Source organism: Crinia signifera, chromosome 6, assembly GCF_055691185.1.
Source record: "Crinia signifera chromosome 6, ASM5569118v1, whole genome shotgun sequence".
Taxonomy (NCBI): domain Eukaryota; kingdom Metazoa; phylum Chordata; class Amphibia; order Anura; family Myobatrachidae; genus Crinia; species Crinia signifera.
Window position 1 is genome coordinate 37614370 of NC_139222.1, and position 72089 is coordinate 37686458.

The following is a 72089-nucleotide window of genomic DNA, read 5'->3' on the forward strand; positions in this document are numbered from 1 at the left end:
TGTGATCCCTCATAGAGGGAATGATATATCAGCAATCAGAGACTTTTCACAGAAAAGTACTAAAAGACACTGTTGAGGGAATGATAAACCCCTCAACTGGGGCATATTGGACTGGCCCAACTGAAAAGCCAGTGCAGAAGAGTCCCAGACTACACCAATTCTACGGCATTGCAGGGGGAAACCTCTGTGAGACCATACAATGACATTTAGGTGTTAATAAAGTTAAAGGACTCGAGCCCCAGAAATGCGTGCCCATGGCCTGACGGTGGGGGCCGCGTGGATAAGCATATAAAAGGTAGCAGCCGTTAACGGTTAGGGTACAGTTCCCTGGAAAAGTTGGGATATAGCAGAGCTGCGCAGCAGTGGACAGCGGTGCTGGGGGTAAGCGGCTTACCCCCAGCCATTATACTTACTGAGGGCTCCAAGAATCCAGCAAAGGTCTCGGCGGCATCCACACAGTCTGCGCCGGGGAGCGGAGAGTGACAGCGCAGAAGGGAGCGCTACTTCATCGGTGTGCCGGCGCCTGAACTCCAGGGACCGGGTGCAGGAGCTGAGCGCATCCCGGTCCGCCAGGAGGTGTGACCCCGCCCGCTGGGCGGTCCCGGAGTTGCGGTCTGGATCAAGGAGGCAGACAGTGACGCTGAAGGGCGGTCCTGGGCGGAACCTTAAGACCCGGCAAGAGCAAGTGAGACCATTAGAGGCAGCGCTGGTGTGAGGAGGCGCAGCCTTGATAAGAAACAGCCAATAGTAAGCTCCTGATGGAGAGAGGAGGCGTGACGCACTTAGGCCCTCCCCACTGCTGAGAGACTTAGGGAAAGATCAAGCCCTGCAGCAAAGTAATTATCCGCCTTCTCATTAGTGGGATAATAAAGCCATCCCAGGACTTGGTTTCTGGCAGTATTACTGAGCATTGCTGAGTTTATAGGATCTTACACCAAAAATATCTAGCAGAGACAGTTAATGATTTGCACACCAGGAATTAGAATCGCCTATAGTTCTCAAGCCAGCTAGCATTTCAGATGAAAGGGACAGTGTGAGTGCTTGCAGTCAACGTACAATTACAACACATTCCTTGAAACTGATCAAAAAGTAGTTATGTCATGCTAACAAATTACTGTACCTTCGAGTTCAGCCACAAATACATCCACTGGGGCCTCACTATCCATGTTGCTCACACCCCGGATCTCCTCTATAGCCACACAATCCACTGCCAAATGCTCCAGGGAGGTGAGCTTGAGTTTTAATGGCATGGGACCAGCCCCAATGGTCTGGCTGTGTTCCCAACATGCGGTCATTTTCTTCTTGAGGTTGCATTTGAAATCATGCCACCTGCAACCAAAGATTAAAAATTATTACATCTCACACCTGAAGTTTGTAATAGCATGCATTGTTATTTTTTAGGATGCTTCATTCAACATAACTTACATTAGTTCACAACTTAAACTAATCACCTTGAACATGACCATTGAGCATATTGTTATACATTCACCGTCGCCATCTAATATATATTGAATATGTGACATGGCAATAATGTGTGTTGCTCATACCAACGTGAGCTGTCATTTAGCAATTGCATCTACCTTTGTATAAACACACTACCGGTATTGCAATACTTATATATTGTGATTCATTGAATTGTACACTGAAAGTGGTTACACACAATTACTAAGGCCAATAGAAATTTCACACACATGTCACAAAATTGCAATTTAGAAATATCACCTTCTTTGTTTAAAATTACTGCTTTAATTGGGGCCAGTAGGATGGTGTAATGGTTAGCATTAATGGCTCAGCGCAGTGAGGCCATGGCTTCAATACCCTGCATGGCCCTACCTGTGTGAAGTTAGTATATTATATGATTAATAATTGCGTGATACCACTAATAGGTAAACAATGTAACCCAAAATCAATATGTTTGCTAGCACATGTACATGTGTATTTGTAATAAGTATGCCTAACGGTATTGTACACAGTAGAACTTGCCTTTTTTTCACACGATCTGTTTCACGTACTTGTGGAGCAACCGCATTAATCTCAGTGATGTCATCCCAAATCTTCTCCTTCATTGTGGGTGTCAACCTCTTGTGTGTCAACTCAATCCAATCCCGTGTGCGGGGTACCAGTATTTCTAGTTCCTCTGGTTGGAATGCTTTGTTCTTTGTGCTCTGTTCCTCTGTTGTCCTCTTCCGTCCACGCTTACGAGTTGCTGATCTCGAATGCTGGCCTGGCTACTCTCTTGGGAAGCCACCTGCTGTGTCCCCAATGATTCTTCTGAGGTAGAAGATGGCCCTGCAGAAGATGGGCCTGCAGACCCCATTTGCTGGTCACCTCTCAGGGACACATTGGGCATCTGATGGACAAGTAATGGACTCCAGGTGAGCCATGATGAGCTCATGCTCAGTACCAGTGTCAGTCTCAGATCCAGACATGTTTGCCCCAAAATCTCCTTATGGTACCACACCTATATATACACCCATGTCCCTAATTTGCATACATCACCCCCACCCAGCGTTCTGTACTGCTATGTATCGTGCGGCAGCGTACCATACGGCAGCGTATAACGCTATGATTTTGCGGCGCAAACGCCACGCTCATCCCAGGAATAATTTAAAAATAGCTACAAAACCCGGCGTCAATTCCGATTTGCTTTTTCTATACATATTCTAAGATTTTCATCATTGCACAACTGCTAATTTATCCTGTCATACATGCAATATGTGAATGGTGAATTGAAATGTGCACTTGTATTATAGGCACAACAAATGTAACTAACCTTTCCAGATTCAAATCCATTCCACAACACATCCCATATTATTCACTAATTGCATCAAAATCACATGTGATAGGCCTATAAATAATGGCTTGATGCTAGGTACATTTGATCTTGTCATCCATGTTTGGTGAGTATATTGATTTTCATACTTATTTGGCCCTGTCTGTTTTGTATGCGTTGGTGATGGTTTTATTAGTGCAAATATTATTTTTTTTACATATATATATATATATATATATATATATATATATATATATACATATTTGAAGTAATAGGTGAATAAGGCAGGCAGTTGAGGTCTATAATGTGTCCAATATAATGGTGTAGGCTGGAGAACTGCACATATGTTTATGTGTGTAGTTTACTCAATGTACGCATATATGTACATCAATGCATACAGTAAGTAATGCGAAGGACAGCTATGCGATGCCAAGCTATGGCAAGCGTTGCTTGGCGTTGCAATGTTTTCGCATATTGTTATGGCGCATACACACTGTTCATTTCAATATGATCAATAAAGTTAATACCAAATACCACTCTTAACAACCAATCACAGGACATGATTGGTTTTAATGCACCATAGCTAAGATGGCGACCTATGGCAGAGCACCCCCTTTTACGACTGCGGAGCTCATGGCCCTTGTGGCAGTGATGGAGAGGAGGCTGGGCCGTGCGGGGCCCTTCATATCCAACAGGGACAAGCGCCGGGCGTACGTTGCTGCCCGGCGCAGGATATTCGCCCGCACACAGGTGAGGAGGACCATCGCTCTGCTGGAGCGGCAACGGTCTGACCTGCGGAGGTGCCAGCCAGAGCTCCTCCAGCGTCTGAGGCGCCGGATTGAGAGATGTGAGTTTTTTTACATTAATTTTCTTTTATTGAAGTGCTTTGCAAAAAAATCATTACAATACATTTTTTGTACATGTTACAATTTACAAACACAGGAAACAAAAGAATAGATAAATAAAACAGAAAAAGACTGTCGAGTATCACTGCATGGCATGGGGGTTCCGGTTATATATTTCCAATCACTGTCCTCACAGTTTAATAAGCCCACTTTAACGTTTACACTATTGGTATTATTTAATAATCACCCAAAGACGATCGGTGGGTCTTGTGCGTTCATACGTGTTTCGTACCAACATGTGTTCCGAAAGCATTTCCAAATCTGCTTATTTAGAGTGTTGGGTTGGGTGTTAATATAAATTTCCCATGTGATGAAAAATTTCCCCGTATCTATGTCTTTTTTCAGGGATGTTTCTAGCCACTCTATTTTGAATACATGATGTAATTTATTAAGAAAAAGAGTAAACGGAGGGGCTCTAGGCTGTACCCAATTTTGTAAAATACATTTCTAATTGCTGATACGACTATCAAAAGTTTATGTACTCCTTGTGTAATGCGTGTTCCTACCGGCATAATTCCAAATATAGCCCATTCTGCAGTCAAGCATAAAGCCAAAACTAGGTACTGTGTCGTATACAGTATGTCCATACCTGGACCCAAAAACTCCTTATCACAGGGCATTTCCATATGCAATGGTATAGCTCGGCCTCCTGTGTCCCACATCGAAGACATGAGTGATTAGTAAGTGATCCCATCAGATATCGACGATGCGAGGACAGGTATGTTCTATGCAACACGTTAAGAAAAAGATCTACATATGCCGCAGCTGGCATCAATTTTATAGAATTATCTAGAGCTTTCAATAATTTTTTTATGGTCAGCATAGGCATATACTCCCTCCACTGCGCCATCCCAGTACGTATCTCCCCATGTTGTAGGGGATTATGAAGAAAAACGTAATGGGATGAAATCGCCTTGGAGAGGCGATTTTCTCGTTCCAAGAGTATATCCAATGGATTATTATAGTCCCTCGGGGCTAGCACCTTAGCTAGGCCAGCCACATAGTGCTGAGCTTGAAAAAATGCTAATGGAAAAGATTGTAAAAATGGAAACTTGTCTATCGCTTGTGTAAACGTTAGTGGTTTATTAGTTGTTTAATTAATTAAATGACCTACTTTAGTAATTCCCTGTTTTTGCCACAAAGTAAATGGATGTTGAGCCATACCTTGCTGAAACTGTGGATTAGATACCAAGGGTAAGTGGATAGGGGTATATTTGTTCAATACCTGTTTATGACGTAACAAATGCCATACTCTGCGCGTTGTCATAAGTAATGGATTGTTCTGTATCAAGGGATGTAACTCCCCGTCATATCTATGTAGAAAGACACTTAAGTTATCCCCATTAAGAAAAGTGGCTTCCATAGTTGTGTTGGCATACCTATCGTTACCATTTAGCCAATCCCGTAGATACCTCAAATGAGCGGCATTTCCATATTCCACTATATTGGGAAGATTAATACCCCCATTTGATCTAGTCTGTTGCAATTTTATCAGGCTAATTCTCGCACTTTTCCCATTCCATATAAACGTCCGCATGATCTTATTGATTTCTAATGAATCTCGTTTTGTTACTAAAATCGGGAGAGATTGAAGGGGGTATAAGAGTCTCGGAAAGAGAACCATTTTTACTAAATTAGCCCGTCCTAAGTATGATAGTTTTAGGTGTTTCCAACTATCTATATCCTTTTTCATACGATTAATAATATTACTCATATTAAGATCATATAATTTGCCCATGAGATGTGAGTTTTTACGCTATAAACACATAATTGCCGGTGAATGCATTGATTTTCACATTAAGAACTAATATAAGTAAATGAGGTTAAGTGGGTGTCAATGAGGCTAAGTGGGTGTCAATGAGGCTAAGTGGGTGTCAATGAGGGTAAGTGGGTGTCAATGAGGTATAAATGGCATATACTATATGTGTGATACTTCCTCATTGACATGCGGTCATGTGGATATAATATGTATTGTATATGAATATTGAATTTGATTAATAAAATAATGTCCCATAATTGTCACTCATCCATTGCTCTATTGTATCTTATTTACACAGCACGGGAAAGGGCAAGACAGGCCCGTGTGGAGGAGGGCCACTCCCACTCCCCTTCCCCTACCCACGACCCTACCCAAACCCACGACCCTAACCAAACCCACAACCCTTCCACCACCCACGACCCTACCCAAACCCACGACCCCTACCCACGACCCTACCCAAACCCACGACCCTACCCCTACCCACAACCCTTCCCCTACCCACGACCTTACCCAAACCCACAACCCTTCCCCTACCCACGACCCTTCCCCTACCCACGACCTTACTCAAACCCACGACCCTTCCCACTCCCAAACCTCCACATTCTCCCTCCCTTCTCCACCCAGCTACACTGCCGACACTGAAGGCACCCTCCCACCAGCCAACTACCCACCACCCACCAACCTGGTGGAAGACATGGGTGCAGAGGTTGTGGAAAGTGGTACGTATACATAATGCCTCATTAGTTACTTATTTAGGTACAGTTTGTTATGTAGCACAGCAGATTCCATTGTGCTTTACAGTAATAAAACAAAGTGGGTAACAACAGACAGACTTGGGGGTAAGAGGGCCCTGCTGCAAGCTTACAATCTATAGCAGTGATTTTCAACCTTTTTCAGGTCGCGGCACACCGGACCAGACTTTAAAATTGCCAAGGCACACCAACAGTTTTTAATCAAATTTAACCCAAGTAATAACAAATATTGACATAGATCTCAAGATATATTACATATGTTATTATTTCCTTTAAAATTAGTAGAAACAAATAGGTTTTACTTACATAAAAATATCAGTGGGAAACCTGTGCTTGGTGATGTCTCATGATGTCTTTTGTCCGCGGACGGATGGTTGACAAGCATACCCTCAAGTCCTCCTCCAATGATTGAAGCCGTGACCTTTTCTTACACTTCATGGTGTTCATAGCAGAAAATGCAGCCTCACACAGATACGATGTGGAGAAAGGAAGTAGTGCTTCAATCACCTTTTTTGTGACCATGGGGAATTCTTGTCGAAGAGACAACCAGAATGAGGCCATATCTGTTGATGAGTGCTTTAATTTCAGCCCTCTGTCATTCCTTATTTCTGCCAGCTCATCTTCTTCTGTAACACTTAGTTCAGCCGACGCATATGCACTTGGCACAAATGGATCTCTCACCCAGTCCAAGGAAGAAATATCAAGTGATGGGAAATACTTGTCAATGTTGTCAGTCAGCAATAACAAACTTTGTAGAATTAAGTTGATAAAATGTTTCTCAAGTCTGCAACTTTTTGTCAGCTGAAACATCTCAACTTTGTTCTCTTTTTTTATTCTGGCTCCCCACAATGTTAATTTTTCCTTGAAAGTGGTAATTTTGTCAGTACAAGTAAGAATATTTTCATTCTTACCCTGCATACTTTTGTTAAGTGTATTCAATACTTGGCAAATATCAGCTAGGAAGGCAACTTTATTGCACCAGGTCTCATCACTAAGACGCTCAGCCATCTCAGGATTTTCAGAAGTAAAAAAAACGATGAGCTCTTCTCTAAGTTCATAGAATCTTGAAAGCACCCGCCCTCGAGATAGCCACCTCACGTCTGTGTGCAGTAGGAGTTGTGTGTGAGCAGCATCCATGTCAGAACATAGTGCAGAAAACAACCTTGATTTTAATGGCCTACTCTTGATGTAATTGACCATTTTTATTGTCTCTTGCAGTACTTTTTGCAGCTCAGGTACTACAGATTTTGAAATGAGGGCCTCTCTGTGAAGGAAACAATGTGTAAAAACAATGGCAGGGTTCTTTTGCTTAGCTAATGCAACAAATCCTTTCACTCTTCCCGACATAGAGGGAGCACCATCTGTGCAGATGCTGATGCATGATTCCCAAGACAAATTGTGAGAAGTGAAATAAGTGTTGACAACATCAAAAATGTCTTGGCCTTTTGTTGTTTCCGGAAGAATTTTGCAAAATAAAAATTGTTCAATGAATTCTTCATCACAAACAAACCTGCTGAATGCTAGTAGTTGAGCTTTTCCAGTGATGTCAGTTGACTCATCCAGTTGGAATGCAAAGACCTTGGCTTCTTTAATCTTGGTGATGACTTGTGACTCAACATCTTCAGACATGTCTAGTATTCGCCGACTAATAGTGTTATCAGACAGAGGGATTTTTGAAATCTCTTGTTCATATTTCTCACCAAACATGATATTTACAATTTTACAGCATGCTGGCAAAATGACTGTCTCTGCAATTGTATGTGATTTCATCTTCTTTGCCACAATTTCAGCAACGGCATAGCTGGCTTCTTGAGCTTTGTCAGAAACCGTTGTGATTTTTTCCCACTGTTTTGCCTGGCGTTTTTGTTCAGCTAGAAGTCTCTGAAAATATTCTAATGGCTTATTGCACACATGTGAGTGCTTTGTATGAAGGTGTCTCTTCAGCTTACTTGGGACCATGGCTTGGTTTGCCAGTTTCTCACCACATACAAGGCATTTAGGACGTGGCTGCTCTTCTCCAGATGTAATGAATCCAAAGGACAAATATTCTTCTTTATACTGGCGCACAATGGCTTTAGCACCAGAACTATGGCCAGCAACACTTGATTCATTGTCATCATCATTTGATGCTAATGCACGTTTCCTAGTTAGAAACTTGTCCATGTTTCAGAAAATCTGGAAAAAAATAAAATAAAAAGTTAATTCAGAATTTATATTCCTCAAAAACACACCTACTCCCACGTAAAAATAAAAATACTGGTCCCTACCTGTCAGTGTCTCAACGATAAAAGATTCTGCAACCTCAGTCACGCTGGAGTGGCAAGAAGAGCCTCGGTCACACCCTGGAGTGGCAAGAAGAGCCTCGGTCACACGCTGGAGTGGCAAGAAGAGCCTCGGTCACACCCTGGAGTGGCAAGAAGAGCCTCGGTCACACGCTGGAGTGGCAAGAAGAGCCTCGGTCACACGCTGGAGTGGCAAGAAGAGCCTCGGTCACACGCTGGAGTGGCACAAAAAAAAACACATATTGACATCCACAGAAAAATAAACAAACACTTGACCCATAGAAAAAACACTGGTCCCTACCTGTCAGTATCTCAACGATGAAAGATTCTGCAGCCTCAGTCACGCTGGAGTGGCAAGAAGAGCTTTGGTCACACACTGGAGTGGCAAGAAGAGCCTCGGTCACACGCTGGAGTGGCAAGAAGAGCCTCGGTCACACGCTGGAGTGGCAAGAAGAGCCTCGGTCGCACGCTGGAGTGGCAAGAAGAGCCTCGGTCACACGCTGGAGTGGCAAGAAGAGCCTCGGTCACACGCTGGAGTGCCAAGAAGAGCCTCATATAAAACACATTGGCCCCGCAGTAATAAAACACATTGGCCCCCACTGTAATTAAACATATGATGTCACCCCCCATTGTAATTACGCATACCTGCCCCCACAGCGTAATTATACACACATGTCCCCATTGTAATTACGCATACCTGCCCCCACAGCGTAATTATACACAAATGTCCCCATTGTAATTACGCATACCTGCCCCCACAGCGTAATTATACACACATGTCCCCATTGTAATTACGCATACCTGCCCCCACAGCGTAATTATACACACATGTCCCCATTATAATTACGCATTCCTGCCCCCACAGCGTAATTATACACACATGTCCCCATTATAATTACGCATACCTGCCCCCACAGCGTAATTATACACACATGTCCCCATTATAATTACGCATTCCTGCCCCCACAGCGTAATTATACACACATGTCCCCATTATAATTACGCATACCTGCCCCCACAGCGTAATTATACACACATGTCCCCATTGTAATTACGCATACCTGCCCCCACAGCGTAATTATACACACATGTCCCCATTGTAATTATGCATACCTGCCCCCACTGCGTAATTATACACACATGTCCTAATTGTAATTACGCACACCTGCCCCCACAGCGTAATTATACACACATGTCCCCATTGTAATTACGCATACCTGCCCCCACAGCGTAATTATACACACATGTCCCCATTGTAATTACGCATACCTGCCCCCACAGCGTAATTATACACACATGTCCCCATTGTAATTACACACACCTGCCCCCCCTTAGTTATTACACACACCTGCCCCCCCCCTTAGTTATTACACACACCTGCCCCCCCTTAGTTATTACATACACCTGCCCCCCCTTAGTTATTACACACACCTGCCTCCACTTAGTTATTACACACACCTGCCCCCCTTAGTTATTACACTGTAATAACTAAGGGGGGTGGGGGCAGGTGTGTGTAATAACTAAGGGGGGGAGGTGTGTGTAATAATTACACACAACTGCCCCCCCTAGTTATCACACTATCACACACACCTGCCCCCCTTAGTTATTACACTGTAATAACTAAGGGGGGGAGAGGTGTGTGTAATATCCAGGGGGGGGGGGGGGCAGGTGTGTGTAATAATTACACACACCTACCCCCCCCCCCCCCCCTGGTTATTACATACACCTGCCAGTCCATTATTATTGAACAGCGCCCGTTGGATGTACACATTTAATATCTGTAATGTTAACCCTACCTCAAGGAATACAATATTACACAGTGCGCGCAGTGCGCACTTCACGAGATGGCTCCGGCGGCGTTATGCGCATGCGCCGGGACGTGCCTGTGCGCATTAGGTCATCCGACCTAGGCGCGTCCCGGCGTCATATACAGGAGTCATACAGACAGCTCCGAGGACGGAGGACGCTGTCTGATTTGACGAGCGGCGAAGAGGGAGGAGGGAGGAGGACCTTGGTGAGTCGCCGCCGTGACCCACTATAGCGCGGCACACCTGAGGGCTTGCCGCGGCACACCAGTGTGCCGCGGCACACCGGTTGAAAAACACTGATCTATAGCCTCGTGTACTTGATTAGTGGTATGTGTTATGTTTTTTTATTACACGGTGGACTATGGCATAAATGGAGTATGGGGGACATTGTACAATAATGTTTGGCCTCTATAGATAATTGAAAATCAGGGTAGGCTCATAAAATATACATCCCTAACAAGGCCATAATGTATCCATTAGCCTGTTGCTTACAAATTTTGAAACGCAGATGGTATTAGCCTTCACCAGCAGCAGCAACATCACACATAGGTTAGTATGTATTAGAATGAGAGCCACAAATTGATCACATGGCAGTGACATGATCGATTATATTTATGCAAAAAGGGAAAAACTTATACTGGTTGTAGCTTTATAGTACATTGCTGAGTGGTAAGGCAGGACAAGTCTGAGTGAGGTTCAAGTGTTGGTGGGCTTTTTAAACATACATTGACAATTAATGTTATAAGTAACAGATTGTATAGTGTAAACCACTGTGTGTGTGTGTGTGTGTGTGTGTGTCACCATCATAGTAGTTGTTTTCATGAGGAAAGCAGTAGCCTATGTAATTGTGTGTATCTATGATTTATCATGCTGTAGGTCATTTTGATTGAATTTAGGTATCACAAAGTAAAATGTCTACCTGAATATCAATAGTAATGTTTAACCCCCTTTAACATGCCCACAGATGACCAGAGGGAAGTCGGCGAGGGCGTCCGAGGTGCCCTCCAGAGAATGTGCCAGCACCTCCTACTGCTGGCTGTAGATCTGCAGGATCTGTCGGACCTGCTACTTTAATTTTTTTTTTTTTTTTAAATGGCGTTGAAGGTGTGTTGGTGTGTATGTGTGTGTTTTAGCACAGCGAGGTAGAGTACCTTTATTATAGTGTGCAAATCCTTGCATGACACAAAATTACTATAATTGTAGTACAAATAACATTAGCCCATATGCATAATGATGTATACACACACACACACACACACACTGTGTTTATAACTGTAGGTAAGTGGCCTTTATTATGTGTTACTCATAATTTGCACATTGTAGATTATTGCATTTGACGTGCAATTAATATATAGTATGCATACATAAAACATAGGTAAAGGGGCAACAATGAAGTAATACCACTTAACATGATGTAAGGGTTAATCTAAAGTGCTAGTAATGTGTTTAATTATCTATTAGGAATTAATTGATTACATTTAAAAATAATCAATGTGTTATGAGGTTGGCTAATTGGATAAGTGTGTCATGTTGCAGAAGCATGAGTTCCGAATAGAATAGTGAGGTTTGCGGAAATACACTGAATCGGTGCGTACGGCCAGCTTCGGACGCTGTAAGACCGTGCTCAATCTTTGTGTTCCCACCGCACACGCACGTTTGGATGTAGTCCGAAGACACTCCCTCTTCTTAGTGAGTCCGTCCGAAGGGATGCGGACGACCTGTGGCCGTGTGTTCTTAGAATGTCTGCACAGCGTGGCGTTCGGTCATTTCCGAAAAAATTCAGAACGGACCGCAAAAACCAGAATAAGGCCCTTAGTGCCTGGTGCTTCCAGCGTCTTCTCAGCTGACTTGGACTTACACAGGATATCCTGATGATAGTAAAATGAATGAACTGAAACGTTGATTCATAAGACACTGTACTGCCGTTTCATGTACAGCATGTGAGCTGAGTGTGCCAACAATGCTTTATGATACTGCTCGTTTGCACCAGTGCTATTGTTTATATTGGTGGGAGAGTTGCGGTCCACTTGTTTAATATAATTCAGGATACATTGGCTCTTGGTGAATTGAGCATATGTCCATAAATATTTGGATCCACGTTATGGTATATAAATATGACATAATAATATTAATACATGTCATTCATGTATTCGACAGAAGAGGTTGGTGATGGGGGTGATGGAGCGGGCACTGGGAAAGCGTTGTTCTGCAACACAAACACCTGCAAAGAAATACAATAAAAATAAGCCAATAAGTATATTAAATGCATTTAATATGACAGGATGTCATAATTATAGAAATATATCATTGTTATAGTACTTTAAAATGAATTTGGCTTCATTTTTTTTAAATCTATTACTTATCATATGTACAGTATGTATTGTACTTTCTGTTTCAACTGTGGCTTTCCAATTTTTATATATATATATATATATATACTGTATATATTCTTATTGACCTTCTATTATCTGTGAACAAACTGCAAGACAAAAACATAAGAGCAATAAAGTATAAAATCACTAGTAAAAAAAAACTTCAGAATGGCGGCATCTGCAATGTACTTTCCCTTTGAGCAGTGACAGTCGTTATTTCAGTTTGAGCTGTGACAGTTTTTAGCCCACAAACTCTCAACCCGACCCCCAGTCTCTATCTGCTTCTGACTCCAATCTATGTCTTCACAGCCCCCCCCCCACCATATCCAGCAAGTTTGAATTAGATCAGTGTCCCTGCAAACATTGCTTTCACTTTCTGTTATAATTTGGTCCGTCTAATGGTCAGTGGAGGTACGTCTCATCATAGAGGTGAGGAGAAGTCAGCTTTTTATATATAAAGTTGTCACAGTGCACAATGCTTCAATGAAACCATGGTAGTCAAATAATCAGGAACAGGTCGTTACAATGAAGTAGACAAATCAGATAAGCAGAGGTGCCAGTCAAAGATGCTCCTATATCCGACGTACAGTACAATCTTAGGGACATAGCCGGCACATGCCCTTAAATGGAGGTTACTGTATACTGTAGATCAGTAGTGGGATTCTGGTCCAACTGCAAAAGTTAAGTCTAACCCAGGGGTCCTCAAACTACGGCCCGCGGGCCACATGTGGCCCGCTGAGGACATTTATATGGCCCGCCGGGTGTTTATGCTGCCGCTGCCTGTCTGTCATTTTTTTTACATGAGAAGGACGGTCATTGGTGGAAGAGGGAGAGGGGGCGGCGGCCGCCGCCGATTGGCTGGCCGGCTGAAGCGCTGGATCATGAGAATTGTTGTCCAGCTGCAATCTAGCTTCAGGCAGTGAGAGGAACCGAAAAGCGCAGCCGGACAACCACTCTCATCTCCCAGGATTCAGAGGAAGCCAGGGCATTTGGGAGGGCCGCCTGAGCTTTGACTTGTGGGCAGTGAAGGTCGGAAGCGGGAGCGAGAGTGCGGGAAACAGAGGCATCACAGCGCAGAGGCAGCTTGGAGGAGGTTGGGAGCATTATTACCCCCTGAAGAGGTGAGTCTTATGGTCACTACTTGGGCTACACTAGTGAGCACTAATTGGGCTGCGCTTGACTGGCTCTCCCTCTCTCATTTTACTAATAGCAATTTGGAATCCCTAGGAAACAATGCTGTCAAGAAAAAGAAAAATTGACTCTGAGTCTAGGATATTCAAAGAACAGTGGACTTATGCTGACTTTTTCATGCAGTTCAAGGAAAGAGCTCAAAAACTCAACATAAAGATAAATATGATTGTTTGGTTGGAGAAGTGAGAAAAGATAAAATATTAAAACTGAAAAATACATTAACCCCTTCCCGACATTTGACGTACATTTACGTCATGGCCGGGATGTACTTCCCGACACATGGCATAAATGTACGTCATGACTTTAAACTGTCACTGCGTCTAGAGACGCAGTGACAGAGGGACGATGTCTGCTGTCCCTGACAGCAGACATGTCCCTGCATGCCCAGGGGGGGCTGCGATGCCGCCCCCCCGTCGGCGATCGCTGTGATTGGCTGTTCAGTGTGAACAGCCATTCACAGCGTTTTCCTGTGTTACCAGCGAATCAGACGCTCGGTAACACAGGTGTCAATCACCGCCGGGCGTCAGGGGGCATGAGGGGGTCATCGGTGACGATGACACCTCACCCCACCCTCACCCCACCTGCCCCCAAGGCTGTGATTGGTCCGTCGGACCGACAGCCAATCACAGCCAAGGCGCGACATTTAAACTAACGGTGACTGCGCTGCAGACGCCATTCCGGTCTGGAATAGCGTGCAGAGCGGTCACCGTGCCTATCTGCCGTGATACTGACCTGATCCTTGCTAATACTTACCTGATCCTTGCAAATACCTTACCTGATCACCTGATCACTGCTTGTAGCGTGCTGGACGCTTCCTGGATCTGACTTCTTGGGACTTCCTGCTGCTGCTGCAGTGTGATAGAGAGATAGAGAGATAGAGAGAGAGATAGAGAGAGATAGAGAGATAGTGACAGAGAGAGCTATATTTTGTGTCTGCTACCCCCCCTTTTTGGGGGTGTAGGTTTTTTTTATATATAAATAACTGTCAGTGCTGCTGCTGCAGTGTCATAGAGTGATAGATAGTGATAGATAGTGAGAGATAGTGAGAGATAGTGAGAGATAGAGAGATAGAGAGATTTGTGTCTGCTACCCCCCCTTTTTGGGGGTGCAGGTTTTTTTTTTATATATATAACTGTCAGTGCTGCTGCTGCAGTGTCATAGAGTGATAGATAGTGATAGATAGTGAGAGATAGAGAGATAGAGAGAGATAGTGACAGAGAGTGATAGAGAGTGTATATTTTGTGTCTGCTACCCCCCCTTTTTGGGGGTGCAGGTTTTTTTTTATACATATAACTGTCAGTGCTGCTGCTGCAGTGTCCTAGAGTGATAGATAGTGATAGATAGTGATAGATAGTGATAGATAGTGAGAGATAGAGAGAGATAGTGACAGAGAGTGATAGAGAGTGTATATTTTGTGTCTGCTACCCCCCCTTTTGTGCTGATCAGTATATCTGTGCTGATCAGCAACTTTTTGGGGGCGCAGTTTTTTTTTTATATATATATATACCTGTCAGTTGCTGCCAGTTGCACTGTCAGTTGCACCAAAGGTTGTGCACCTGCTGCCCCTCACTGGTAATCAGTGTCGCATCACTGATCACCTTTTTTTTTTTTGAGAGTGCTGTGGGGTCTTTTTTTAATTTTTTTTTTACACACACTGTGATTTTGTGGGTGTCCTGTGGCCACTGTGCGCTGATCAGTGACGTACATCACTGATCAGCTTTTTCGGCACAGGGTTGATCTATTTTTTTTTTTTTTTTATCAAATTCCTGTTGCCTTTGAGCGCTGTTCAGTGACGGACGTTACTGACCAACATCTGTGCTCAATTTTTGGCGCAGGACCTTTTTTTTTTTTTTTTTAACCCCTTCAATTTTTTTTTTTTTAACCCCTTCAATTTTTTTTTTTTTTATTGTGATCAAATTCCTGTATAAAGTATTTTTTTTTTTTCTGCACTACATACACACTACACACTACATACCCCCCGGGTTGAAATAAAGTTTGTACCCCCCCCTACACTATACACGTGTTGAAACATTTCACTACCAGTAACACAAAAATAAAAATGGCATCCCAAATGTCATCCCAAATGTCATCCCAAATGCGGAGGAGGCATATGCCATGCTTGCCTCTGACTCTGACACAGCCAGTGATGCAAGCGGGGAATTTGAAGGATTTGTCTTAAGCTCCTCTTCCTCCTCTGGTGATGAGGGACCCCCTCAAAGACGCACCCGTAGAGCAGCTGAGACCCCCCCCCAATAATTGATCTCGTATGGACCCCACCACCAGACAATTTTGAGCCCCAGGTTCCTGAGTTTTTGGCCATGCCAGGAATCCAATTTGATTCCACAGGTCTCAGAGAAATTGACTTTTTCAAATTATTTTTCTCTGATGATTTTATAAATTTAATGGTGGACCAAACTAATTTATATGCCCAGCAGTTTATTGCTCAAAACCCCACGTCATCATTTGCTAGGTGGACCCCTGTAGATGCAGTAGAGATGATGACGTTTTGGGGTCTGGTGTTTCATATGGGCATAGTAAAAAAGCCAGAAATTAGGCAATATTGGAGTACAGATGTTCTGTACAGCACCCCATTTTACCGTATGGCCATGCCCCGGGCTCGATTTGAGACGATCCTTAAATTTTTGCATTACAACGATAATGCACAGTGCCCTCCCAGAGATGATCCCACCTTTGACCGGCTATTCAAAGTTAGGCCGGTCATTGATCATTTCAGTGCCAAATTTGCAGAGATGTACATCCCTGAAAAATGTATTTGTATTGACGAGTCCCTTATACATTTTAAAGGAAGGGTTAAATTCCGCCAGTACCTTCCCAGTAAGAGGGCAAGGTATGGCATAAAAATGTATAAGCTGTGTGAAAGCACCTCAGGGTACACCCACATGTTTAGGGTATATGAAGGGAAGGATTCAAGAATTGAACCGCCAGAATGCCCCCCCTCCCTCGTAGGTGTTAGTGGAAAAATTGTCTGGGATTTAGTGCACCCCTTCCTGGATAAAGGTTATCACCTCTATGTGGATAACTTTTACACTAGCATCCCCCTGTTTAAGGCCCTTGGTTCAAGAGGTACAGCAGCTTGCGGTACTGTGCGCAAGAACCAAAGAGGCCTCCCAAAAACGCACATTGCCCAAGTAATGAGAAGGGGTGAAAGCAGGGGAATATGCACCGAAAATATGTTGTTGGTCAAATATAAGGACAAGAGGGATGTCCTTATACTGACAACAATTCACGGAGACAGTACCACCTCCGTCCCTGTACGAGGTACCAGTACCCACACCTCCAAACCTAACTGTATCCTGGATTACAATAAGTACATGGGCGGAGTGGATCTTTCAGATCAGGTACTGAAGCCGTACAGTGCCCTGCGGAAAACAAAAATCTGGTACAAGAAGCTGGCCGTGTATATCATCCAGATGGCACTGTATAACGCTTACGTGCTATTCCGTTCTACCGGCCAGAGGGTGACATTTATGCACTTTCAAGAGGAAGTCATAAAGGGCCTAATATTTGGGAACCAGCAGGCAGAGGGCCCCAGTACTTCTAGTACTGGCCCCCGTATTGTACCAGGGCAGCATTTTCCTGATGAAATCCCCTCCACTGGAAAAAAGGGCAGGACACAAAAAAGGTGCAAAGTTTGCTATAAAAAGGGAATAAGAAACTATTTTCCAGTGTGACACTTGCCCCGACAAACCCGGCCTATGTATAAAGGAGTGTTTTAAAATATACCACACATCTATGGATTATTAGGTTCATAATTTCACCATGCTTCGGGGGTCTTGCTAATGCCACATAGCACCCACCATTCATTCCACCAGAATCTGAGCCGCAAAATCCAAAAATCACTCCTTCCCTTCTGAGTCCTGCCATGCACCCAACTGGTATTTTTCGGTCACATGTGAGGCATTGCCGTACTCGGGAGAAATTGGGGCACAGATTTTGGGGTGCTTTTTCTCCTTCATACCTTATGAAAATGAAAAATTTTGAGCCAGAACTGCATTTTTGTGTAAAAAAATGTAATTTTTCATTTTCACTGCCCAGTTGTATCAAAATTGGTGAAACCCCTGGGGGTTTGAAATGTACACTATACCCCTAGATGAATTCCCTGAGGGGTGTAGTTTGCAAAATGGGGTCACTTGTGGGGGGGTTCCACTGTATTGGTGCTTTGGGGGTCTTGCTAATGCGACATAGCACCCACCAACATTCCACCAGAATTTGTGCTGCAAAATCCAAATATCACTCCTTCCCTTCTGAGTCCTGCCACTTTTTGGTCACACATGAGGCATTGCCGTACTCGGGAGAAATTGGGGCACAGATTTTGGGGTGCTTTTTCTCCTTCATACCTTCTGAAAATGAAAAATTTTGAGCCAGAACTGCATTTTTGTGTAAAAAAATGTAATTTTTCATTTTCACTGCCCAGTTGTATCAAAATTGGTGAAACCCCTGGGGGTTTGAAATGTACACTATACCCCTAGATGAATTCCCTGAGGGGTGTAGTTTGCAAAATGGGGTCACTTGTGGGGGGGTTCCACTGTATTGGTGCTTTGGGGGTCTTGCTAATGCGACATAGCACCCACCAACATTCCACCAGAATTTGTGCTGCAAAATCCAAATATCACTCCTTCCCTTCTGAGTCCTGCCACTTTTTGGTCACACATGAGGCATTGCCGTACTCAGGAGAAATTGGGGCACAGATTTTGGGGTGCTTTTTCTCCTTCATACCTTCTGAAAATGAAAAATTTTGAGCCAGAACTGCATTTTTGTGTAAAAAAATGTAATTTTTCATTTTCACTGCCCAGTTGTATCAAAATTGGTGAAACCCCTGGGGGTTTGAAATGTACACTATACCCCTAGATGAATTCCCTGAGGGGTGTAGTTTGCAAAATGGGGTCACTTGTGGGGGGTTCCACTGTATTGGTGCTTTGGGGGTCTTGCTAATGCGACATAGCACCCACCAACATTCCACCACCAAAAATCACTCCTTCCCTTCTGAGTCCTGCCATGCACCCAACTGGTATTTTTTGGTCACATATGAGGCATTGCCATACTCGGGAGAAATTGGGGCACAGATTTTGGGGTGCTTTTTCTCCTTCATACCTTCTGAAAATGAAAAATTTTGAGCCAGAACTGCATTTTTGTGTAAAAAAATGTAATTTTTCATTTTCACTGCCCAGTTGTATCAAAATTGGTGAAACCCCTGGGGGTTTGAAATGTACACTATACCCCTAGATGAATTCCCTGAGGGGTGTAGTTTGCAAAATGGGGTCACTTGTGGGGGGGTTCCACTGTATTGGTGCTTGGGGGGTCTTGCTAATGCAACATAGCACCCACCAACATTCCACCAGAATCTGAGCTGCAAAATCCAAAAATCACTCCTTCCTTTCTGAGTCCTGCCATGCACCCAAATGGTATTTTTTGGTCACATGTGAGGCATTGCCGTACTCGGGAGAAATTGGGGCACAGATTTTGGGGTGCTTTGTCTCCTTCATTCCTTGTGAAAATGAAAAATTTTGAGCCAGAACTGCATTTTTGTGTAAAAAATGTAATTTTGCATTTGCACAGCCCAGTTGTATCAAAATTTTTGAAACCCCTGGGGGTTTGAAATGTACACTATACCCCTAGATGAATTCCCTGAGGGGTGTAGTTTGCAAAATGGGGTCACTTGTGGGGGGGTTCCACTGTATTGGTGCTTGGGGGGTCTTGCTAATGCAACATAGCACCCACCAACATTCCACCAGAATCTGAGCTGCAAAATCCAAAAATCACTCCTTCCTTTCTGAGTCCTGCCATGCACCCAACTGGTATTTTTTGGTCACATATGAGGCATTGCCATACTCGGGAGAAATTGGGGCACAGATTTTGGGGTGCTTTTTCTCCTTCATACCTTCTGAAAATGAAAAATTTTGAGCCAGAACTGCATTTTTGTGTAAAAAAATGTAATTTTTCATTTTCACTGCCCAGTTGTATCAAAATTGGTGAAACCCCTGGGGGTTTGAAATGTACACTATACCCCTAGATGAATTCCCTGAGGGGTGTAGTTTGCAAAATGGGGTCACTTGTGGGGGGGTTCCACTGTATTGGTGCTTGGGGGGTCTTGCTAATGCAACATAGCACCCACCAACATTCCACCAGAATCTGAGCTGCAAAATCCAAAAATCACTCCTTCCTTTCTGAGTCCTGCCATGCACCCAAATGGTATTTTTTGGTCACATGTGAGGCATTGCCGTACTCGGGAGAAATTGGGGCACAGATTTTGGGGTGCTTTGTCTCCTTCATTCCTTGTGAAAATGAAAAATTTTGAGCCAGAACTGCATTTTTGTGTAAAAAATGTAATTTTGCATTTGCACAGCCCAGTTGTATCAAAATTTTTGAAACCCCTGGGGGTTTGAAATGTACACTATACCCCTAGATGAATTCCCTGAGGGGTGTAGTTTGCAAAATGGGGTCACTTGTGGGGGGGTTCCACTGTATTGGTGCTTGGGGGGTCTTGCTAATGCAACATAGCACCCACCAACATTCCACCAGAATCTGAGCTGCAAAATCCAAAAATCACTCCTTCCTTTCTGAGTCCTGCCATGCACCCAAATGGTATTTTTTGGTCACATGTGAGGCATTGCCGTACTCGGGAGAAATTGGGGCACAGATTTTGGGGTGCTTTGTCTCCTTCATTCCTTGTGAAAATGAAAAATTTTGAGCCAGAACTGCATTTTTGTGTAAAAAATGTAATTTTGCATTTGCACAGCCCAGTTGTATCAAAATTTTTGAAACCCCTGGGGGTTTGAAATGTACACTATACCCCTAGATGAATTCCCTGAGGGGTGTAGTTTGCAAAATGGGGTCACTTGTGGGGGGGTTCCACTGTATTGGTGCTTGGGGGGTCTTGCTAATGCGACATAGCACCCACCAAAATTCCACCAGAATCTGAGCTGCAAAATCCAAAAATCACTCCTTCCCTTCTGAGTCCTGCCATGCACCCAAATGGTATTTTTTGGTCACATGTGAGGCATTGCCGTACTCGGGAGAAATTGGGGCACAGATTTTGGGGTGCTTTTTCTCCTTCATACCTTATGAAAATGAAAAATTTTGAGCCAGAACTGCATTTTTGTGTAAAAAAATGTAATTTTTCATTTTCACTGCCCAGTTGTATCAAAATTGGTGAAACCCCTGGGGGTTTGAAATGTACACTACACCCCTAGATGAATTCCCTGAGGGGTGTAGTTTGCAAAATGTGGTCACTTGTGGGGGGGTTCCACTGTATTGGTGCTTTGGGGGTCTTGCTAATGCGACATAGCACCCACCAACATTCCACCACCAAAAATCACTCCTTCCCTTCTGAGTCCTGCCATGCACCCAACTGGTATTTTTTGGTCACATATGAGGCATTGCCTTACTCGGGAGAAATTGGGGCACAGATTTTGGGGTGCTTTTTCTCCTTCATACCTTATGAAAATGAAAAATTTTGAGCCAGAACTGCATTTTTGTGTAAAAAATGTAATTTTGCATTTTCACTGCCCAGTTGTATCAAAATTTTTGAAACCCCTGGGGGTTTGAAATGTACACTATACCCCTAGATGAATTCCCTGAGGGGTGTAGTTTGCAAAATGGGGTCACTTGTGGGGGGGTTCCACTGTATTGGTGCTTGGGGGGTCTTGCTAATGCAACATAGCACCCACCAACATTCCACCAGAATCTGAGCTGCAAAATCCAAAAATCACTCCTTCCTTTCTGAGTCCTGCCATGCACCCAAATGGTATTTTTTGGTCACATGTGAGGCATTGCCGTACTCGGGAGAAATTGGGGCACAGATTTTGGGGTGCTTTGTCTCCTTCATTCCTTGTGAAAATGAAAAATTTTGAGCCAGAACTGCATTTTTGTGTAAAAAATGTAATTTTGCATTTGCACAGCCCAGTTGTATCAAAATTTTTGAAACCCCTGGGGGTTTGAAATGTACACTATACCCCTAGATGAATTCCCTGAGGGGTGTAGTTTGCAAAATGGGGTCACTTGTGGGGGGGTTCCACTGTATTGGTGCTTGGGGGGTCTTGCTAATGCGACATAGCACCCACCAAAATTCCACCAGAATCTGAGCTGCAAAATCCAAAAATCACTCCTTCCCTTCTGAGTCCTGCCATGCACCCAAATGGTATTTTTTGGTCACATGTGAGGCATTGCCGTACTCGGGAGAAATTGGGGCACAGATTTTGGGGTGCTTTTTCTCCTTCATACCTTATGAAAATGAAAAATTTTGAGCCAGAACTGCATTTTTGTGTAAAAAAATGTAATTTTTCATTTTCACTGCCCAGTTGTATCAAAATTGGTGAAACCCCTGGGGGTTTGAAATGTACACTACACCCCTAGATGAATTCCCTGAGGGGTGTAGTTTGCAAAATGTGGTCACTTGTGGGGGGGTTCCACTGTATTGGTGCTTTGGGGGTCTTGCTAATGCGACATAGCACCCACCAACATTCCACCACCAAAAATCACTCCTTCCCTTCTGAGTCCTGCCATGCACCCAACTGGTATTTTTTGGTCACATATGAGGCATTGCCTTACTCGGGAGAAATTGGGGCACAGATTTTGGGGTGCTTTTTCTCCTTCATACCTTATGAAAATGAAAAATTTTGAGCCAGAACTGCATTTTTGTGTAAAAAAATGTAATTTTTCATTTTCACTGCCCAGTTGTATCAAAATTGGTGAAACCCCTGGGGGTTTGAAATGTACACTATACCCCTAGATGAATTCCCTGAGGGGTGTAGTTTGCAAAATGGGGTCACTTGTGGGGGGGTTCCACTGTATTGGTGCTTGGGGGGTCTTGCTAATGCAACATAGCACCCACCAACATTCCACCAGAATCTGAGCTGCAAAATCCAAAAATCACTCCTTCCTTTCTGAGTCCTGCCATGCACCCAAATGGTATTTTTTGGTCACATGTGAGGCATTGCCGTACTCGGGAGAAATTGGGGCACAGATTTTGGGGTGCTTTGTCTCCTTCATTCCTTGTGAAAATGAAAAATTTTGAGCCAGAACTGCATTTTTGTGTAAAAAATGTAATTTTGCATTTGCACAGCCCAGTTGTATCAAAATTGGTGAAACCCCTGGGGGTTTGAAATGTACACTATACCCCTAGACGAATTCCCTGAGGGGTGTAGTTTGCAAAATGGGGTCACTTGTGGGGGGGTTCCACTGTATTGGTGCTTGGGGGGTCTTGCTAATGCGACATAGCACCCACCAAAATTCCACCAGAATCTGAGCTGCAAAATCCAAAAATCACTCCTTCCCTTCTGAGTCCTGCCATGCACCCAAATGGTATTTTTTGGTCACATGTGAGGCATTGCCGTACTCAGGAGAAATTGGGGCACAGATTTTGGGGTGCTTTTTCTCCTTCATACCTTCTGAAAATGAAAAATGTTGAGCCAGAACTGCATTTTTGTGTAAAAAAATGTAATTTTTCATTTTCACTGCCCAGTTGTATCAAAATTTGTGAAACCCCTGGGGGTTTGAAATGTACACTATACCCCTAGATGAATTCCCTGAGGGGTGTAGTTTGCAAAATGGGGTCACTTGTGGGAGGGTTCCACTGTATTGGTGCTTTGGGGGTCTTGCTAATGCGACATAGCACCCACCAACATTCCACCATCAAAAATCACTCCTTCCCTTCTGAGTCCTGCCATGCACCCAACTGGTATTTTTTGGTCACATGTGAGGCATTGCCGTACTCGGGAGAAATTGGGGCACAGATTTTGGGGTGCTTTTTCTCCTTCATACCTTCTGAAAATGAAAAATTTTGAGCCAGAACTGCATTTTTGTGTAAAAAAATTAATTTTTCATTTTCACTGCCCAGTTGTACCACAATTGGTGAAACCCCTGGGGGTTTGAAATGTACACTATACCCCTAGATGAATTCCCTGAGGGGTGTAGTTTGCAAAATGGGGTCACTTGTGGGGGGGTTCCTAAATTTTAGCATCTTATGGTGCCTAGAAACCTACATTGTGCCTAAAAAATAATCTCATAAAAAGGAGGCTCCAAAATCAAGTAGGTGCTCCTTCTATTATGAAGCCTGTGGTTTGGTCAACGTGCACACTAGGGCCACATATAGGATATTTATGAAAACAAAAGAATTGGGGGAATCAATTTTTAGTCACATTTCTCTAGTAAAATGTACTGTGTTCCTTAGAAAAATGTATTAAAATTGCAAATCTGCAAAAAAAATGAAATTTTGAAATTTCACCTACACTTTGTTTTAATTCCTGTGAAACACCTAAAGGGTTAACAAACTTCCAAAATGCTGTTTTGATTACTGTGAGGGGTGCAGTTTTTGAAATGGTATCATTTATGGGGGTGTCTCACATACAAGTCCCTCAAAGTCACATCAGAACTGAACTGGTCCCTAAAAAAATCAGTGTTTGAAATTTTCTTGAAAATTTGAGAATTTGCTATTCATATTGTAAGCCTCCTAGTGTCCAAAAAAATTAAAAGGAAGTTGAAATAATGATGAAAACATAAAGTAGACATATGGTCTATGTTAGTTATTAACTATTTTGAGTGGTATGATTATTTGTCTCACAAGCAGAAAATTTAACATTTTGCAAATTGCTAAATTTTCCATTTTTTTACGACATTTTGGTATTTTTCACAAAAAAACACAGACTGTATCGACCCAAATTTACCACTAATTTGAAGTACAATGTGTCACGAAAAAACAATCTCAAAATCACTGGGATAAGTAAAAGCAAAAAAAAGTTATCCCCACTTAAGTGATACATGTCAGATTTGAAAAAAAGGGCTCGGTCAGGAACGCAAAAACTGGCTCTGTCAGGAAGGGGTTAACAACTCAGCAAAATACTTTTGTGAAGCAGAAGCAGCTAAATATTTCATCACTGCGAGCGAGTTTTCAAGTTGCCAAGCTAATAGCACGCACGCACTGGCAGCCCATTCGTGGAGGGAGAATTTGTTAAAGAATGCCTTCTTTCTGTTGCCAAAGAGATTTGTCCAGAGAAGGCTGATTTATTTAGTACAGTGAGTCTTTCAGGACCGACAATTACACGGAGGATTGAAGAAACGGGAGACAATTTGCACCAGCATTTGCAAAACTTTCCTTGGTACTCGACGAAAGCAATGATGTTCGCGATTCTGCGCAACTTTTTTATTCGTGGGATGATTATTTCGAAGTCACAGAAGAGCTTGATCCCGGGGCATTTTTTCAATCCTGGGATTCGGGATTGAAAAATGCTCAATCCCGGGATTCCCGGGATCCCGGGATTGGCTTTCCTAATAAAAAGACGCCCTGGCTGTCCCACATTTACTTACATATGAGGGTGCAGCAGAGTTGCCAGGAGCCCGGTTGCTGGGTGGGGGGACGGGTCGTCCATGCTGCCGGCTGGGTGCAGGCTGGCGTGCTGGGTGGACGGGCTGGTGCGCTGGCTGCGTGGGCGGGTGGGCGCGCTGGCTGAGCGGGCAGCGCGGCATCACACTGCCGGGCACGACCTCTGCCTGCGCAGCGTGACCTCTGATCTTGTCACGGTGAGATTTCACGCTGCGCAGTGCTGCCGAGAGAAGTCGGGCAGCGTCTGAGCGATGCTCAGACGCTGCCCGGCATTAGACTGCGTGCATGCGCAGTCTAATCCAGAAATCCCGGGATTGGAAACTCCAATCCCGGGATTGAAATCCCGGCGTTTTGGGGGCCAAATCCCGGGATCCCGCCGATCCCGATCCCGGGATTGGCCACCCTAATCTTGTGTTAACTTCATTAGAACTCATGCACTAAACGACAGACAATTTCAGGAATTTCTGTCTGACCTAAATGTTGGCTATGAAGATGGTTCTGTATCACACAGAAGTCCGTTGGCCGAGTCGAGGGAGAGTTTTGAAACGTTTCTATGACTTACTTACCACAGATCACAACTTTTCTGCTTTCAAAAAAACAAAGAAGTACCAAAGCTCAAGGATGCAGAATGGAAATGGCACCTTGACTTTCTGACAGAGTTACTCAACAATTTCAATATGCAACTTCAAGGAAAGGGGAAGCTCCATCTGTGATATGCAATCACATGTCAAAGCATTTGAAGTAAACTTAGGCCTCCTCATTAAACAAGTGAAGGAGGAAAACTTCAGCCATCTCCCCACAACTCAAAATCTGTTCGCGGAAAAAACGCTGATTGCATTCCCAAACAAAACGTGTGTGGATTCACTGGAAACATTACAAAAGGCGTTCCAATTTAGATTTAAAGAGACATACAGCTTTTCCGTAACCCATTTTCTATTGACATTGAAAATGTGGATACAATTTACCAAATGGAACTGGCTGAACTGCAGAATCATGACTCTGAAAGATGCAATCAAGTCAAGCAGCCTTCATCATTTCTATGCATCTCTCCCCTCTGAGATATATCCTCATCTCAGGAACCATGCACTCAAAATGGCAGCCATCTTTGGCAGCACTTATGTCTGTGAACAGACTTTTTCTAGAATGAAACATTTGAAATCTCCAACCAGATCTAGACTAACGGATGCACACTTGCATCACTTGTTACGACTAGCAGTGACAAATATGGAACCAGACATTGACCATCTCATTAGCCAAAAGCAGGCCCATACTTCCCATTGAAATACTGGTAAGTTTGTTGGTTTAACTTTACTTCATTTTAAATATTGTATTTGTTCCCGTTTTGTTTCTTCACTTCAAAATAAGATATATGCAGTGTGATTAGGAATTTGTTCATAGTTTTTGTTTTTACTATAGTCCGGCCCTCCAAAGGTCTGAGGGACAGTGAACTGGCCCCCTGTTTAAAAAGTTTGAGGCCCCTCAAATTTTTCCACATTTGGACATACATTTCCAGCTACCATAGACAAGATACTCATGTGCCACAGTGAAAATGAATGAATTATTTAACTCAGTGGTAGTCGTGACTCGAGTAAGGAGCCGACCGGTTTCGATATACTTGATATCTTTCTCAAGGCATGAACTAAGGAGTGTCCCAAATGGATATAAATACCACTCTCAGGGGTAGATTTATTAAGCTCGGTGAAGTGATAAAGTGTCTGGTTTTTATCACCAGCCAATCAGTTCCTACCTGTCATTTTTCAAACCAAGCCTGTAACTTCACAGTTAGGAGCTGATTGGCCAGTGATGAAAACCATACAGTTTATTACTTCACCGAGCTTAATAAATCTGCCCCTCGATTAGAGTATGGGATAACCTAATGCCAGACATGGATTCTCTAACATACTAAAACCCTAAAGGAAAACCTCCACATTTGTAAAAATCTGCCACACAGCTTTATTATTCCTCAGGCCACATCTGTTTCTCGCTCCCGACAGACAACTTCTGGTTTCCGGTTGGCAACGTCCGGTAGGGGGCGGGGCTTACTTTCAGTTGTTTTATTGTTTTATCCCAGTTACGGGACAAAACTTTCAACCGCTACAGGATTTGGCCCGGCCAGTGTACATTGTCCTGGACAACTTCAGTACTAACCCTGATCGCTGAGCCACTAAGCCATTGCCTGGGTGAAATGAAACAAGCTCTTGGCCCCATTCAACTCTTCCCTACAAGTCTCCGTAAACATTTACTTTAGTTGCATCTATGAATTTATGCTAATGCCATTATCAGCCCTTCCTCTGGTAACAGCCCCGATTCGATCATTTTGAAATGCGTTTATCCTCATATAGCCAATCATCGTTCTTCAATATGGATAAACTAATCAGTGGCTAGAAGTTAAAACTACACAAGTGATTACACTGGAACAGTAATGGGTTATTAGTGCATGCCTACATTTTCACATTTTGGTGCAATTCAATTAGGGACAGGGAGGTGAGTTGCCGTTGTAATGGCGTAGAAATGCCGGCAATGGCAGCAGAGCCCCCACCCCATCAGCCGATCTCGCCCCAGAAGTGGGAATTTTTGTACTCTATGGGGCAGCAAACAAAATTCCACAAAACAAACAGAATTGAAAGCGCAGTATTACTCATGGGCGTGACATATTCGTTTCTAGATGAACTGAGCTCTATCACCATGGTACCCACAGGCAGGGAGTACCAGGAAAGCAACAGTGCCAAAGAGCATTGGCCCAGTCCCAAGAACATCTGGCCCCATTCTTAATAGCACTGGGCTCTTATGCAATGCAGGGATATCTGAAATGTTTACCGTACATTACATAAGAGTCAGTACCATGGATTCGTCAGACACAAGTAAATCAGTGTCTTCTACATGCAATGTGATGACCTGTTTCTGTCACCTGTTCACAATGCTTATACAGCTTAGTGCTACGTTTGTACTACTGTGTAACACAACTAGGGGTCTCTTACCTGGGTTACATTAGACTCTGCGTGTGCCAGGGAACGGCATCCAAAGATGGAGACAGAGAGGGTCACACAGAACAGCAGCAGATTGATGAATATGAGAACAGAGCTCAGAACATATCCAATATTCTGTGAACACAAAATAACAATTCTCAAAATGTATAGTGCATATGTATTAGAAATGCCGATTGGGTCAGTTGTAGTCTATGTATACAAACACAATTATATGTATTTGACCCTTTTATTACAGGGGATGGTACATGTCACCATGCCACCTTCAGTCTTCAACACACATCTTCACCCAGCTTCTCTAAGGCGATGGGCCCTCCTAAAATGGCCACCGCCTTGGAGTAGACAGACACTAGAGGTACTGCCATACCTGACCATTATCTTATTTAATTGTTTAAAACAGCCTATACCAGTGGTTCCCAAACTGTGTGCCGCGGCTCCCTGGGGTGCCTCGAGACACATGCAGGGGTGCCGCGGGTTGGTGGTCCAGGACCAACTCAAATTATTAATGGTTAATTATTTATGAGCAAAACCAGTGCTGGTGGCTGCCAATCATAGAATGTGTACAAACAGAAGCAAATCCTGCCCTTTACCACATAACTGCCGCTAAGAATCGCATATAAACCCAATCTACTTAATTTTTTTGGGACCTAGGGGTGCCGTGAAAAAAATTCTGATTCTCTAGGGTGCCGTGAATCAAAAAAGATTGGGAACCCCTGGCCTATACTATAGACCAGTGATGTAAGTTCGCCCCAGTTGCCCGGAGGCAAGATAAATATTGGTACCCCCCTCCACACACACAGCAACTTATATAAATATATGTATGCATGTGTGTAGGTATGTATGTATGTACAGTATGTATGTTATGTATGTTATGTTTAAAATAAAGAGAGTTTGCTGTCTATGGTCCTACTAGGAGGTAAAGTCAGCCACAGAAGCTTTCAATTAACTGCTTTAAATTTGCAGGGGATTAGAGGTGCCCCTTGGGAGCAGGAGCCCGGTGGCAGATGACTCCATTGCCTCCCAGAGTTCCACCTCTGCTATAGACCATCTGTAATGTTAAATATTAATACTGTAGTCCATACAGTATCCATTGTATAAAAAGACCAATTTCCATGACTGTTACCGCTCCCCCAGACTCCCGTACTTACTCCAATGCGCTGCAGAAAGGGAGCTTTCGGATTACATTTGGAAACCCCCCTCTAAAAATCCTGCGTTTGCCACTGAAGAGAAATATCTAAAATATTTCCTTTCCTACAGTATGTACGGAGTAAATTTATGAGGATGGGAGTTCTAATGAAGGGGGTTATTCAGACCTGAGCACTGCTGGGTGATTTTGCAGAGCCCAGCGAATGAAGTCCTGCCCTGTGCAAGTCTGCGAATGACTTGTGAATGGATCATGTAATGATTTCTCTGGTCATGGCGCTGGAGGGTTGGGGACTGGGCGGCGGTCATCTTCTGGATTCAGCCGGGCATCCAGGGCGGAAGTGTCAGGCCCGTTGCTAAGCAACGCCCCAAACATCCGCCATGCACATCGGGGGCGGCGTCTGACGTCATGGGTCGCTAGGCGGCACCTTTTGAATATAAGGCCGGCGTCTGCTGCAGTAGAGTGTTCCTGGTCCCTGCATGCCTGTCAGCGTCCTGTGTGCCTGTCAGCGTCCTGCATTTCCAGTGTCCTGCACTCCCTCCTGTACTGGTCTGCACCTCACCATCTCCTCAGATAAGTCAGGGGTAGTCAGTCATTTATTATTGTATTTTGGTAACATCTTTCTTGCATTGTTGCATCCTCCTCTTGGTATTGTACTACTTCCATCTTGTGTATTGTTACATGGATCTGTGCATTGTTGCACCTGTATACGGTTAGTCGGAGGGTGTACTTATCCCCTCCACTTGTGGCACCTTGCCTCCTGCTGCAGCTTTGTCACCCGCAAGACCTGGCGGTGCCGGGGTTGGGAGGGAACTAGTCCCCCCTTCGAACGTGACTATTAAAGATGAAGTCTTAGTACGCAGGAGGCAACCAGTACAGCAGGGTGCCCACAACTAGACCCGGTACACCTCTGTTCTAACAATCTGTACGCCTGCTTGCAAATTCACGAAACAGTGATCAACTCTGAATCAGGCCTACTACCACACTGAGGACCTGTTTCAAACTTATACGCTGAAATGCATAACTTTCTATTTGTCAATTTTCGCACTTCTACGCTTGTATGTGCGGGGGCCACATCACAGGGAGGAACTCGATGAGCAGGCCGCCTTGCCCTGTGATGCCACCCCCAGGCTAACACCGGCAGTTGCAATTTTGCAACGTTTTGTAAAATTACGACTAAGTCTGAAAAAGGTCCTGAGTACAAGAAACTGGTCTTTGAAATGGTTCAGTTCCGATGCGACCCTGCATTTTGGTTGGTTCGTTGACGTCATCCGAGGGCGCGGCAGAGCGGAGGAGCGTTATTGGGGGCGGGGGAGAAGGTAGCGACTGGAGCTGGGGATGCTCCAAGCACTGCCTCCTCCATTGGTGTGAACGGGAAATGGGTCGCTCATCCCGATTAACCCATTCACACCGCAAAGCAACACGACAACGAACCGGCAAGAACCCTTCTTTTTTACCGGTCCGTATTGTTATGTTGCTACCAGGGCCGTATTAACATTGGCATGGGCCCCTGGACAGAACATTGGCAACCCCCATTCCCGCATGCATACATACTGTACATACATCCCCCACCCACATATGCTGATTTTGAAAAGACTGTCCGGACGCTGATTGGCTGAGAGAATTCAGCCAATCGGTGTCTGGCCAATCTTTTCAAAATCGCTCGGGAGTTCATTGTCTCTTAGATTATATTGAATTTACCCTCGAATATAACTTACTTGCTGTAGTCGGCATTGTGAGTTATCATAAGAATAATAAAAGCAATTAATAATCGCTATATCGATGCTATTTAGGATCAATGAAGTAACGCTGACAATTGTTCCGATGATGTTCAAGGACAGGGATCCACTCACCTGCGCAGATACATAGAGCAAACCATTAATAAAAGTCATACTCATCAATATCTACCAGCAGTCTCACAGGACAGCCGCGGCCTTCTTGACAACACAGTGACAGTCAGTATGAAAAACATACATTAACATTTATCACTCTCCACTTTATCACTTTTCAAGGCTTAGTACATCTGGCCCAAATAAATAATACACTTAGGGGGTTATTCTGGTGGATTCGTAAGGCTGCGAATTTGCAGCCTTGCCAGTCCACCTAACCCTGCTTTCAGTGGCGTAGCTACGTTTTGGGCACCCCCCCGCCCTGCCCTGCCGCCCCGCCGCCTCGCCGCCTATGCAAACCCCCCAATCCCCCACAGACTTACCTATCGTGCTGGTCCCAGCGGCTCCGTTCTTCTGCTGAGGACCACCACAAAATGGCCGCCCCCATACAGCAGACAGTTTCAGATAACTGTGTGCTATATGGGGGCGGCGATTTTGTGGTGGTCCTCAGCAGAAGAACGGTGCCGCCGGGACCAGCGCGATAGGTAAGTCTGCGGGGGATTGGGGGGGGGTTAACTATAGCACCGCAGCCCCCCGGCGCCCCCACATGCACAGCGCCCCCCCCCCGCGGTGGCGGGGGCTGCGGTGCTATAGTTACGCCGCTGCCCGCCTTGCGAATGGTGGTACATTTTACTGAAACTTCCATTCGCATGTCAGTGGGAACTTCCCACATCATTCGATGCTCTGAGCAATTGTCCATATTCGTGTATGCTCGGGAGGGAAGTGGGCGGGAAGCTGACACCCGGTGATGTCAGCTGCCCGCCCCCTCGCACCATTGGTCCATTAGCATGGGACTGCCCATGAACTGCTGGACATTCCCATATGATAATGGACCGCCCCCTGGGGATTCACAGGGCTTGGTAAGATGCGAGCTTCACAGCTTATCGAGTCAATTAGAAATGAATGACCCCCAATATTCCTTTCCTTGTGTGCACAGCTAACATAGAGTGAATAATGAACAGTATCTGGATGACAGTATAAAAATGGCTGACAGGCTATAGGAAAACACCAAACGGACGACAGTGAATTGGTTGATGGGTCAAAAGGTTGACAATGAATTGGATGATGCTGGTTGACGCTGTGGTGTAAAAAACCACTTATACTGTGTCCTCCCTTATAGAAGTACAAACCGAGCATCACATTATATTTAGCCAGACTTTTCCCAAATGATTTCCCAGGGCAGAGAATATGGGGTAACTCACCAGACATCGGCTAGGTTTAGACTGAGCTGCGATTGTCAGCGATCCGGCAAGGATGTACTGCAAGGACAAAATACATTGTAACTACATGCATACCCTCCAACATCTGAAGAGCAAAACCGGTACAAACTCAGAAAGGGGCGTGACCACAGGTGAAGGGGGTGTGGTCACGTCCCATTTCCTATACTTATAATTGGCAGTTGGAGACCCAAAAAGGGTACAGGCCATAGACAAATGGTACTGTACCTGCCAAAAGGTCAAAATCTCTTCAGTGCAGGGAGGGAGGGCACGGAATGGGCCGGGAGCTGCCCAGTCACAAGGGGAGGACTGGGCACACCCCCGAAAATGCTTAGAACGGGGTTCGCAATGCTAGGCCACGCCTCCTTTAACTCCTTTACCCAGAATTTCACCCACTTGCGCCATAGCTCCGCCCCCCTTTTTTTGTGCCGCTCGCACCTTCGTCGTGGCAGGCCCTGGTTTGGTAACTAGGAAATTTGGGAGGTATGCTATGAGGTTAATCTACTAAGGTGGGAAAATGGGATGTTGTCCATGGCAACCAATCAGAATCTATCATCTTTTAGAAGGTGATAAATTAACAAGAAGTAGAATCTGATTGGTTGCTATGGGAAACATCCCATCTTCAGTAGAACTTCCATCCTAGTAAATGTCGGTGTTGAACATACAGTGTACAGTAGTTGTATGATTTTTTTTTTTTGTCTCGGATCAAGCATCCTGAGGTAAAAAAGGCCACAGTGGCGATTTCAGAAGCACGCCCTAAGAAGATTACTGATATCAGGGCCTGATTCGGATTTGCAGGCAAACCCAGTTGTCTACGTACAATCAAATACAAATTCGGGGGTCTGTGCATGTGCCCCCGTCATATGGAGCTCCTGTCCACTAGCCTCCATCTGTATATAGGAAATACAGTCTTGTTTTACACAATATTTTTCATTTGAATGTATATAACAAATGTCAGTGACGCTGGTGTTTTTAGCGGATATTTTGTGCATCTCTCACAGAGCTGTTGGCCCTCAAAGGGTTAAAATCAAGGGGCAGGGGCAGAGAGAGAGAGATAAAGTACCAATCAGCCCCAATCATTTTTTGAACACAGCCAGTAACCTGTAACAGCATTTATCTCTGTCTACTCTCCAAGGCTTAGTACATCTCCACCCCACCCCCACCCTCGAGTCTTCTGCATTGTTTCATGGAGAACGTTCAATGGGCTCCAAAGGGTCATACACATGGGGAGATGTGCATGCTGAGCGATCTGTCAAGGCCAGTGTTCTCCGGTGAGGACCCTGCCCTTAACCCGGCGATTAACTAGAATTATCCAGCTTGCTGGATATTAATCGCCAGGGCAATAGCGACGCGCAGGGCTGCACATCGCTGTTGCTATGGCTTCGACACACAGAGCGATGTAGGGGCATTTTCTAAGCAATCTAGTGGGATCACTTAGAAAATGCCCGGGGAATGTAGTACAGACGGAGCCGGGCTCCCTCTTGCTGGCGAATCGCCAGACTGTCTCCGCTGGCGATCCGCCAGCAGCGAGGCGCTCCATCTGACTGAGACGTGCGGCAGGGCGACGGGAACCTGTCCGTCTCCACTTCAGGGAGACGGACAGGGTTAGTGGGGGTGCGGGGAGGCGGTGGGGACCCTGGGTGACCGCCGACAAGCCGGCGGGGACCCGGGGGAAGCGCCGTCGGAAGGGGACACGCGCGCATCTCGTGCGCTCGCGTCACCTTTCGCAGATATAGATGGCGGCTGGCGGGGGATGGCGGCTGGCGATTCTGCCGCCATCCCCTGCAAAGACCAGCCCGGCTCCATCTGTATGCTGCCTTGGTGTTACTCTTAATTCCTCTCTCTCCTTTAAACTACACATTCAGCATCTCTCACAGTCCTGTCGTTTCCACCTCAGAAATATTTCCAGGATCAGACCCTATCTCACCCAGGATGCTACAAAGACCCTCATCCACTCACTAGTCATATCCAGATTGGACTACTGTAACCTCCTACTTTCTGGCCTCCATGTAAAGCACCTCTCTCCACTCCAATCTATCCTCAATGCTGCTGCCCAGCTCATCTTCCTCTCCAAATGTACTATGTCCCATAGGTGCCGATTTATGTTTTTGCTGGTGGGTGCTCAAGCCAAAAATTTAGAGAAGTGGCTTCATGGGGAAGGGGTGTGGCCACAAAATAATACCAATTTTTATTACGGAGCACAGTTGTCTCCAATATTCAAATTACGGCAACAGAGTTCCACATACATAAATGCCCCCACAGTGCAGGTACATAAATTTCCCCCACAGTGCAGGTACTCCGCGCACAGAATACACTCTTCCCGGCATACTGTTTCCCAGGTGGCGGGTCCGCAAATTGGCAAATTAATATGGCAGCCCTTGAGCACCCACAGAATCGGCACCTATGCTATGTCCACCCCCCCCCCCCTCACAAGCCCTGCACTGGCTCCCCTTTCCCTTTAGAATACAATTGAAGCTCCTCACATTCACTTACAATGCCATCACCCAGTCCTCTCCCACCTACATATCTGACCTTGTCTCTCTTTACACTCCCACCCGCCCTCTCCGCTCCACAAATGCACGTCGCCTCTACTGCAAACTGGTTACTTCCTCCCATTCCCGCCTCCAGGACTGGCCGTTGTGCTCCCTATCTCTGGAATTCTCTACCCCTCCCTATTAGACTTGCCACCTCCCTACAAAACTTTAAACAGGCACTCAAGACCCAGTTCTTCATTAAATCCAATCATCTCTCATCCTAAACCTACGTTTATGTTTGTTTCTATCCCAGCTGTGTCACCCCAGTTTGTCTGCCCCTTACCTTTAGAATGTAAGCTCTAACGAGCAGGGCCCTCTATCCTCATGTGCTTTTCTTAGAATATGTCTCTGCCACTGTTATAATTGCATCTGTGTTCACTGTCCATGGTTGCAACTGTCTTGTTTATTTGCCATGTACTTGTCCTAATTTGCATTTGTACTGTAAATCACAATCTTTCTTGTGTTGTTCTTTTCTCATTTATGTATTTCAGGCGCTGCGGAACCCTTGTGGCGCATATAAATAAACTAATAATAATAATTAAGCCTTGAAAATAAACACTACTGCAATATGAGGCTTTAGATCAGGGATGGGGAACCTTTGGCCCTTCAGCTGTTGTTGAACTACACATCCCAGCATGCCCAGTTTTTCTATTTGGCAATGCAAAAACTGTTGCAGGGCATGCTGGGATGCGTAGTTCAACAACACCTGGAGGGCAGAAGGTTCCCCATTGCTGCTTTAGATTCACAAAAAAAAAGAATAGCATTATTTTTACAATAGTTATATATATATATATATATATATATATATATATATATTTTATTGTATTGGATAGTTGAAAATGTTTTCAATACTTACAAAAATTGCCCCCCAAAATGGTCCACCAGAAAGTAATGTTATAAATTGCTTGATGAAAATAAATGCGATTCCCAGGAGAATTTGCAAGATGGCCGCCACAATTAGCACAATCTGTGGGAAAACAAGATAATAGATTACAAAGGATTCCAGATTTGCAGTCATTATCAGGCTCATACTGGCCTGGTGGGGAATGAGGGATTCACGTGAGGCCATGGTGATTTATGACCTCACCCATTTTTAGGCGGCGGAGCCTGACACAAACTTTCAATAGCTGTTAATGCTGCTGTTAAGTAAGTAGTAAATACTGACTGCCACAGGATGAATTTGTTATCGCCGCCAGGCAGTCATCCACCACTGACTGACCCAGCAGCGGCGGCAGCTGCAAGCTGGGAGCGAGGCTTTCTATGGCACCGTTCCCAAAAGAGCCATTCAGGTGGGTGGGCGTGCGGTCTGACGTTATGATGTCTGCTGCATCATGACATCACCGACCCACGGCATCATGACATCACACGCCAGACCCGCCTGCGCTGCAATTACATTCCCCCGGTAAACCCTTTACCGTCCCAGTCTGACACTGGGCGTTATACACCTGCATTGTTTCACATATTATTGAGATTATGATGTTAGTTAGATGTGTATGAGGTGATCAGGTCCATTTTCAAATCACAGTCGACAAAGCCAAAATAGTATTTAGTAAGTAAATGACATTATGGCATTTTTCAACAATTGTGTCTATAAGCAATTGCCGCCCCCCCTCCCCCCCCCGTTAAAACATAAGACACACACACACACACACCCCCCCCACCCAAATCAGATTTTGATGTAGGAATAGGCAAAAGTGCTGGGGTGGCACCAACATCTAGTATAGTAGTTGGCACTTGTCCCAAAAATATTTTTAAGCATGTGATTCAATATGAATCTGAACAAATCTAGCACAGTTGCTCAAGTGTTGTTTGACACAGGAACAGATAGACGTTCTGATTTTACTGATTCATATATCACAAAGATACCGTGTAACACTGCGCAGTGACCGGGTTCAATATGGGTGCATAGAAATATGCACACGTGTGGATCTCTGTCACAGACGCTTTATTCACGCAGTTTTCATTAATGTTCTGTAAAATAATATATGTCTAATTATTTGCATTATTTTTTTATTTTCTATTTTTTAAGTATCTGGCATCTCAACAGTATGGGGGAAATTTACTAAAGGAAATTTGTAAAAAAAAATAGGTGTATTTGTATCCAGAAATACACTTATTTTTGACATTTACTAGCCTGAAAATACGGCAATTCGTATTTGTATTGATAGCACATCAATACGACTACGAATTGCCGTATTTTCGGGATAGTAAATGTCAAAAATAAGTGTATTTCTGGATACAAATACAACTATTTTTGGTACTTATGTAGTAACTGGGCTGCCGATTTTGAAATCGGGTCCATCGCATCGCATCGCACCCGACCATATCGCATGCGATGCGATGCGATGCGATGCGATGGACCCGATTTTTCCATAGGATTCAATGTTAAAATGGACTGAGTCCATTTTAACATAGAATTCAATGGGAAAAGGGGTCCTTTTCATACCCCTACTATCCAAGTGGGCATGGAGTTGGATATAAACCTGTGGCGAGCGTAGCGAGCCACCGAGCCCGAAGCGTGGCGAGCGTAGCGAGCCCCGCGAGGGGACACAGAATACCGTCCCCTCGCGGGGCTCGCTTCGCTCGCCACGCTTCGGGCTCGGTGGCTCGCTACGCTCGCCACAGGTTTATATCCAACTCCATGCCCACTTGGATAGTAGGGGTATGAAAAGGACCCCTTTTTCCCATTGAATTCCATGTTAAAATGGACTCAGTCCATTTTAACATTGAATCCTATGGAAAAATCGGGTCATCGCATCGCATCGCATCGCATGGTCGTATGCGATGCGATGCGATATCGCATCGCATCGCATCTGATTGTATGCCTTAACTTAAGGCATACAATCAAAAAATCGGCAGCCCAGATACTACATAAGTACCCTATTTTTTTTTCCAATTTCCTTTAGTAAATTTTCCCCTATATATTAAGCACTTTAAAAAAAAAAATGAGAGAGGAGCCAGTGCCACCTAGTGATCACTGTGTATATTACATTAGCAATTTCTTGTCTTTGAAAGAGTCACGATCATGCACGAATCACATTTATAGGAATAACATTTGCAAATCATGCTGGTATAACATGTTGTACTGTAAAAATGTGTATACAGTATGTGCATGATTTTTTGATTATGTTCACTTTTGTATGTATCCAATAGAGTGCATCGCAGTGTTGCCTGTCTAACATGGTGACCCCGGACGGTGCCGCGTCACTTCTGGTAGTAAGACCTGGAAGGGGGACGGAGAGCACGCCGGTGGGCGGATGTGAGAGCGGGCAGCACCGGGATGGGTAAGTAGCACACATGTGTATATATACATGACACTTTGTAAATGTTTATTGAGTATGTCCTGAAGACGGGCTTTGCACAAAAAGAAACACAGGAGGAGCGCTCCATAGTGTAAAACCAGATATGATTTAATAGATATAAAATATCCACGGTACAGTCAATCAGTACTCGTACCGTTTTAAAAACAGCAGTGGGCTGGTTACCACATGATGTATATATAACAAGCCAGGCAAGCCTCCTACCACCATCCGGGGCAACTGCAGCACGACACGGAACCTCACCGAACACTCTGTGAGGGAAGCGGTGTACCGACAGGCTGGAGAGGATCAGAGGGCGTGCTCTGACGAAGTGGATTACGAAACGCGTTAGGGCGGGCCTTGGTGACGGCGAGCTCTGTGTCTGTCGGGAATCCCCTGCCGCATCTGATCCTCTCCAGCCTGTCGGTACACCGCTTCCCTCACAGAGTGTTCGGTGAGGTTCCGTGTCGTGCTGCAGTTGCCCCGGATGGTGGTAGGAGGCTTGCCTGGCTTGTTATATATACATCATGTGGTAACCAGCCCACTGCTGTTTTTAAAACGGTACGAGTACTGATTGACTGTACCGTGGATATTTTATATCTATTAAATCATATCTGGTTTTACACTATGGAGCGCTCCTCCTGTGTTTCTTTTTGTACAGATTGTCGCTTGTTCCTGTGAGTCCCAGGAATTACTTTGGAGGAAGCTGCAGTTCAAACTTGGAACTTTTAGTGTCTATTTAAAAGGGTGCTCATATCCTTTGTTTCTGACTGGTGCTAGCTAACCACAAATTAGCGCTGATTGGATCCACCTTATTCCACTTTTCTACATATATATATATATATATATATACATACATACATACACACTCCCCTGGGGCGTGGCCTAGCGTCAGGTTCATCATCAATGTCCAGGAGCAGAGATTCAGAAGAGAGTGTAACCGGCTCCAACAGCCCGGTGCTGTGCAACGTTCTCACGCTGTGATACTGCGGTGAATAGAGCCGCCAGTGTGGGTACGTGATCCACTACCTTTTCTTGTTTTTATGTTGAAATAAAAGAACTTTGAATTTTTAAACAGCTTCATGCACTATCAGCACCCGATCTCATTTTTTCAGAATTCCATGACCTTTTGGATACAGGTACAACTCAGGTTGGAGAAACTGAGCAGCTGGGTTTCATTTACCTAAGTGCCTTTTGGACGGAGTGAAAAAATAAAAATTGAGAAATTCAAAATCGGCTAGTGTGGAAAAGTTGTGACTTGACCTGAATTAGAAACGTGCAAAAGCTTTTTGATCTGAGTCAACATCTTCTGTTCTGGCAAGAGGCCTAAAGTTTCGCTTTTTAGGTGAAAATAACGAAACCTATGAGGATGCTCCGATCTAGTTAAAATTATGTCATGATATCTTAGAGTGGTTCATTAATATACTTTAGCATAGTAAAAGAGAGTACGAGCTTGTCCTAATGCAAAGTGACTGACTTTGGCGGGAGAAAAAATCCCTGAAAATTTACCCATTTTCATGGTCACAATTGTGAATATTCTACATTTTCTCCTGAACGTGTTTTTTTTTGGGGGGGGGGGAGGATGATTTGTAATTGATGTGATCAAGAATAAAATCTTGGGGCAAAAAATCAGGGTAAATTTCTTCTGTTTGTCCTTACAAGAATAATGCACCTCTGTGTCTGTTTAATGTCCAACAAACTCTTTACTGAATGCTCCAGTAAGTTCAGTAAACAATGCATTACAGTCTGTTCTTTAGGTGCAGGATTTAAAACACTTCTGTTTATTGTCTTTACTTGTGGCAGTTTATTTTAAACATGAATTGGTCTGAAAAACAGTTTTGCATCCCCTATGCTGGGAACATGATTGGACTGCATTACAGCATATAATTATGCAAAAGATAAGCCAATATATTTACAGTTAAATACGTTAAAGTGCATTATGCTGTAATAAACAAATACATCTAATGTTTAGAAAAATAAAATCAAGAACATTGATTCAATAATATCAGGTTAATCATTCTATGAGTGGTGTCCAGCAGTACATATATGCCAATCACTGTGTGTCAGCGCAGGCGGTTTTTGTGTTCCCGGCTGTGACCGTGGTGGACCAGTGGAGGGCGCTGGAGAGCCGAATGCAGAAGGCTCGATATAGGACATACACAGGGGGATCAGGGCACAGTGAACCGGAGTGTTGGCTGAGACCAGGAACAGGGGCGCGGAGTCTAACCTGCCAGCGGTATTCACCAGGGAGCCCCGCAAGGAGCTTTGGACTTAGCTGCGTCTGACAGGCAGGTCGCGGCCCCCTGCCCTGGTCCTCTGGACACAGACTAGGGCGAGAATACTTGAGGCTTGGAAAGGAGCTTTGAGAGCAGAGCGGATAAGATACAATCTGGGGATTGCAGGGGATGTCGACCAATGGTGTCAACAGCTGGTTGGAGGCTCAGGTAATGCTGGAGCAATAGGACGTGGTTGGTAGGTTACTATGATACACAGCAGAGGAGTGTCAACCCTGGAGTCGACAGAGCCTGTCGGTAGTTCAGGACAAGGTGGTAAATGTCACTGAGGGCTTGGAAGCCAATGATGATAATCAGTGGAGCACCGGTTACTCAACTGCAGAGGTAGAATGGCAGGAGTCTTCTGGAGATGGATCGAACCAGGTAAGTATCGTAGGTGCAGGCGACGCTGGAGTGAGACACAGGGGAGCCTGGAGATCTCGGAGTCTTGGGAACTTCTCTGACACAGGAGAACACTGAGAGCAGATAATCAAGAGACTTTATATATGGCGTACACTGAGGACCCAGGTCTTTGCAGACGGCCTGAAAACCGGGGATGATAGTTGGCAGCCTGGGAGCTGCGAGGCGGCCTGGGAGCCGGGGTTGTAGTCCGGCAGCCTGGGAGCTGCGAGGCGGCCTGGGAGCCGGGGTTGTAGTTGGCAGCCTGGGAGCTGCGAGGCGGCCTGGGAGCCGGGGTTGTAGTTGGCAGCCTGGGAGCTGCGGGATGGCCTGGGAGCCGGGGTTGTAGTTGGCAGCCTGGGAGCTGCAGGATGGCCTGGGAGCCGGTGATGACGACCTGGGAGTCGTTGGTATGTGATGTTGATAACCAGGAGAGAATGACAGAGTCTCTGGAGGCACTTTGGAAAACAGTTGACACAGGATGTCGACAACAGGAGTATGTGAGACAATACTTGAGTGCGGCAACTGGTGGACGTCGGAGATGACACAGATGAGGTTAGTCACCAGGAGACGACAGAAGCACAGAGTCTCTGGAGGCACTTTGGAAAATAGTTGACACAATGTCGACAATGGGCGATAATGTGATAATACTTGGATGCAGCAACTGATGGACGTCAGGGATGACACGGATGTTGTTAGTCAGAGATAGACGGCAGAAGCTGCGTGTCGACTGTGAGGTAGACAGAGCCTGTCAACAGATCAGGACTGTGCTGGTAAAAGTCACTGAAAGGTTTTGAAGGTAGTTTGACCTGGGAGCCAAGGGGTCTAGCCTGGAAGCTAGTGGGGATTTGCTAGCCAGTGTCAGCTGTATCCTCTGCAGGGGATAACTTGCTAACTCAACCGCAGTGATGGAATTAGCAGGAGTCTCTGGAGATGAACGGAACCAGGTAAGTAGCAGCAGCAGCAGCAAGACACTTGGAGATGGTATTGCTGGAGACTGGATAGCCAGGAGCTTTGGAACTCTCTGTCTCTGGGGTAACCACACAGGAAGCAGAAAGAACATTTGTTCACGGCAAGGAGGACTCTGGGAAGCTGGCTTATATTCCTCCAGGTGATTGCTTGATTGTCTGCAGCTTGCAGCAGCAGACAGAACCAGGAAGTATGCCTTGAGTTACCTGGGATCATGTGACTGGTGCTGAACTCCAGGAGCTTCACAGGAGTTCTAATCACTGAGACTGCAGAACAGCTGCAACAGCAGCAGCTAGGAAACAGACAGGCATGGAACATCAGAAATAAATGTGAAACAAGTCAGGTTCATGACAGTACCCCCCCCCCCCCTTTAGGGGTGGACTCCGAACACCCCAATGAACTTGGTAGGAGTGCTAAAGAAGTCCCAAACTGAGCTTTTTCACAGATCTTCCCAGTTTTCATCTTCGGAACAGGTGGACCATCCATCATTGACAAAAACTGAATTTATTGGGATATCTTCCTGGAGAAAAACATGGTTGTGAAGGATAGAACCTCCTTGGAAAGGAGTTTCCTCATAACCCGGGTCATAATCGGAATCTGAGTCCAATTCTAATGGACGTACATGATCCTCTCTCTTGGAAGCATCAGTTAGAGTCCTGTAAATAATGTGGAGTAGAAGAATCAATACAGATTGCAGACTCTGAATGATCAGCATTCTTCTCCTTAGGGACAGAAGTGATGTTAGCTGGTACATCCATGGGACTAGAATTCCTAAAAGGACCTGCAGAAGAACGGAATGAAATTACACCCAACCTTAAATCAGGGGAATGGGGTATAGAAATATCTTTATTTCTGGAGATATGACGACTGTTAATATATGGATCCTGGAGGACCTGGTCGGGTTTAAGCTTGGATACTCCAGAAGATTGAGACTGCTGATATACAGTGGAGGAATTCCAATTTTTTAATTGAGAAATGCTTTGATTCAGTATAGCTTGGTCTTGTTCGGAAAGTGATGGTGCAGTAGTGGATAAGCTCTTAGTGACCTGGGTGGAACTTTTCAAAGATCCCAAAGGAGCTAGTTTAGGAGGGAATTCTTTCTGAACTGCTTTTAGAAATGCCGAGAGGTCACTAAGTATAGGATCCTTAGATTCGATGAGGGGGTTAGCCCATTCCAAGGCTTTACCTTTGAAGGAGAGCAGTAAAAGTCTAACTGCGTTAACAGGAGTTATGACTACTGATGGATCAGAATCCATCTGTGCGAGGATTTTTTGAACAATACAGCGAAATTGGGCAAAATCATCTTCAAAGTATAATGATGAACTACTTACAGTAGCATCTTTAGGTGAGGTACTTGGGACGATGGAAGAAGTCTCTGGGATTGTGGAAACAACTTCATCCGTTGGGAGCAGACTGTCTGTTGAAGAATTTGAACCTAAACCCCTTTTTGGGTTTACAATGGGAAGTTCATTACTAAGAGGATCGGACTGAAGTTCGACACTGGGACAGACGGAATCCGGCCTGGAACCGGAACGGACTGAATCCGGGCATTCAGATGGTCCATCTTGGACCTGGACTACACAGGATGTAGACATCATGGCACTGGAAGAAGGATGACCTGGAGTATATGGCTTGGGTGCCATTTCTGGAACTGGAGAAACAGATAGCTCTGCTGGGGTCAGAGCATCAGATGCCTCACTGGAGGCTGATATTTTCAATACACTTCTTTGGACTGTAGCTTCAGATGTCCCAACACGAGCTACGGGATCAGGTACCTCATCCGAGGCTACAGCTACAGATGTTTTACTTGGGACTAAGGAATCCGAGACCCTTTTAGGGATGCGAGACTTATACATCCTCTTCTGGTTCTCAGACTTGGAACTAGGAAAATGCGTGACTGAGGCAGAAAACGTGGAAGCAGATGTTTCAGAATACTTATGCATAGGAGGCCTGCGGCATTGAGGCTTGTCACCCTTCCTGGACATACAAAGGTTACAGTCTCTAATAAGGTGACTAGCGCTACCACAGTAGAAGCATAGATGGAGCTGTCTGCGACGCTGACGTTCAGCTTCCAAGCATTTGGGATGTGAGTATCTCTTGACTTTGTCTTCACACTGCATGGAAGAGAATGGATTATTTCTCAGTGAGTTAATAACAGGGGATAGTTTCATTGCAGTGGATCGAGCAGAACTTCTTGCAGTAACTTGTGTACTCTGAAGAATCTCTGGTATTAGCATAATAATAGTGGACAGAAGACTTTGTAGCTGTTCCAACAATCCGTGAAGAACACTCAGAGGCTCAGAATCTTTTTGACAAGGGGACTGAGAAATCCACGGACAATTCATGGGTGACCGGGGACAGGAAACTTGAACAACTGGAGTTGAATCGGAACATGGAGTAGAGGTACCCAGGAATTGCTGGAGATCGTCCAAACAGGAAGTGACAGCAGGTGATGCAAAAAATTTTTGGACTGTCGACACGGGGTGTCAACGACTGCTGTATAGTGTCCAATCGATTGGCCACTCCCTGGAGACTCTTCATATGGGCGGAGACATCTGGAAGAGCCGCTGGTCGCACACTTGGGTCGTAAGCCGAGTCCATCGGCCTTGAACAAACTGTCAGCGCAGGCGGTTTTTGTGTTCCCGGCTGTGACCGTGGTGGACCAGTGGAGGGCGCTGGAGAACCGAATGCAGAAGGCTCAATATATGACATACACAGGGGGATCCGGGCACAGTGAACCGGAGTGTTGGCTGAGACCAGGAACAGGGGCGCGGAGTCTAACCTGCCAGCGGTATTCACCAGGGAGCCCCGCAAGGAGCTTTGGACTTAGCTGCGTCTGACAGGCAGGTCGCGGCCCCCTGCCCTGGTCCTCTGGACACAGACTAGGGCGAGAATACTTGAGGCTTGGAAAGGAGCTTTGAGAGCAGAGCGGATAAGATACAATCTGGGGATTGCAGGGGATGTCGACCAATGGTGTCGACAGCTGGTTGGAGGCTCAGGTAATGCTGGAGCAATAGGACGTGGTTGGTAGGTTACTATGATACACAGCAGAGGAGTGTCAACCCTGGAGTCGACAGAGCCTGTCGGTAGTTCAGGACAAGGTGGTAAATGTCACTGAGGGCTTGGAAGCCAATGATGATAATCAGTGGAGCACCGGTTACTCAACTGCAGAGGTAGAATGGCAGGAGTCTTCTGGAGATGGATCGAACCAGGTAAGTATCGTAGGTGCAGGCGACGCTGGAGTGAGACACAGGGGAGCCTGGAGATCTCGGAGTCTTGGGAACTTCTCTGACACAGGAGAATACTGAGAGCAGATAATCAAGAGACTTTATATATGGCGTACACTGGGGACCCAGGTCTTTGCAGACGGCCTGAGAGCCGGGGATGATAGTTGGCAGCCTGGGAGCTGCGAGGCGGCCTGGGAGCCGGGGTTGTAGTTGGCAGCCTGGGAGCTGCGAGGCGGCCTGGGAGCCGGGGTTGTAGTTGGCAGCCTGGGAGCTGCGGGATGGCCTGGGAGCCGGGGTTGTAGTTGGCAGCCTGGGAGCTGCGGGATGGCCTGGGAGCCGGGGTTGTAGTTGGCAGCCTGGGAGCTGCAGGATGGCCTGGGAGCCGGTGATGACGACCTGGGAGTCATTGGTATGTGATGTTGATAACCAGGAGAGAATGACAGAGTCTCTGGAGGCACTTTGGAAACCAGTTGACACAGGATGTCGACAACAGGAGTATGTGAGACAATACTTGAGTGCGGCAACTGGTGGACGTCGGAGATGACACAGATGAGGTTAGTCACCAGGAGACGACAGAAGCACAGAGTCTCTGGAGGCACTTTGGAAAATAGTTGACACAATGTCGACAATGGGCGATAATGTGATAATACTTGGATGCAGCAACTGATGGACGTCAGGGATGACACGGATGTTGTTAGTCAGAGATAGACGGCAGAAGCTGCGTGTCAACTGTGAGGTAGACAGAGCCTGTCAACAGATCAGGACTGTGCTGGTAAAAGTCACTGAAAGGTTTTGAAGGTAGTTTGGCCTGGGAGCCAAGGGGTCTAGCCTGGAAGCTAGTGGGGATTTGCTAGCCAGTGTCAGCGGTATCCTCTGCAGGGGATAACTTGCTAACTCAACCGCAGTGATGGAATTAGCAGGAGTCTCTGGAGATGAACGGAACCAGGTAAGTAGCAGCAGGACACTAGGAGCAGGTATCGCTGGAGACTGGATAGCCAGGAGCCTTGGAACTCTCTGTCTCTGGGGTAACCACACAGGAAGCAGAAAGAACATTTGTTCAAGGCAAGGAGGACTCTGGGAAGCTGGCTTATATTCCTCCAGGTGATTGCTTGATTGTCTGCAGCTTGCAGCAGCAGACAGAACCAGGAAGTATGCCTTGAGTTACCTGGGATCATGTGACTGGTGCTGAACTCAGGGAGCTTCACAGGAGTTCTAATCACTGAGACTGCAGAACAGCTGCAACAGCAGCAGCTAGGAAACAGACAGGCATGGAACATCAGAAATAAATGTGAAACAAGTCAGGTTCATGACACTGTGTTAATTACTAGGCAGGATTGATCAACAATACTTTATTTCCTATTTATGTGCTTATTGACCCAATTTAACAGTCTAATAATAGTGGACATCAATCACAAGTGGTTTGTATAAATCTAAACTCAAAACACAACATTAAAAAATAAGAAGACAATACTGTATGTGCAACATCTTTGAAACCTTATTATTATTGAATCAATTGATTTTATTTTTCTAAACATTAGATGTATTTATTTATTACATCATAATACACTTTAATGTATTTAACTGTTAACATATTGGCTAATCTTTTGCATAATTATATGCTCTAATGCAGCCCAATCATGTTCCTAGCATAGGGGATGCAAAACTGTTTTTCTGTCAAAAAACAGATATGTAAAATGATACATTAGACAGTTTACACTGTTACTTGTAATAGTTTTTGTAACAGACTGTTTTTCAATAGCAGACTGCAACAGTTATTTCTTATTTATGTACACAGGATTGTCTATCTTCGTATATGCACTGCAAAGAGAGCAGCATAAATCCAATTACCTTCTCAATGGGATGCAATTAGCAAGATCTGACAACCAGACACTGTTATTGATAATTCTAAATAGTATGTTTTTGTTTAAATTAATAGATTTCAAAAGCAGTGCAGGTTTTTTTTTTATACTTGATTGGCATTACTATCACAAAACATTAAGGTTGCAAAAAATACAGTATAATCAGCTTTACTCCATATGTGTTATTGTCCAGTTATATAGAAGGTTGGTAGGACATTACTAGTGAAAAGGTAATGAGGCTTTTCTGTTAAATGTTCTATCACTGCCTTTTGGCCCTTATTCAGACCTGATCGCAGTACAAATTTGTTCAAAATGGGCAAAACCATGTGCACTGCAGGTGGGGCTGATGTAACGGGGGGAATTTACCAATATGAAAAACCTAGTTTTTCGTATTGGTATTTCCCCTACGGCTGCATACGACTGTTTAAGTCGTATGCAAAGTCGTGTTCCGGAGGGGAAATTACAAAGCAGTCATGTACGACTTTGTAACCCTCCGATGGTGTAACCATTCGTATTAGCTGGCCATATATACGGCCGCTAATACGAATTATTTCTAGCAGTCTTCACGGATCAGTCAGATCCGTGCAGGCTGCAGTGTGTAAAAAAAAATAGAATTTTTTTTTTTTTTAAACCGGCGTGGGGTCCCCCCCACAGCCGAAACCAGCACCAGGCTGACGGAGCCTGGAGCCTGGAGCCGGTAATTAAAAATCAGGGAACCCGACAAATAGGGGTTCCCTGATTTTTAACAACCAGCCCCAGGCTCCAGGTCCGGGGCTGGTTCCCAAAATACGGGGGACAAAATGACTAGGGGTCCCCCGTATTTCAAGAACCAGTCCCAGGCACAACCAGCCAGCAGGGTAATGTCACAGCCGGGGGGAGACTTTTTATACAAGTCCCCCCGGCCAAAACATTAACCCCCTGACCGGTCAGCCTGGCCAGGGGCCCTGGGGGAGTGGGGACCCCCCCAATGAAGGGGTCCCCCCCCTCCAGGACTTACCTGACCAGACTGAAGCCTGGTACTGTCCCCGATGCCCCTGGGCGGTGGGCATCGGGCTGATTCAAGTGTAAAAAAAAAGAATAATCTATTGTTTTTTACTGTGGCACTACAAGTGCCAGCAAGCTGGGACTTGGAGAACCACAAGTCCCAGCCTGCTGGGCATTAAAGGGCCCGCTGGTACTTGTAGTTCCACAGTTAAAAAAATAGTACACAAAACACACTGACACACTTTTAAAATAAAACTTTAATACATACATTACACACATACTAATACTTACCTATCTTCTTCCCGTAGGTAGCCCTGGTCCTGATGTCCTCCAGTCCTGTGTCGGCGTTCCTCTTCATGTCGACGTCCTTCTTCAAGTCGACGTCCCTGTCGGCGATGGCGTCCGGTGTCCAGGTCCGACGAAAAGAGAGAGACTGATTACTACCTACATGGCTCCTCTTTGTCTAAATACTACAGACAACAGCTTATCCCACGCGGCTTCAGGGTTAGGAACACCCCTACTATGTCGGCAAAACCATTAGAACAATACGGGAACGAATGGCACTCCACCGCTCCGCAATTAATAATGCCATCTCCTCTAAGAAAGCGGACCAACCGGTGGCCAGGCACTGCCTTGAGGCTGGCCATACCGTCGCAGACATCAAATTCGTGCTGATAGACCACATACCAGTGTTGGCAAGAGGGGGTGACCGGGATGGTCTCCTGCTGAAACTCGAGGCAAAATGGATTTATAAACTCAACACTGTTAAACCCCATGGTTTAAATGACAGACTAAACTGGAACTTGTTTTTCTAGTCTTTGGGATTGCACCTGGCGTATGTCGACACGGATGTCGACTTATATGGCAGCTGGCCTTTCTTCCCCTTATGTGGACTTGATGACCTCCGTATGCGACGGTGGCCTTTCTTCACCTAATGTGGACTTGATGACCTCCGTATGTGAAGGTGAACTGTATGCCCACACAGCCTTGCCCCGTTTCCTTACACCAGTTAGGATAAGGTTGCGGTGGCACCTGCCTTTTCCCCGTGTGTTCCCCTCTTCATCCCATCATGTACTTAAACTCTGACGCATGTTACAGCATCGCGTTATATTTTGCATTTGCACCATGTTCAATGTACATTCATGCTTTCTGTCCTGGCTTGTGGGGATCCCGACCGGTTGCTGGGGACGCACTCCCTACCTGGCTGCGTTGCTATGCAGCAAGCTGAGTGACGTCAGCGGTGCGCGCTCCTGCCCCTGTGACAGGGGGTGTGCGCGCCGCACCCGGCCGCCGGCCGGTGTCTCATGGAGTCAGTAAGTGATACCTATGTTATATATTTGTTGTCCCACCGCCGTGCGGGCCTATACCTGTGAGTTACATGCTGTCTTGACAACGATACCGCTGTGTATCGAAACGTTGACCTTTTACCATGTAACTTTATGTTCTTTTGATATATAAACCTATTTGCACAAGTCCCCTGGAGTGACACGTCCATTCTTCTACGTATTTCATTCCTTCTCGTTGGCACCCGGGGCAATTTGTCTTTTGGATACTAGAGTGCCGGTTCGTTTGTTCTTTCTATATATATATATATATTTATATCTCCTATATATTTGGCTACATCTGTCACTCAAAGTGGGTGTCTGTGTCTATAACGCTCTGTTCCTGGACTTTCCTCTTAATGTGTGATTGCCTTCATCTGTGCTGAACACCTTTCTGAGAAATTAACCTGTTTAAAACAGGTGATGGCAATCATACATTAAGGGGAAGTCTAGAAACAGAGCATTGTGTCCCTCCTGGAGAGGGTCATGTTGGGAGGTATGTGATAGAGAACCAGCCCAGTGAGCCCACAGACAGTGCCAGGCACCCACTGACTTCTCATGTTGCCCAGCACTGCTACTCCACAGCCACCAGGTGAGCGCCCCCCTCCCGCGATTTGCGGCAAAACCTCCCCCCCCCCTGCGCGCCCCCCCTCCCGCGATTCGCGGCAAAAAGAACCCCCCCCACGACCCCTCCTGTAATTCGCGGCATAACCACCACCCCGCGACCCCCCCTCCCGCGAATCGCGGCAAACCCTCCCCCGTGACACACCCCCCCCCCGATTCGCGGAAAAAACACCCCCCCCCCCGCAACCTCCCTCCCGCGATTCGCGGCAAAAAGAACCCCCCCGCGACCCCCCCTTGCACGATTGGCGGCACCCCCCCTGCGACCCCCCTCCCGCGATTCGCGGCACCCCCCCCCCGCAATTCGCAGCAGCCCCAGGATTAAATGGCACATGCAAAACACTGACATGGCTATGGTCGACAATGAAAAAGGTTGACATGAGTTTTTGAAGATTTATTTCATTTTTTGAATGTTTTCATATTCATTGTCATGTGTCAACATGGACACCGATGAAGTGGCACACTTATGTCAACATTTACATGTGCTGACCTTTCTGTGTTGATTTTTTCTTGTGGCGATTCGCGTCACACCCCCCCACAACCCCCCTCCCGCGATTCGCGGCACCCCCGTGACCCCCCACCTCCCGCAATTCGCGGCAACCCCCCACCGGAACCCCTGTGAACCCCGCCCTCCCGCGATTCGCTGCACCCAACCCCGCGACCCCCCCTCCCGCAATTCGCGGCACCCCCCGTGATTCGCGGCAGCTCCAGAATTAAATTGCACATGGAAAACACTGACATGGCTATGGTCGACAATGAAAAAGGTTGACATGAGTTTTTGAATTTTTTTTTTTTTCATTTTTTTAATATTTTCATATTCATTCTCATGTGTCGACATGGACACCAATGAAGTGCCACACTTATGTCAACATTTACATGTGTTGACCTTTCTGTGTTGATTTTTTCTTGTGGCGATTTGCGTCACACCCCCCCACAACCCCCACTCCCGCGATTCACGGCACACACACACACACCTCCCCCGCGATTCTCGGCACCCAACCCCGTGACCCCCCCTCCCGTGATTCACAGCACACCCCCGCGACCCCCCCCTCCCATGATTCGCCGCAACCCCCGCCCCGCAACCCCCCCTCCCGCGATTCGCGGCACCCACCCCCGCGACCCCCCCTCCCGTGATTCGCGGCACCCACCCCCGCGACCCCCCCTCCCGCAATTCGCGGCACCCCCCCGCGATTCGCGGCAGCTCCAGAATTAAATTGCACATGGAAAACACTGACATGGCTATGGTCGGCAATGAAAAAGGTTGACATGAGTTTTTGAAGTTTTTTTTTTCATTTTTTTAATGTTTTCATATTCATTCTCATGTGTCGACATGAACACCAATGAAGTGCCACACTTATGTCAACATTTACATGTGTTGACCTTTCTGTGTTGATTTTTTCTTGTGGCGATTCGCGTCACACCCCCCCACCCCCCCCCCCCCGCAACCCCCACTCCCGCAATTCACGGCACACACACACCCCCCCCGCGATTCTCGGCACCCCACCCCGTGACCCCCCCTCCCGTGATTCACGGCACACCCCCCGCGACCCCCCCTACCATGATTCGCCGCAACCCCCGCCCCCGTAACCCCCCTCCCGCGATTTGCGGCAACCCACCCCGCGACCCCCCTCCCGCGATTCTCTGCAATCCCTCCCCTCCCTCGATTCGCAGCATCCACCCCCCCACAACCCCCCCTCCTGCAATTCGCGGCACCCCCCGCGACCCCCCCTCCTGCAATTCGCGGCACCCTCCGCGACCCCCCCTCCCGCGATTCGCGGACACCTAAGTTGCAATACAGGGCATCTTTCATACAATTCTAACCATATTTCTCATATACAAACGTTCACAAATTAAGGGGGCGCAGCCCCTTACGACGGTGTGAAGAGCGCCCGTAGGGCGCGATGAATCACCTAGTATATATATATATATGGTGAGTTAGACTACTGGGGGGGGGGGGGGGGTAGGCCTCAGGGTATGAGGGTTAAGCACTAGTGGGGACTGGGAGTGTCAGGATTAGCTTGCGGGGGGAGGATCACGCCAGCATGATAGAGCGCAGGGTAATTGTGATAGAGCGCAGGGTAAGGGAGTGCATAATTGTGATGGAGCGCATAATTGTGATTGAGCGCAGGGCGCAGGGTGAGGGAGTGCGTCAGTGTGACATAATGCAGGCCACAGGGTGAGGGATTGATTGCGTCAGTGTGATAGAGCGCAGGGTGAGGGGTTGCATCAGTGTGACATAATGCAGGATGTAGGGTGAGGGATCACGTCAGGAGTGCGTCAGTGTGATAGAGCGCAAGCAGCAGGGTGAGGGACTGCGTCAGTGTAACATAATGCAGGGTGAGGGATCACGTCAGCATGATAGAGCACAGGGTGAGGGATTGCGTCAGTGTGATAGAGCGCAGGTTGCGGTGTGAGGGATTGCGTCAGTGTGATAGAGCGCAGGGTGAGGGACTTTGTCAGTGTAACATAATGCAAGCCGCAGGGTGAGGGATTGCGTCAGTGTTATAGAGAGCAGGCCGCAGGGTGAGGGATTGTGTCAGTGTGATAGAGTGCAGGCCGCAGGGTGAGGATTGCCTCAGTGTGGTAAAGAGCAGGCCGCAGGGTTAGGGATTGTGTCAGTGTGATAGAGCGCAGGGTTAGGTACTGCATCAGTGTAACATAATGCAGGGTGAGGGATCCTGTCAGCATGATAGAGCGCAGGGTGAGGGATAACGTCAGCATGATAGAGCGTAGGCCTCTGGGTGAGGGATTGCGTCAGTGTGATAGAGCGCAGACCGCAGGGTGAGGGATAATGTCAGCATGATAGAGCGCAGGCCACAGGGTGAGGGATAACGTCAGCATGATAGAGCGTAGGCCGCTGGGTGAGGGATTGCGTCAGTGTGATAGAGAGCAGGCCGCAGGGTGAGGGATAATGTCAGCATGATAGAGCGCAGGCCACAGGGTGAGGGATAACGTCAGCATGATAGAGCGTAGGCCGCTGGGTGAGGGATTGCGTCAGTGTGATAGAGAGCAGGCCGCAGGGTGAGGGATTAAGTCAGTGTGATAGAGAGCAGGCCGCAGGGTGAGGGATTGCGTCAGTGTGATAGAGCGCAGGCCGCAGGGTAAGGGATTGCATCAGTGTGATAGAGCGCAGGTTGCGGTGTGAGCGATTGTGTCAGTGTGATAGAGCGCAGTGTGAGGGACTGCGTTAGTGTGATAGAGCGCAGGCCGCAGGGTGAGGGATCACGTCAGCATGATAAAGTGCAGGCCGCAGGGTGAGGGATTGTGCCAGTGTGATAGAGCGAAGGCCGCAGGGTGAGGGAGTGCATCAGTGTGATAGAGTCCAATTCGCAGTGTGAGGGTGGTTATCCGTGTGATAGAGAGAGGCCGCAGGGTAAGGGAGTGCATCCAGTTTAGATTTAAGCATGGGAGGGAGTTTGTAGCTTAAGAGGGTGGGGGCCCTCCATGATATCGGTGTATGGGGCCCCAAGATTCTGTTGCCGGCCCTGGAGACAGCCACATCCAAAAAATTTGCCTGAATGGGACTATATGTATAGGTGAATTTAATAAACTGACTGGAGGCATTAATCTGCCGCATAGTGTCGAGGAATCGCTCTTCCCCTCCAGACCAGATCAGGAACACGTCGTCAATGTACCTGGTGTACATGACGACATGCTCCCCGATCGCTGGGTCCTGGAAGAAGAGGTCTCACTCTTGTGCAAACATGTAAACATTAGCGTAGGACAGTGCCACAGAAGACCCCATGGCACACCCACCTACGCTGTAAGAAAAATTTGTCGAAAGGAAAAAGGAAGTTATTACGGGTCAAAGTGAGCTCCAATAATGTGAGAAATAGGGAATGGTCAAAGACCTCAGGATCCAAAGCTTGGAATGGACGTGTACAAGCTGCACACGTCCAGACAGCACAAGAGGGCCCCAGACAGAACCTCCACCATTTCTTTAAGTTTTAGCAAGAATGTTGTAGTGTCCTTTAGGAACGTTTTTTCCGTTGGCAGGAACGGCTGTAAGATGCTGTCCAGTAGATGTGAAACTGGTTGTAAAAAAGAGTTACAAGCCGAAATAATCGGTCTCCCTGGTGGTTTAAGTGGGTTCTTATGTACAGTAGCTTAGGCAGGGTATATAGAGCCGGAACTGTAGGGTGTTGTACCCGAAGAGTATCATACACTTTCTTGGGAATAAGATGATCACGAAATGCTTTCTCCAAGATGGTAAACAGTTCCTGTTGGTATAAAGAAGTCGGGTCCCATGCCAATTTAGCATACACCTCCACATCAGAGAGTTGGTTCTGAATCTCTTGTTTGTAGTCTGATACATCCATAATTACAATAGCCCCGCCTTTATCCGCGGGGCGTATCGCAATGGATCCGTCCGATTCCAATTCTTTCAATGCTTTTAACTCTTCTTTACATAAGTTTGGACAAATTTGATATGGAGTGGCCAGGAACCTGTCCATAGAATCATCCATTAGTCTACAAAATGTTTTTAGGGAACCATTTTGGGACGAGGATCGAAGGATGATTTAGATCGTTTTTTTTTTTCAAAAAAGGATCAAAGATTGATACTTCCCATTGAGAAACGGAGTTCTGGAAAAATTCTTTGCGACGTAGTTGACGGGAGAACTTGTGCAAATTTTTCTTCCATTTATATTCATTATGGGAATTCAAAACTTGCATTTCCACGGGTGAAATGGGCCTTTGTGACAAATTAAAAATCAAACTTTCAGCTTTGTCGCCACCAGGGTCGCGGCTTTTCTTGCCTCTCTGACTCTGACCACCTCGACGGGTCTGGAGTGAGCTTGTTGACGCCCCTCCACCCCTTGGCCCTAAAGGGACTGCATTTGTACCACTGGGGTCATCAGACTCAGAGATTACAAAGTCGCTGTCACTGCTTGATTTGTCATGGTCCGACTTAGGATTCCTTTTTTGCCAGGGTCTGCGGCGTCTCGTATTGCCTCTGTCATACTGGCTTCTCTCACCACCTTGCAACCAAGTATATACCCTCCGATCCTCATGGTCAGTGTCCACTGTAGATTTTTTACTTTTTTTTAAATTTAATTAATTGCCTCTTATACTGTTCACACTGACTTTCTAGCTTCTGAAGCCAACTACCATTGCTCTCTAAATCTAACACATTCTTGTATTCCTTATGCAGTGATGCAATCCTCTGTCTTGTGACATTCAGTTCCCGATTTGACTCTTCCACTACAAGGACCATAAGGTCAAATACACACTTATTTAGTATGCGACCCACTTCCTCACAGAATCTGGGTTGTTTCTCCTGATCGTGCGTGAGCTATGCATTCTAAACCCAAGCAGTATTTTACGTTCTTTGAAGTAATTTAAAAGGGACACACTAAGCAACAGAAAATCCGTCTCCTGCGTCTCCGCAGTAACCGGAAGTTCGGGGATCTGACTTCCGGGGAAGGAGGTCCGGGCGCTGGATGGCGTGTGGAAGCTCATGGAGATTCAGGTATTTAATGGGGGTGATGGGGGAGCCGCGGGTGTTACACTGTTGTTCCAGTTGTGGATTGTACCTTGAGAAAGGGGCGCTGACCCCGAAAATGCATGTATTCGGTGATATCCACTTATAACTAAAGACATCTTTTACATGGTATTGGAGTGCCTTTCATTTGGAGGACTGTTTAGATTTTTTTAAAGTGCACCCAATCAAGCTGCTCAAGAGACCCCTCAGTGCCGGAATACAGTAGGATATATATATATATATATATATATATATATATATATATATATATATATATATATATATATAAAAGCACTTACCCCCTCTGTGTAGAAGGAATTGAAGCCATCACTCAGCAATGTAAGTGAAAAAACAAAATAGCTTTTATTGCAAACACATCATTGCAAAAAATAACAGCTGTAGAGACCTGACAGCCGTTTCAACTGCTCCAAGGCAGTTTTCATCAGTGTGCAGTTTTATGCAAAACCAGATTGCTCCACTTTAGCTTACAGTGGATGTGCACACGCACTGATATCCATAGCGGTTATATATGTGTCATTGGGACCTGTCACATACTGTACCAGCAGAATGGGTTGCCAGCTGACTTTAGGTGTTTCAGTTTATAGACAAGGTTGTATTATACACATACTGTAAGTAATGTTAATCATTGTGCAGCTTATTTATGCAAAGACTTACCCCCAGAGCTTTCGGCTTGCCTTTCCGAAATGTTCTGAAAAAGTGGTACTTTGTATCTAGATTTTGGGGCACAACAGCAGCCAGATTCCACTGTAATGCCTGAGGGGGGGCCGCATACCCCTGTGCAGCAGCAGCAGGATAGGTGTTGTATGCTGGGAGACGCGTGTTCTCATGCTGGTAATAGGGAGCTGGCAGTAGAGTCTCATAGATATGTGTTGTATCTCCACTGGCGGCGTACATGGCAGAGACTGGGAGAGAAAACAATACAGATATGATTAACTGAGCGATTATCACAACATTTTGCTCATTATCAGTAATGCCACAATATTTGAGATTGTTAGGGTCAGTATTTTGGACATGTTTATGGCAGGGTTGCCTACTTTCTGGCTGCCCCCTCCAGGAGAGGGCAGTCAGATCAGTGAGGCAAGGGGGGCGGTGGCGCTGATGGGGCGGGACGAGGGCGGGTCGGCCGGCAGATCATCCAGAGTGGTGGCATGGTCAGCATGATTGCGTCCCCGTGGCCACGCCCCCCACCATGCAATGCCGGTATTTCAGACATTGCACAGCGGGGGCATGGCTACAAACACGCGGTTTGCATCATTTGCTCCCACGGACATCCCTGCCGAGGGAGTGGGGGGTCGTGGGGCCGGGAGGGGGACCCAATTTCCGGGCCCCTTCTGGCCATTCCGGAGGGTAGGCATCTCTGGTTTATGTATGACATGTACATGCTCTACAAGGGTTACATTTACTAATGCTTCTAAAAATAAAGAGAGGGGATGTTGCCCATATCAACCAATCAGATTCTCTCTACCATTTTCTAGGATACAATAGAGATATGTGATAGTCAGCATCTCATTGGTTGCTATGGGTAACATCACCTTTTTTCATTTTTAGAAGCGTTAGTAAATTTACCACGAAGGGGTAAGAAGTTGCCCATAGCAACCTATCATTTTGTAGAATTAACATGGTAAATGCTACCTAGGATTTGATTGGGCAGCTTCACCACTCATCTACTTCTGCGCTCTCTTCACTGCTTCATACATCAAGTCAACCCCTCAGTTGTTTAATACTGTGACTCAGAGGCGCTATTAGAGATGAGGGAGTATGAGCACAGGATCCGATTGGGCCCCCTCATCTCCACCGGTGCAGTAGAGTCTGGCATTGTACCAGAGTCTACTGCACTGGCGCAGGTCTCTGGGAACATGGCACCTTTGATATATGAAGCTGCGCAGCTAGTGCCAGAGCAACAGAGAGGTATTTTTACATGGATGTGCACCCATTATACAGTAGATACGCCAATGCTGTGACCTATGTATTTGGTAACACATTTATTTATTTACAGTTTCTTATATAGCGCAGCAGATTCCGTTGCGCTTTACAATAGTAGACAGCGATAAAACAAACTGGGTAACAACAGACAGACTTGGAGGTAGGAGGGCCCTGCTGCAAGTTTACAATCTATAGGGACATAGGAGGGAAACACAAGGACAGGCACCAGTAATAGCAAAGCAGTCCCACCAAGTTACAGGTCCAGAAGGGAAGCTATATAATACATAAGTGCCTCAGAGGGTTATGCGTGTAGAACTTAAATATGATAGGCTTGCCTGAAGAGGTGAGTTTTCAGGGAACGCTTGAAAGTTTGGAGACTGGTGGAGAGTCTTATTGTGCGTGGAAGGGCATTCCATAGGATGGGAGCAGCCCGTTGAAAGTCCTGTAATAGTGAATGGGAGCTAGTGATCCGTGCAGAAGAGAGACGCAGATCTTGTGCAGAGCGGAGTGGTCGAGATGGGAGATATTTTGTGATAAGTGCAGAGATATATGCTGGCAGGGGTGGATCCAGGATAAAATGACAGGGGGGGCACCATGATAAGAGGGTTTAGGTGGGGGAGGGGCAGTGTTAGTGGTGCCAGTGTTCATGCTAAGAGAGCGGCAGAGAGAGGGTGGGAATGGGACTGAAAATAGGCCCTGGCAGTTAAAGTACGCAGGCCCACCATGGCGACAAATGTGAAGGATGTAATTGTGCGCGCGGTGAAGGTGCGCTCCAGAAAAGGGGGTGTGGCCACTCAACAGGGGGCGTTTCCTTGAGTGTAGTGTACAACACCATATACAACTTCTACACATTATGCAACAAAATACTACACCCCATTATACTTGCCCCTTACACATGATGCCAAATGGAATGAGCCAAAATTCACATAATGCCACACGGATTGAGCCAGAATTTACATAATGCCACACGGATTGAGACAAAATTCACATAATGCCACATGGATTGAGCCAGAATTCACATAATGCCACATGGATTGAGCCAGAATTCACATAATGCCACACAGATTAAGCCAAAATTCACAATACGCTTCATAAACAGGGACATTGTGCGCCAAAGGCGCACATTAAACATTTACACCATAATGTCCATTACACGTTAAGTTACACGCTATTATGTCCATTATGTATTATGCCAAACACCATAATGCCTATTAAAAATTATGCTACATAAGTGCTGCTTATCTACATGCTCATTGCCAAGGGCTCCATGCTCATTGCCAGAGGTTCCATGCTTGTGGCCATGTGGGATTACATGCTCATTGCCAAGGGGGAATACATGCTCGCGGTAAACGGGGACAGCTGCCGCCAGGCAGAAGTGATAGCCACTGACAGTGGCAGAGCCTGCCTGTATTCAGAGCACTGCAGGTCCCGGCTATTTGAAAAAATACCCCTTTCACACCAGAAAATGCATTCCCAGGTTGGCCCCTTTTACACCAGCCTAGTCCCTGCATTTTCTGGTGTGGGGAGGGGAGAGAAACCCACCCTTCCCCCTTTAACCACTTATCTAATTTAACCGGCTATATCTTCGGAACCAACTGACCCATTTACATGAGACAAATATCATATTGAAGAACTTTTGAGTGGGCTTTGAATGATTTTGGTCCAGTGAAACTGGTTCCAGAGTAATCTGCCCTCAAAGAACATGAACAGCCATGAAATTACATTTCAAAAATAAAAAAATTGGTTTACATGCAATATCTCTGAAACAGATTGACAGATATGAACCAGCCTGGTATCATATTGAAGGGCCAGCGATTTGGAATGGAATGAGATCAACCACAAGCTTCTGTGATGCCAGGGGGGGAACTGGTAGACGCCAGAACCGGGTCGGAATTGACGGGTCCCATATTATCCTATGGGGAAAAAAACGTTACAGCTTTGCCAGGCGATATCTCCGGTTCCCGGGAGGCTAGAGACACGGGGCTGGGCTCGTTGGAAAGCTCTGGTCCTCAGCTACAAAATTAATGACAGGGGGTGCCCCCCCTGAATCCTCCACTGTATGCTGGTGCAGTGTGGTTAATGTCTTTATATGTGAGTAGAAGTGTTTTATATTGAATACGGTAATATACAGGCAACCAATGGAGGGACTGGCAGAGCGGATCAGCAGACAATGAGCGTCTTGCTAGGAAGATCAGCCTAGCAGCAGCATTTAGAATGGATTGTAGTGGTGAGAGTCTGTTCTTCGGAAGACCAGTTAGGAGACTATTGCAATAATCAATGCGGGATATAATGAGTGCATGGATAAGAGATTTAGCAGTGTCTTGTGTGAGATACGGTCGTATTTTGGATATGTTTTTTAGATGCATGTAACATGATTTGGAGACAGATTGAATGTGGGGAAGAAAGACATGATGAGTTGAGCAGAGAACTACATGATCATCACATGATTATTTATTCAAATCATCTTTTACTTAACAACATGCCACAAAACTGTTTGGAGTTGTCAGGCCATAGAGGCACCTCCTTGACCACACGCAGCCCAATTATATTGCTACAGGATGTCTGCTTTTCCTTGGGAATGATAGATCTTACTATCTTAGCTTTTGCTAGTTTCTTGTATAAATGTGCCTGGGTTCCTCATTCAAAAAGTAGTTCCAATACTTGGGTCGGGTGCCGGAGGACAGTCCGAAAGTCGGAATTCAGTATACTGACATCGGAATCCCGAATGTTAAATGCACGACAGTCGGGATCCCAACTGACAGAGGCTATTGTCCCTCGCGGCGGTCCTTGACCCCATAGAGGGAGAAGGGAACCTGTGGTGAGTGCAGCGATTCCGCAAGGGACTTCAATGCACTCACCCCGCAGTTGGAGTACCGGCAGTCGGGATTCCGATGTCGGTATACTAACCATCAGAATTCCGACTGTCGGAGCGCTATACCACACCCCACTGCAGTGATGGCTAACCTTGACACTCCAGCTGTTGTTGAACTACACATCCCAGCATGTTGTGCTACAGTTTTACTATTAGGCTATGCTAAATCTGATGCAGGACAGGCTGGGATGTGTAGTTCAGCAACAGCTGGAGTGTCAAGGTTAGCCATCACTGCCCTACTGGGTCTATTCTTAATATTCCGCAAATCACGCGGGGGACCGAATGGATTGGAATCATGGCCATAATGCCAATGTTCATCATGTAGACAGTGTTAGAATATGACCCAGCGGTGAGTTACCTTGGCTGATGCATTTCCAGCGTTGTATTCCGATTTCTCTAGTCTGTTGTCTAACTTTCCCTCCGCAGCCTAACTCTAACCATAAACATCCCCCTCTGCAACCTCACCCTAACCCTCCCGTCACAGCCTAACCCTCCTGATCACAATCTAAAGATGCCCATACACTTATACAATTTGGGCCCTTTTCACCCGATTCTGTCGCATCAGGCAAAGAAACCGGGTGAAGAGTATCCAATCGTATGTGCCTAACCTCCGAACCCGATCTGATGCACGTCCTGTGATCCAATCAGACCCAGAGATCGCCATGGCTGCCACAAGGAAGGACTGAATCAGCCTCACAGACCCAGATATACAAGTTTCATATAGCAAATTAATTAGCAAACACTCTTGGTGCATCCTAGTCACAACACTTATACCCTATTCTTGCTGCTTGCCAAATTCCCGGGTAAAGCAGTTCTATCTGGTAATTTGCCTTTTTAGCACTTTTGCACTGTGAACAGGCCAACCCGTGTCAGCATACCCGGGTCTCCAACTCGGGTAAAAAAGCAGGGTTGGATGCCTGAAAATTTCAACCCGAGTTGACCTGTTCACACGGAAAAAAAAATCTTGTGTTGAAAGGCAAATTACCTGAGAATGGGGTATTAGGCACATTGTTATGTAAAAATAGATGCTTGCACTGGCACCAAGCTTCTCGCCTCACATGTCGCAATGGGGCTAATTGTATGAGGACACATCTGTAACACGCAGCAACCCAAAATGAGCAGTCTGTAAATATATTTCTCCTAAACAAGTGCTGTAAAAGCCTTGTGGTTTCATATGATATTATAGAGCTAGAAGACAGTACAGCATATTCTAAAGCACCATACACACTAACAATACAGTTAACAATATTGGCTGCAAGTCGCCGATATTGAGTGTAAAAACTGAACAATTTCGGTAAATGATATCGTTCAATGATGTCACCGGGACCTGCCGAATATGTGGGTCGCTTGGCTGATATAGCCAAATTGGCCTGAATGTTCAACCGGCGGCAAGGGGTCGTTAGGCGTTCATCGTTACCGATATTGAGCGTTTAGACAAAAGGATATAGTACTATATATTACTTAGAAAGCCCTTAACTCTAGTGTGTCTGGGCTATTACAACACATACACTTGGAGAGTGATAAAGTGGTGAGATAAGCCATCAACCAATCAGCTCTTAACTGCCATTTTTCAAACAGCCTGTGAGGAGCTGATTGGCTTGGATTTTATCTCTCTCCACCTTATCACTCTGCAATTTATCCCCCCTATAATATCTGCTAAGAAACAACATACTGTAATGTACCATGCTCACTAACGATTTCATGCAACTGAATAAAAAGTCATTTGAGATATATTAAGAAAAAAGATAGATAGAGAGATAGATAGATAGATATATAGATAGATAGATAGATAGATAGATAGATAGAAATAGATGTTACCTTATGAAGTTGTTTCATGTGTTTAAAAGAAAAAGGGAAGCCCTCTCCACAAATGCTCTAGGTTCCTGTTTTGTGTTTGAGTCATCACTAATCTTCAGCTTGTGACTTTCTCAACAGTCTGCAGGATTCCTAAACAGACCAATGCCTTCTAGTAACATGATATGATACCTGATGTAGCTACACCAGACAATGGCGTCACATACTGTAGGTCTGTTAAAGGCTAAAGCTTTTATAAATTAAGATGAGCACACATCATAGTTCATTGGCGCACGCAGGTACTCAGAAAACCCCCCAGGAATCTAAGGGCACTAGACTGAAAGCTGAGGGTCCCCTCTTTCCATGGGTACTACAATTTTAAAAATCGGCCTTGGGAAACCGGAGATATCTGACTTCAAAGCAGTGGTCCCCATCCAAGCCTGTTAATTGCTCTTCCCAGTCATATATTTCAGGTTCTGTCTGACTTAGAGTTTTTCTGAGATTATATTCCAAAAGCTGGGACTCTCAACCTTTAAAGGATACTAGTAGCTTGTCTCTACTGTGCCCACAACCAGAGATATCAGCCTTCCAGCAGCTGGTTACTGCTCCAGCTCCACACACCTGGTATGTAGTTTTATATACTCGTTGGCGGATTGCTCTGCCTCCGAAATGCTGATCCCCTAGTCCCCAATACCATAAGGTAAAGATAATAAATCTAGTTCTTGGAACTGGAGATATCTGCAGTCAAGCAAGCTGTCCTCCCACCAGAAAATTATGAATAATGAGCCCACTCCACTATACACCCCTCCTCTGCGTAGTAAACATCCTTTACCACCCTGGAAGTTATGTATCAGGGCCCCTTCATTCAGCCCAATGCCCCCTTCTCCAACCTCATCTCCCACCATCTGTGCAGTAAAGGGGTAATTAGTGGAAATTACTGATCCAGGCCCTACATGCTGAGCGGTTGATATATATATATATATATATATATATATATATGTGTGTGTGTGTTTGTATATTATTATTTATATACATTTGGTCTATCTATAATACTTTAACTGACCTGGCATATACTGGGTCACCTAAGTGTCCATCTCCGTGCTTTGCTCCGCCCCTCTGGAAACCCCCTTCTGAAAATCCTGCGTTTGCCCCGTAGTTTCCCTCACAGTGGTGCAACTATAAATTAGCCCCCCCCCCCCCCCTCCCTGTATAGAATAGTTATTATATGTACATGCTTGTTAGATAGCTTAGGTGTTATGCAAAAGAGAATATACAGTATAAGAACACTTGATCTTACATCCAATCTCAGATAGGCTTTCTCCACAATAAAATTCAAACCATCAGATTTCAATAGAGATTTCTCCCCAATAAAGTACAAACCCTATGTAATGGATAAAAAAAAAAATCGCCATCATGGTGCAATGTTGTCAGAATGTAAGAACAAATCAGCATGTCACCATTATTTGGTGGAATCCTCCTGGCAACATGTGCTCGGCTCAGTCCGCGTCAGTCCCAGATGGTTGCTGGGTGTGTGGGAGAGGGGACCGGCTCCACAATCCTCCACTGCTGGTTTGCGTCCGAGTCTTCTAGTTCATCCAGGGGTAAAGAGGTCGGTCCACCAGCACAAGGCATTTCAGACTAGATAGTCCTTCAGCCTCTGAAGATATGAATGTTATGTAAGTCCCTCTGGGTGTAAGTGAAGGGTGAGTCTCGTTAGGTCAACAAGCATTAGGTGGACAGTCAAGACGTCGACCACTATTAGTCGACAGGCCGAAGGTCAAGACAAGCAAAAGGCAGACACGGAAATGTTTGTGTCAACCTTTTTTCATGTCAATCTTTCCCATGTCAACATTTTTCATGTTTTGACCTACTTTCTGCCTGTCAACCTATTGACTGTCAACTTAATGGCCGCATACCGTAAGTGGAATGAGATCGGGAATAAACAGCGGAGATGCTGGAAGTTATTTTACTTTAAACATATTCATCTAGTTATGGTGAGTGATAACCAGGGCTATTTTTCTGCAGGCTCCAGCAGGAACTGAGGCCCTTATTCTAGTTCACTCTTTCTGACAAAATCCTTCTTAGATGGACAAAACCATGTGCACTGCAGGTGGGGCAGATGTTACTTGTGCAGAGAGAATTAGATTTGGGTGGGGTTTTACTTCAAAGTGAGATCTATATTGCAGTGCAAAAATAAAGCAGCCAGTATTTACCCTGCACAGAAATAAAATGACTCACCCAAATCTAATTCTCTCTGCACATTTTACATCCGCCCCACCTGCAGTGCACATGGGCCCTTATTCTGATTGATGCGGACTTTACCGCGTTCTTACGGATTGCGTCTTTACGGCGTCTGCGCATGCGTGGAGAACGCTACGCGCATGTGCCACGCCTTGACTCGGTACCAGTTCAGACAAAGCCCGTCCAAAACTGGTCACCGCAATCAGTCGGGAAATAGGGGCGTATTATGGGCGTCATGCGGAATGACACATGGGCGTAGTTTCAAAGTGGGCAAAACGGGGCGGAAACATGGGCGGACACGGGGGAGTACACTTATGTTGGGGGGCGTACATTCGGAAACCACTCCGAATGCACGCGAGCAAAAAGGGCTGAAATGTGCGGTGTCCACAAGTGTACTATTGCTTTGCGGACACCACTCGTTCATGCGGTAGGCGAACGTACGCCTAATGACTACAACCATTAACACCTGAACCCAATACAATCTACTCCTTTACTCATTACTCACTAATAGGACGCTTGTCAGTGCTTTAATTGAAACCATTGCTGCTTCAAGGAAACATTACTAGTCCCCCACATATGCTGTACTTCTCAGACACTTAAAAACTGCTAACAATTGACATGACAGAATATTAATACTATCAATACACATGTGTATTCGACATGTACTCATGAAACCACACATTTTGGGTAAAGTAAACACATTTATTTATATTCATGTCACAGTCAATGCCACTGTCATGCAATGACCATAAAATTAAACATCAAAACTATAAACAACATGCCAGGAATGCAGCAAAATAAATAATAATAAAACACAAATATAATAGCACACAGATGGACTCCAGCACCTCCTATGTGCCACTGCACATGTAGCCAGTGGGAAATGAGGAGGCTGCTGGCCCTTCTACAGCAGGGCAAGCTGCACCTGACCATTCTCCAGCAGGGCACCCTACACCTGGCCCTTCTGCAGCAGGCCAACCTGCAGCTGGCTCATATGCACCATCAGCAGACTCATTTGGAACACAACCGGGGACTTCACCAGATAGTACCATGGCCATCACTTCAAGTACAGCTGACAGTAATGCCAGGCACAAGAGGGCAACAGGGGAACCACAAAGGACATATGAAGCAAGGGCTCATCTGGTTCCCCTCAGCACGTGATTGGACACAAGAAGCTGACACACACAGCACAATGGAAGATTTGGGAACACATAACGGTAGAGATTAATGCGGCCACAAGTTCATTTCCGACCACGTTTGGCCTTGGTAGGCTCCTTGGCCTGTGCAGCAGCTCTTCGGGGACGCCCAGATGCTGGGGCAGGTGGAGCAGATGATGTGGAGGGGTTGGCTGGTCTACCCCTCCTGCCAGCAGGGAGTGTTTCCGCTGGTAATGCACCAGAAACGGATGACATTAGGACCCTGTTGCTGGTAACCAGCTCCACCATAAGCTCATTATGGTGGAGGAGGAGATCATTTTGGCGGGTGGCTTGCTCGGCCAGCACCTGAGCACTTGCAGCCATGGCCTGATGTGACTCAGCCATGGCCTGCATGCTCCCAGCGATGGACTGCTGGGTGCTGACCAAGCTCGCCAGGATCTCCTCGGTCCTACGCATCCGTTCTGATGCCAAATCTCCCTGCTGGTTGATGTCCACAAGCACCTGGGCCAAGGCGGCCAAATCGGCTTGGCCCGATGCCTGCTGCTGCACAGGCCTACCTCTGGGGCCAGGTGGCACGGACTCCTCCGCCTCCTGAGCAGAGTCCTCACCAAGCGGTGGGGTGTCTGTGGGAAAAGATAAACACAATTAGGAGACATTCTACGATAATTACTTGCACAAGTTTATGGCATGACCAATATTTACCTTCCAGAAAAGACGCAAACACTTCAGCTGGGGCCTCGCTATCCATCGTGCTCACCCCCCTGATCTCCTCAACTGAGATACAGCTCTCCGCCATCTCCTCCAGGGGGGTGAGCTCTAGCCCTGATGGCATGGGGCCGGCCCCAGATGTCTGGCTGTGGTCCCACCGCTTGGTCATCTTCCTCTTCAGGTTGGTTTTGAAGTCCTGCCACCTGCAATGTAAGTTGACATATTAATACATGTCACTCCCAATGTTAGCTGTTGCAGCCATTGCTCTGTGCTACATATTACAACATGTGATTAATGTCCCATATATAATATTACATGCAACTATGATATCAACCGTTACAATACACATTCACAATCACCCTACTCTAACTCTCAAGGAAATAACATGGCAATAATGTATGTGTATCGTAACAACCTCATGTGCCATTTGCAAAATGCATATAAGCATCAATTCAATCATTACTTGGCTATTACTGGCCACATGTATCACAAAACAACTTGCCTCTTCTTCACATGGTCCGTCTCACGAACTTGTGGCGCAACTGCATTAATCTCTGCCGTTATCTGTTCCCAAATCTTCCATCGGCGTGTGTGTGTCAGCTTCTCGGATGGACACTCTATCCAATCACGTGCTCGGGGAACCAGGATGGCCAGCTCCTGTGCTTCATATGCCTTGTTTTTTTTTGGTGGTTCGGCTGTTGCACTGGCTCGCCCCTTGCTACGTCCCTGGCCACGCCCCCTGGCACCAGTCGCTGCACTTGAAGTGCTGGCCATGCTACTACCTTGTGAAGTCCCCGGTTGTGTTCCAACCAATTCTGCTGATGGTGCATATGAGCCAGCTGCAGGTTGGCCTGCTGCAGAAGGGCCAGGTGTAGGTTGCCCTGCTGTAGAATGCTCAGGTGCAGCTTGCCCTGCTGTAGAAGGGCCAGCAGCCTCCTCATTACCCACTGGCCGCATGTGCAGTGGCACATAGGTGGTGCTGGAGTCCAGCTGGTCAAATAGTTGCTGCAGATCTGGGTCCACCTCTGGTTGTGATCCAGACATGTTAGCAACAACATTCTCACCTTCTAATACCCCTTTATATACTGTTTGTGTATCCTGTTTGGCGGACATCAGCGGCAGCTGCGTTCCGTGCGTGTGCGTACGTCGCTGTTTTTTCGCGCCGCATACGGTGGCTGAAATTCCATTGTGTAAAACCTGGCTAAAGTTCTACATGAAATACTGGTCACCAATGCTAACATTGCATAGAATCTTCTGATACACCTGTGACTATTGCACAATACACATGCTATTTTCTAGCATGACATGACATTTGATTCATGACTACTGTGGTATTGTGGCGTTTCATTGCAAGCTAAAAGTAGCCCAATCCCTTAGATAATCCAGGCCACAAATCATGCAATACTCATCTCTACTGTTATAGACCACACATGTGACAGCCCTATAAATAGTGAGTTTAGTTTTGGGGGAAGTTCAATATAGGTGCTAATTATTATACCTTGGACAAGGGATCTTATGTGTTTGTTATATCTTCATTATTGTAGTTGATACTATCCCTGATGACTGGTGAGTACATTGATTTATGCTATCATGTGTTGGGGATTATTTCCTGTGTTGATGTATGATTTGTTTGCATATATAGATATATATCTATATATGATGTTGGAATTTATTCACATGTTTCAACATTTCAAGGAGCATGCAGGCAGGCAGGCAGGCAGGCAGGCAGGGCTGGTGTATAATGCTGGTTTCAGGATACCTGCAAGTGTGTGTATGTGTCTTTTACACATAAATGTACGCATACACATAGATGCATAGAGTAATTAATGCTAACTACAGCTATGCGTTGCTAAGCTATAGCACGCGTTGCTTGGCGGAGCGCGGCCTTATTGGATTTGCTAAGGGCATACACACTGTGTTTTATATATATCAGATTTGTTCATTGCCATACATCCACACTACGGTTTTGAAGGCATGCGAATTTGTCACCATTTGTGTTGGCGCAGAGACGCTGTTAATGTAAAAATGAACAATAAAGTTATTATCACAAATAACTGTGATCAACCAATGCCACCACCTGATTGGTTGATAGATGCCATTGTCAACATGGCGGAGACACGAAGGGCAGAACCCTTCACGCATGAGGAGCTGCGAGTTCTTGTCTCCGTCATGGAGACAAGGCTGGGCCGTGCAGGGCCCTTTATAACAAACAGGCACAAGCGGAGGGCCTACGCTGCGGCAGGGCGCCGAATTTACGCCCGCACTCGGGTGCGTAGGTCTCTCGGGCAGCTGGAGAGGCGGTGGTCGGACCTCCGCAGGCGCCAGCCCCAGCTGCTCACACAACTAAGGGGCGAAATTGCTGAGTGTGAGTATTTTAGCTATGAAATTTCGCACTTACAACATAGCATATATAAGCAATAAAATGTGTCTCATGATAAGTGGGTGTCCATGGGTTTAAAAGTCCATAGACTGTTATGTGTGCTTCTTCCTGGTTAACATGCAGTCATGTGGCTTTTATATGTAATGGCATAGCATTGAGGATTCTGATGCATACAATGTGCCAGATCTAATATGTGTTACACATTGATAAATGCCTGGGTTGTAATGTGTGAACAAATTACTACCAATCACATACTAATTTAAATGTCACTATTTGGAATCCATTAACAGTAAGGAGCTACTTTCCTGCATCGTTTGCCATCATTATCACCCTTCCATGTATGTCTTGTTTTGGATTAATAAATGTGGCCCAATGAGCCAACATTGACCATGATGTTTTTTTCTACCACACAGCACGAGCCCGAGCCCGACAGGCCCGTCAAGAGGCGGAGGCAGGCCTGGCCCAGGACGAGGGCCAACACCCCGAGGAGGACGTGCCGGCAAGGGTGGAGGAGGAGGAAGTTGGCCAGGAGCAAATGGTGGAGGAGGAGGTGGAGGAGGAGGAGTTGCGTGAGGAGGTGGAAGAGGAGTTTGTGGCGGAGGAGGAGGTGTTGGTGGCGGAGGAGGAGGAGGAGGAGGAGGAGGAGGTGGTGGTGGTGGTGGAGGAGGAGGTGGAGGAGGAGGAGTTGGAGGAGGAGGTGGAGGAGGAGTTGGAGGAGGAGGTGGAGGAGGAGTTGCAGGAGGAGGATGTTGTGCCCGAGGAGATGGCGGAGGAGGGGGCTGAGGAGGCCACAGTTGCCCCGGACACCTCCAATTCAGAGGGGGAGGAGGCGTGCCAGGCACCGGAGTCGGCGCAGATCGGTATGTTGACATAATGCATAATTCATGAAGTAGTTGTACTGGTATTTGTTTTTTAGCACTGTTGATTACAAATTTTGGGCCCATACTAATCATATAGACCCCAAAGTGGGTAGCTACAGATACAGGTACGGGTTAGATGGGGTGTCCAAGGCATCCCTTTCATCCAGGACACCTCTGAATTACACAGGTTTGTGGGATGGGTTGGAGGTCCATTTTGACTGCCACATAACCGTTGTAGTTAAACTGGATCCTGGAGTAAAGGGATGAGTGGATCATTTGTGGCTTAAATTCACCTGCTGCAAGCGTGGATTATGACCCATCAAATAGTGGAATCTATATTGTTGGTGAATGTTATTTATAAACTCTAGGATGTATGCTATAAATGGAGTATGGCCCGGCCTACCTTGGAATGGAGTCAGAAGTTGCCAGTGTCCCAGGAGCCTCCTCTACCTAAACACCCCCTGTACTTCAGTTTTTTTTTTGCCCGTCACAGAATTGTAGGTTGGTTTAGACAGAATTATGATTTTGAGGATGTGTACTGTGCATTCCTTACATTTGCATAACTCCCATGCCACGAACCATCACTGAACTTATAGACTGAGCAGATTGTGACAAGTTCTTATTGACGGAGCCCATGACCTGCTTGTCATTGGTTAGTCATGGGTGGGTTGTGACTGAGAAGAAACAATATGACTGTTATGTCTTCTGCAGAGTAAAGTGTATAGGCCACAAAATACAGTATGTAGTAAATAACTTAGCATGTATGTATATATGTGTCATATCTATTTATCTATGTGTGTCTCTATCTCTCTACATCATGGGTCCTCAAAGTGCGGCCCTCCAGATGTTGTGAAACTACAAATCCCGCCATGCCTTGCCACAGTTTTAACACTTCCTTATAGCAAAACTGTGGCAAGGCATGCTGGGATTTGTAGTTTCCCAACATCTGGAGGGCCGCAGTTTGAGGACCCATGCTCTACATAGATATATATATATATATATATACACACATGTCACCTAGCATTTGTGCAATTTATGTCGCAGTATGTGAAATGTATGCAAGAATAACATGACTAATTGTTGCCCCTTTGACATGCCCACAGATGACACCACACCGGCAGATGAGGGTGTGCATGGGGCCCTCCGGCGACTTGAGCACCATCTGCGGCTGGCGCAAGCCGACCTGCAGGACCTGAAGGACCTGCTTCTTTAATTTTGATTTTTATATGTTTTAAATTATGTTAATTGTGGCATTAATAAAATTGTTTATGCAAGTTCACAGTTGTTGGTTTTATTTGCACTTTAAATAGTATATGTGTAGATTGTTTATAATCTTTTACACAGGGTGTAATACAAAGCATTGCACTTACATTGCTGTAAGGGTTAATGTGTGCTATGCATGTGTTAGGCATGCTTGTAAGGATATATTGGAATCTAATTGATTCCAATTCCAAATAAGCAGTTTTTTATGAGGATAGGTAATTGAATAAGTGGGTCATGTGATGTCTTGCAGAAGATACTTCATAGTGGGTTGTTTGGCGTAAATCCTCCGCTTACGTGCGGTAGCACCGCTTGGCTCCCGTTCGGATGCGGTATTCCCGAGCATACTCTGTAATACTCTGTAATACCGTGCCGAATCGGAGTGTTTCTCCCGCACACGCATGGTTTGTATGTCGTCCGTAAACACGCCCTGTTCTTAAAGAGTGAGTCCGTCCGAATGCGGAGGACACGTGGGCGTTTCTACGGACGATGGCCGCATGCGGCAAAACACCGTGGCGTGCGGACCGCTCCGTAAGAATGCGGGAATTTCCGCACAGATCAGAATAAAGGCCATGGTTTTGTCCATCTAAGAAGGATTTTGTCAGAAAGAGTGAACTAGAATAAGGGCCTCAGTTCCTGCTGGAGCCTGCTGAAAAATAGCCCTGGGGATAATGATTCTCTCCTAGTACTTGACAATAGGTGGGAGAGTAGAAGGTAAAACAGCGCTGAACAATAGATATCATTGTTTCCTATAATAAATGTGATTTAAACATCAATTGTTTTACATTAGTAAATGACCTGTCATTGTGGGAGTGTACAAACAGCAAGCACACACTATACTACACCGGCACCAATTGTTCTGCAAGGGACAGGATGGTGCAATTGGTTTGCTGAAGAAACAGTACAGTGCGCCAGGCTTTGTGTGGTGCAAGGAGTTGTGCAAATCTCGGCAGTGTGTGGATAAAGGGCTGTACAGTATGTTGGGCAACTGTCTTGTGGCTTGTTAACACCCTAGTAATTTATCCTATTATTATTATTATTATTATTATTTAGGGATGTGCACCAGCCACTTTTAGGGGTCGATCCTATTACCTCAAACAGTGTGGATGATTCGTAAATTGCAACGTTTTTTCGCAATTTGTTTTGTTCCTACGCTATTATTAACCTCAATTACATTAATTTCCACTAATTTCCAGTCTATTCCAAATACAGCACACCTCACAATGTTGATTTTAGGCCGAACGGTTGCACCGGGTCAACACAGATATCTCTCTCTCTCTCTCTCTCTCTCTCTCTCTCTATATATATATAGACTTACGGTGCACAAATTTTTTTTTTTAAAAAGAACAAAATCAAGTATAATAAAAAAAGATATTTTAATAACAACTTTTTATGTACACAGAGAGATGCAGAGGTAAAAAAAATACACACAATTGAAGGTAAATAAAATATATATATATATATATATATATATATATATATATATATAT

At 45.8% G+C, this 72089-nt stretch overlaps 2 protein-coding genes across 2 annotated transcripts; both read right to left on the reverse strand.

Moving 5' to 3' along the window:
* Positions 1-6504: 6504 nt before the first annotated feature.
* Positions 6505-8352, reverse strand: LOC146009587 (SCAN domain-containing protein 3-like). The gene has a single exon (XM_083150034.1). The coding sequence runs from the start codon at positions 8350-8352 to the stop codon at positions 6505-6507; it is 1848 nt and encodes a 615-aa protein (XP_083006160.1).
* Positions 8353-11572: 3220 nt separating this feature from the next.
* Positions 11573-56302, reverse strand: LOC146006924 (membrane-spanning 4-domains subfamily A member 4D-like). Its single transcript, XM_083145359.1, has 6 exons — positions 56059-56302; positions 35805-35915; positions 32400-32456; positions 31027-31161; positions 28159-28281; positions 11573-12500 (listed from the first exon to the last, which is right to left on the reverse strand). Exons 1-6 carry the CDS (start codon positions 56296-56298, stop codon positions 12408-12410), a joined length of 759 nt encoding a protein of 252 aa, XP_083001485.1. The 5' UTR covers positions 56299-56302; the 3' UTR covers positions 11573-12407.
* Positions 56303-72089: the final 15787 nt, after the last annotated feature.

Coding starts and splice junctions, on each gene's coding strand:
- LOC146009587 (XM_083150034.1), bottom strand. CDS start 8,352: ATGGACAAGTTTCTAACTAGGAAACGTGCATTAGCATCAAATGATGAT.
- LOC146006924 (XM_083145359.1), bottom strand. CDS start 56,298: ATGTACGCCGCCAGTGGAGATACAACACATATCTATGAGACTCTACTG. Junction 31,162..32,399: donor CTAAACCTAGCCGATGTCTG/GTGAGTTACCCC, acceptor GTATCTGCGCAG/GTGAGTGGATCCCTGTCCTT. Junction 28,282..31,026: donor CACAATGCCGACTACAGCAA/GTAAGTTATATT, acceptor TTGTGTTCACAG/AATATTGGATATGTTCTGAG.